General features: G+C 37.3%; 3 protein-coding genes across 8 annotated transcripts; 1 reads left to right on the top strand and 2 right to left on the bottom strand.

The window, feature by feature from the left end:
• Nucleotides 1–24017: 24017 nt before the first annotated feature.
• Nucleotides 24018–48455, top strand: LOC122045858 (protein RST1-like). 5 transcript variants are annotated; one of them, XM_042606247.1, is made up of 25 exons: nt 24018–24490; nt 25602–25877; nt 26402–26482; nt 27404–27680; nt 28136–28380; nt 29687–29864; nt 30003–30190; nt 30876–30976; nt 32129–32204; nt 34457–34588; nt 34668–34749; nt 35258–35330; nt 37611–37779; nt 37887–38017; nt 38116–38207; nt 39607–39695; nt 39775–39987; nt 41678–41755; nt 42380–42562; nt 43895–44764; nt 44838–45125; nt 45995–46648; nt 47270–47414; nt 47571–47692; nt 47819–48455. In XM_042606247.1, the coding sequence occupies exons 1-25, from the start codon at nt 24074–24076 to the stop codon at nt 48212–48214; spliced, it is 5556 nt and encodes a 1851-aa protein (XP_042462181.1). In that variant the 5' UTR covers nt 24018–24073; the 3' UTR covers nt 48215–48455. The 5 variants fall into 5 exon arrangements, 1 of the variants encoding a protein (XP_042462181.1); XR_006130136.1 differs by lacking the exons at nt 47571–47692; nt 47819–48455 and adding an exon at nt 47017–47132 and having other exon boundaries at nt 47270–47393; XR_006130137.1 differs by lacking the exons at nt 47571–47692; nt 47819–48455 and adding an exon at nt 47017–47132 and having other exon boundaries at nt 47208–47393.
• Nucleotides 48456–51483: 3028 nt separating this feature from the next.
• LOC122045857 (E3 ubiquitin-protein ligase RLIM-like) lies at nt 51484–55219 on the bottom strand. Of its 2 annotated transcripts, none has more exons than XM_042606244.1 (4): nt 54912–55219; nt 53296–53765; nt 52631–52665; nt 51484–52544 (listed from the first exon to the last, which is right to left on the bottom strand). In XM_042606244.1, the coding sequence occupies exons 2-4, from the start codon at nt 53624–53626 to the stop codon at nt 51726–51728; spliced, it is 1185 nt and encodes a 394-aa protein (XP_042462178.1). In that variant the 5' UTR covers nt 53627–53765; nt 54912–55219; the 3' UTR covers nt 51484–51725. The 2 variants fall into 2 exon arrangements, with proteins under 2 accessions (XP_042462178.1, XP_042462179.1); XM_042606245.1 differs by lacking the exon at nt 54912–55219 and adding an exon at nt 53943–54347.
• A 1858-nt stretch (nt 55220–57077) lies between these two features.
• On the bottom strand, nt 57078–66685 carry LOC122045856. The gene is made up of 4 exons (XM_042606243.1): nt 66555–66685; nt 65640–66340; nt 57765–58202; nt 57078–57457 (listed from the first exon to the last, which is right to left on the bottom strand). Exons 2-4 carry the CDS (start codon nt 66265–66267, stop codon nt 57288–57290), a joined length of 1236 nt encoding a protein of 411 aa, XP_042462177.1. The 5' UTR covers nt 66268–66340; nt 66555–66685; the 3' UTR covers nt 57078–57287.
• Nucleotides 66686–72089: the final 5404 nt, after the last annotated feature.

Below are 72089 nucleotides of genomic sequence, written 5' to 3'. Positions count from 1 at the left end.
CATCACTTACAAACCAGTAATGGAGACCATGGGATTTACTTAAAAATCCCTCTCCCACTTAGTTATTTATAAATGAAGAATTTTAACTATGCTAGCCTACTTAAACTTGTAAACTAACATGCACAAGACAATATAAAAGCAATAAATAGAAAATCTAATTTTCAACTATTATAGCTTTTATCTCTGTTATCCTCCGTGTGTTGTCATCCCAAGGATGTCATATTTGGCCACCGCCACGTTGCCGCCTCCATCTTGCTCCTAGTTCCCCGCCCTGGTCCTTAGAAGGTTCCACGCTTTGCAAGATTCGATCCATGACATAAATAGAATTTTACATTTTGATCCTATATTCCATAAAAGGAATGTACATGTATCTAGATCAAAATAAAATCCTAATAAAACTAAATACACTGCTGTATTTTAATACAATCATGCACACACATATAAATGCCCTTGACATGTCCAAGGGTCCAATCACACACATAATAATTAAAAGCCATAATAGTTGGATCCTGCATCCACAAAGTTAGCACATCTTACTATTAACCTGCCTAAATTATGTATGACATGTGCATAATTAACCTAATACCAAATACATAGAGGCAAAACCCTAGCTCTGATACCAATTGTTGGTTGCTACTCGGAAAGCCTAGAGGTTCCACTGTACAAAAATTTTGTACAAAGGTCTGAACCTTTTCCTAGCTACCATGTGTTCTTTTAAATTAAATTTTGGATCACCTGCGGAACTTAACACGTTTGATCCAAAACTTAATCTATTCGTTCTTTTAGGTTTTGACTTGGGTCTCCTGCGGAACTTAACACGTTCGACCCAAATCACCTTAAGTTATTAATTCCATTAAATATTATTTTCCATAATTGGTTCCCAGTACTGACGTGGCGAGGCACACGGCCTTCTTGGATATGGGAGCAACCACCACCGACTAGACAAAACCTTTTATGGAAAGCTAATATTTAATTTCCTAAAATAACTTTAGGTTAACCGAAAAGAACAATCAAATCACAAGGAAAAATAAAACAAAAGAACACAACATCGAAAAACATATTCGAAACACTAAAATCATATGCCTCTTGTATTTGGTATTATTTCCAAAAATAACTAGTATGATGCGGAAAGGAAAAATACTAGTTATACCTTTTAGAAAGACCTCTTGATCTTCTACCGTATTCCTCTTCTAACCTCGGACGTTGTGTGGGCAACGATCTTCCGAGATGAGAACCACCTTTCCACCTTCCTTCTTTCTTCTAGATTTCGGCCACAATAAACTCCTCCAAGGATGAAGAATTTCGGCCACCACCAATGCTCCAAGGGATGCTAGAGACGAGGCTTGCTTTCTCTCCTTCTTCTCCTTCCTTGATCCGGCCACAAACAAAAGCTCCACCAAGAGATGAGTTTCGGCCAACAAGAGGAGAGGAGAGAAATAGGGCCGGCCACCAAAACCAAAGAGGAGAGGAAAGAAAAAGAATAGAAGTTCATCTCTTGAAGGCTCCTCTACCTCCTCTTTTATAATCCTTGGTTTTGGCAAATAAGGAAACTTTAATAAAAACTTCCTTAATTCCTTTGCCATGAAAAAGAAAATTTAATTAATTAAAATCAAATTCCTCTTCTTAATCATCATGGCCGGCCACACAACAAACCTCCAATCAAAAGAAATTTAATTTAATCAAGAATTAAAACCTTCCTAATTTGTTTCCGGAAATTTAAAAAAAAATTCTCCAATAATTTAATCCCTTCATGATTAGTTTATAAAAAGGAAATTTAATAAATTAAAATCTTTCTTTTAAACATGTGGACAAAAAGAAAATTATCTCTAAAAATTAAAATCTCTTTTAATCTACAAATAAGGAAAGATATCAAATCTTTTCTTAATCTTTTATAGAAACTAATAAAAGAGAATTATTAATTTTTTAAACTTTCTTTTAAATCATGAACATGGTTAAAAAGGAAAGTTTTTACCAAAATTAAAATCAACCTTTTAATCTACAAATAAGGAAAGAGATTTAGCTCTTCTTTTAATCTTTTGTAGAATCTAATAAAAGGAAAGATTTAAATTTTTAAACTCTCTTTTAAAACATGTTATCCACATAAGAAAAATTTTAAAAAATAAAAATCCTTTTTATTTTAATTTGGGCCGGCCACACCAAGCTTGAACCCAAGCTAGGGCCGACCACCTTGAAGCACCCATGAGCCAAACTTTGGCCGGCCCTAGCTTGGTCTCCAAGCTAGCTTGGCCGGCCCCTTATGGGATGGGTAAGAAGGTGGGTATAGGTGGGTATAGTACTCTATAATTAAGAGGCTACGATAGGGACCGAGAGGAGGAATTGGTTTTGGTCTCCCGATAAAATTAAGCATCCCGTGTTCGCCCCGAACACACAACTTAATTTTATCAATAATAATTCATTCCACTAAAGAACTATTATTGAACTACCGCACCAATCCCAAATTATATTTTGGGCTCCTTCTTATTATGAGTGTGTTAGTCTCCCTGTGTTTAAGATAACAAATGTTCACTAATTTTGTAAGTTACTGACAACTCACTTAATTAATATCTAGCTCCAAGAGTAGTACCACTCAACTTCATCGTCATGTCGACTACCTGCAGGGTTTAACATGACAATCCTTATGAGCTCCTCTTGGGGACATTCTCAACCTAGATTACTAGGACACAGTTTCCTTCTATAATCAACAGCACACACTATAAGTGATATCATTTCCCAACTTATCGGGCTTATTGATTCATCGAACTAAATCTCACCCATTGATAAATTAAAGAAATAAATATCAAATATATGTGCTTGTTATTATATTAGGATTAAGAGCACACACTTCTATAATAACTGAGGTCTTTGTTCCTTTATAAAGTCAGTATAAAAGAAACGACCTCTAATGGTCCTACTCAATACACTCTTAGTGTACCAGTGTAATTATATAGTTAAGATAAACTAACACCTAATTACACTACGACCTTCCAATGGTTTGTTCCTTTCCATCATGGTCGTGAGCTACTGTTTATAATTTATAAGGTACTGATAACATGATCCTCTGTGTGTGACACCACACACCATATTATCTACAATATAAATTAATTGAACAACTACATTTATCATAAATGTAGTCATTTGACCAATGTGATTCCTATTTCTAGATAAATGTTTATACCAAAAGCTAGGCTTTTAGTATACATTCTAACAATCTCCCACTTATACTAAAAGACTAAGCTGCTATATCTGCTTCCATACATCTGATTCCCAACCCTTCAATATGCCCATCAAAAGCTCTTGCCTTAAGGACCTTAGTGAAAGGATCTATAGGTCATCACCTGATGCAATCTAGGCGGCAACAACTTTTCCTCGTTTATACGATTTCTCGTATTGGGTGGTACTTGCGCTCTATTGTGTTTACTTGCCTTATAGACTTATGGTTTCTTCGAGTTTGCTACTGCACCAATATTATTACAATAAATTGTAATAATCTTTGGACAAATCAGAAATCATATCTAAGTCTATCTTGAGGTTATTGAGTCATTCAACTTTTATGGCCACCTCAGAGGCTTGCCATATACTAAGCTTCTATGGTGGAGTCTAGAAAAACACCTATGCTTATCACTCTTCCATAGTTATGACTTTACCTCCTAAAGTAAACACAAAACCCCGAGGTTGACTTATTATTGTCCCTATTGGAAGTCAAAATCCGTGCAACCCACAGGGACCAAATTAACTGCCTTGTAAGCTAGCATATAATCTCTAGTGCCTTTAAGGTACTAATATATGCTTTACTGTAGTCTAATGTCCTTGTCCAGGGTTACTTTGATATCTGCTAACTATACCCTTGGCAAAACATATTTCTGATCTCGTGCATAGCATACATTAGACTTCCGACAGCCGAAGCATAAAGAACTGCCTTTATTTCCTTTATCTCCTTTGATGTCTACGGAGACATATCTTTAGATAAAGTTACTCCATGCAAAAAGGTAAGAAACCTTTCTTGGAGTTTTGCATGCTTAAAACGAGCAAGGATTTTCCGATGTATCAAGCTTGGGATAAGTAAAATATATTTTTTCTTTCGATACCTTATTACTTTGATCTCAAAAATATACATTCTCCCAAGTCCTTTATATCAAATTATTTGGACAACCATACCCTTACTTCTGACAACATTTTGATATTGTTTCCAACTACCAAAAATGTTATCTACGTATAGTACAAGAAATACCACAACGTTTCCATCACACCTTTTGTATACACAAGACTTATCCGTTTACTCAATAAATCCATAGGTCTGGATTACTTTGATAAACCGGATGTTCCAAGACCTTGAAGCTTTGCCTCAGTCCATAGACTGATTGAGCTTGCACACAAGATGCTCTTAGCCCTTTGCAATGAACCCTTCTGGTTGCTTTATATGAATGCTTTCATCAAGACTTCCATTAAGGAATGCTGTCTTGACATCCACTTGCCAAATAGATAAAAGAATCCGGATAGACTTAAGCATGGCTACCAGTGAAAAAGTTTCCTTTTTCATCAAGCCTTGCTTTGAAAGTTACTACCTTCCTTTCTATCCCTCTTTTCCTATTATAGACCTTTTTACACCCAAAGGCTTTTACACCATTTGGTGGTTCTACAAGCTTCCAGATTTTATTAGAATACATATATTCTAATTCTGTTATTCATTACTCTTTGCCAAGATGTTGCATCTTTATCTTGGAGTGTTTCGTCATATGTCCGGAGATCAGGTTCATGTCCTCCAGGGATCGAGTCCAAAAACTCTCCCAAAACATGAATCTTTTTAGGTTGCCTAACAACCCTCCCACTACGACAAGGCACTTTCTGCAATTGTGTATCATTTGTGATACGTGTTGCAGTTTCCTTGTGGTATCTCATCTTGTATAGTTGGTACTAGATTAGACATGCCTTTTATTATTTCCTTAAGAACAAATTTTCTTATGGGCACATGGTTTATTACATAGTGCTTTTCTAAAAATCGGTCATTGATGCTAACAATGACCTTCTGATTTTTAAGACTATAAACCTACTTTCATTTTACTAGGATAACCCACAAACAAGTGAATTCCTGTCCAACTTATCATTGTCTCTCTTCTGCATATGTGTTGGACTACCCGAATATGCTTCGAAATAGGCTTACGCCTATTCAGCAATTATATATGAGTAGAGAGTTCTGACTTTAGAAGGTACTATATTCACTCCCGTTTTCAGAGTATATCCTTAAAATGATTTTGATAATATTCTTAATAACTCATCAATCTACTTATTTCCATAAGAGTCTTATACCTTCCTTTTTCTACACCATTCTGTTGGGGTATACCAGGTGTTGTTAGTTGGGATTGAATCCCTACTTCTGATAAGTGACTCCTAAATTCTTCCAAAAAGGGACTTGCCACTACGATCTCACCGTAGTGTCTTGATACGTTTACTTTGACGTTTCTCCACATCAGCCTCGTACTCTTTGAACTAATCAAAGTACTTAGACTTGCGGCACATCAAGTAAATGTATCCGTATCTCAAATAGTTGTCTATAAAATAGATGAGATATTTGAAAATACCTTTTGTCTGGATAGTCATAGGATCACACAAATCAGAATGAACCAATTCCTATATATCTTTGGCTCCATACCCCTTAGACTTAAAAGCTCCTTGGTTATTTTCCTTCCAAGTAAGACTCACAGGTTGGAAAGATTTCCACTACTAATGAACCCAAAAGTTCATCAGCTACCAATGAATCCTACTTAAGTTAATATAACCTAGCTTTAGATGCCAAAGATATAATTGGTTCATTTCCGAAGGTTGCTTTCTCTTAAAGTTAGAAGATGTGTTACTAATTTCCATTTGTTGCATCGTGGGAGTTATTGGATTATAAATTGTCAACCAACATACCAGAATAGATAACTTCCCTATTTTTCTTGATAACAACTTTGTTATCAAAATAGACACAATATCTATTCTATAATAGTTTAGAAACTAAAATCAGGTTCTTTCTAAACTTAGTATGTAAAGACAATTTCTAATAATCCATATTTTATTCCTATTAGAGAATAAACCTCTCCCACTGCAACAGCTGCTATTTTTGCAGTAATGCCCATGTGGACGGTGTTTTTATTTTCATTTAGTTGTCGGGTTTCCTGGAACCTTGCAATGAATTGCAGACATGATTAATGGCATCTGTATCTACACTCCAGGTTCTGGTAGATAACACCACTAGACATGTTTCAACTAATGAATTAAATACACCTAAATTGTTCTTAGTTCTAAGAAGACAGTCTACCTTAATGTCTAAGTCCTATTTCCAATCATTACAATTGGGACTACTATATCTTTTCTATAGTATAACAACTAGGGGATTGACAAACATTTTAAATCCTAAGAATCACAAAAATATTTGGTCAAGATCAATTCTTTAAAATCCCCATGAATTTTGTATGCCACGATAGTGTGGACGTATACAAAATCAAAGAGGAGATTTTATCCATTAATTTTATTATCTCGTCAACTTTACTTTATGACGAATAAAATTAATAGTTGATCTATCTTTGATCAAATATTTGGTCAAAACTTTTTGAATTTAAAATAACATTGATTCCTCAAACAATATTATTTAAATTCACCAACACCTCAAACACCGTGAATTTTGCATGCCACGTTAGTGTGGACGTATACAAATTCAACATTTGTAAAAGAGGGGTTTAACCCATTAATTTTATTATCTTGTCAACCTAACTTTTTGACAAATAAAATTAATAGTTGGTATCATTTGGTCACACAAATAATAGCAGTGCCTCCGATGGGGAGGATACTATTAGATGTGTCTAAGTGTATACCATTACTTGACACTAAGTCCATTAATAAGATTATGCCCCTTCCGTTGGGGAAGATCACACGCTCTTAATTAACTTCCTATAGTCATCCAAAAATGGAAGTATGTTCTAGTGATCTGCAAACAAGCTCATCCGTTATGGAGGAAGGCACTCAGAGCCAACGCGCAAGCTTGTTTGCATCACTTACAAACCAGTAATGGAGACCATGGGATTTACTTAAAAATCCCTCTCCCACTTAGTTATTTATAAATGAAGAATTTTAACTATGCTAGCCTACTAAACTTGTAAACTAACATGCACACACAGCACAATATAAAAGCAATAAATAGAAAATCTAATTTTCAACTATTATAGCTTTTATCTCTAGTTGTCCTCCGTGTGTTGTCATCCCAAGCTGATGTCATATTTGGCCACCGCCACCGGGTCTAGCTGTCGCCTCCATCTTGCTCCTAGTTCCCCTGCGCCTCTGGTCCTTAGAAGGTTCCACGCTTTGCAAGATTCGATCCGCGACATAAATAGAATTTTACATTTTTGATCCTATATTCCATAAAAGGAATGTACATGTATCTAGATCAAAAATAAAATCCTAATAAAACTAAATACAGCTCCTGCTGTATTTTAATACAATCATGCACACACATATAAATGCCCTTGACATGTCCAAGGGTCCAATCACACACATAATAATTAAAAGCCATAATAGTTGGATCCTGCATCCACAAAGTTAGCACATCTTACTATTAACCTGCCTAAATTATGTATGACATGTGCATAATTAACCTAATACCAAATACATAGAGGCAAAACCCTAGCTCTGATACCAATTGTTGGTTGCTACTCGGAAAGCCTAGAGGTTCCACTGTACAAAAATTTTGTACAAAGGTCTGAACCTTTTCCTAGCTACCATGTGTTCTTTTAAATTAAATTTTGGATCACCTGCGGAACTTAACACGTTTGATCCAAAACTTAATCTATTCGTTCTTTTAGGTTTTGACTTGGGTCTCCTGCGGAACTTAACACGTTCGACCCAAATCACCTTAAGTTATTAATTCCATTAAATATTATTTTCCATAATTGGTTCCCAGTACTGACGTGGCGAGGCACACGACCTTCTTGGATATGGGAGCAACCACCACCGACTAGACAAAACCTTTTATGGAAAGCTAATATTTAATTTCCTAAAATAACTTTAGGTTAACCGAAAAGAACAATCAAATCACAAGGAAAAATAAAACAAAAGAACACAACATCGAAAAACATATTCGAAACACTAAAATCATATGCCTCTTGTATTTGGTATTATTTCCAAAAATAACTAGTATGATGCGGAAAGGAAAAATACTAGTTATACCTTTTAGAAAGACCTCTTGATCTTCTACCGTATTCCTCTTCTAACCTCGGACGTTGTGTGGGCAACGATCTTCCGAGATGAGAACCACCTTTCCACCTTCCTTCTTTCTTCTAGATTTCGGCCACAATAAACTCCTCCAAGGATGAAGAATTTCGGCCACCACCAATGCTCCAAGGGATGCTAGAGACGAGGCTTGCTTTCTCTCCTTCTTCTCCTTCCTTGATCCGGCCACAAACAAAAGCTCCACCAAGAGATGAGTTTCGGCCAACAAGAGGAGAGGAGAGAAATAGGGCCGGCCACCAAAACCAAAGAGGAGAGGAAAGAAAAAGAATAGAAGTTCATCTCTTGAAGGCTCCTCTACCTCCTCTTTTATAATCCTTGGTTTTGGCAAATAAGAAAACTTTAATAAAAACTTCCTTAATTCCTTTGCCATGAAAAAGAAAATTTAATTAATTAAAATCAAATTCCTCTTCTTAATCATCATGGCCGGCCACACAACAAACCTCCAATCAAAAGAAATTTAATTTAATCAAGAATTAAAACCTTCCTAATTTGTTTCCGGAAATTTATAAAAAATTTCTCCAATAATTTAATCCCTTCATGATTAGTTTATAAAAAGGAAATTTAATAAATTAAAATCTTTCTTTTAAACATGTGGACAAAAAGAAAATTATCTCTAAAAATTAAAATCTCTTTTAATCTACAAATAAGGAAAGATATCAAATCTTTTCTTAATCTTTTATAGAAACTAATAAAAGAGAATTATTAATTTTTTAAACTTTCTTTTAAATCATGAACATGGTTAAAAAGGAAAGTTTTTACCAAAATTAAAATCAACCTTTTAATCTACAAATAAGGAAAGAGATTTAGCTCTTCTTTTAATCTTTTGTAGAATCTAATAAAAGGAAAGATTTAAATTTTTAAACTCTCTTTTAAAACATGTTATCCACATAAGAAAAATTTTAAAAAATAAAAATCCTTTTTATTTTAATTTGGGCCGGCCACACCAAGCTTGAACCCAAGCTAGGGCCGGCCACCTTGAAGCACCCATGAGCCAAACTTTGGCCGGCCCTAGCTTGGTCTCAAAGCTAGCTTGGCCGGCCCCTTATGGGATGGGTAAGAAGGTGGGTATAGGTGGGTATAGTACTCTATAATTAAGAGGCTACGATAGGGACCGAGAGGAGGAATTGGTTTTGGTCTCCCGATAAAATTAAGCATCCCGTGTTCGCCCCGAACACACAACTTAATTTTATCAATAATAATTCATTCCACTAAAGAACTATTATTGAACTACCGCACCAATCCCAAATTATATTTTGGGCTCCTTCTTATTATGAGTGTGTTAGTCTCCCTGTGTTTAAGATAACAAATGTTCACTAATTTTGTAAGTTACTGACAACTCACTTAATTAATATCTAGCTCCAAGAGTAGTACCACTCAACTTCATCGTCATGTCGGACTAAGTCCACCTGCAGGGTTTAACATGACAATCCTTATGAGCTCCTCTTGGGGACATTCTCAACCTAGATTACTAGGACACAGTTTCCTTCTATAATCAACAGCACACACTATAAGTGATATCATTTCCCAACTTATCGGGCTTATTGATTCATCGAACTAAATCTCACCCATTGATAAATTAAAGAAATAAATATCAAATATATGTGCTTGTTATTATATTAGGATTAAGAGCACACACTTCTATAATAACTGAGGTCTTTGTTCCTTTATAAAGTCAGTATAAAAGAAACGACCTCTAATGGTCCTACTCAATACACTCTTAGTGTACCAGTGTAATTATATAGTTAAGATAAACTAACACCTAATTACACTACGACCTTCCAATGGTTTGTTCCTTTCCATCATGGTCGTGAGCTACTGTTTATAATTTATAAGGTACTGATAACATGATCCTCTGTGTGTGACACCACACACCATATTATCTACAATATAAATTAATTGAACAACTACATTTATCATAAATGTAGTCATTTGACCAATGTGATTCCTATTTCTAGATAAATGTTTATACCAAAAGCTAGGCTTTTAGTATACATTCTAACAATCTCCCACTTATACTAAAAGACTAAGCTGCTATATCTGCTTCCATACATCTGATTCCCAACCCTTCAATATGCCCATCAAAAGCTCTTGCCTTAAGGACCTTAGTGAAAGGATCTATAGGTCATCACCTGATGCAATCTAGGCGGCAACAACTTTTCCTCGTTTATACGATTTCTCGTATTGGGTGGTACTTGCGCTCTATTGTGTTTACTTGCCTTATAGACTTATGGTTTCTTCGAGTTTGCTACTGCACCAATATTATTACAATAAATTGTAATAATCTTTGGACAAATCAGAAATCATATCTAAGTCTATCTTGAGGTTATTGAGTCATTCAACTTTTATGGCCACCTCAGAGGCTTGCCATATACTAAGCTTCTATGGTGGAGTCTAGAAAAACACCTATGCTTATCACTCTTCCATAGTTATGACTTTACCTCCTAAAGTAAACACAAAACCCCGAGGTTGACTTATTATTGTCCCTATTGGAAGTCAAAATCCGTGCAACCCACAGGGACCAAATTAACTGCCTTGTAAGCTAGCATATAATCTCTAGTGCCTTTAAGGTACTAATATATGCTTTACTGTAGTCTAATGTCCTTGTCCAGGGTTACTTTGATATCTGCTAACTATACCCTTGGCAAAACATATTTCTGATCTCGTGCATAGCATACATTAGACTTCCGACAGCCGAAGCATAAAGAACTGCCTTTATTTCCTTTATCTCCTTTGATGTCTACGGAGACATATCTTTAGATAAAGTTACTCCATGCAAAAAGGTAAGAAACCTTTCTTGGAGTTTTGCATGCTTAAAACGAGCAAGGATTTTCCGATGTATCAAGCTTGGGATAAGTAAAATATATTTTTTCTTCGATACCTTATTACTTTGATCTCAAAAATATACATTCTCCCAAGTCCTTTATATCAAATTATTTGGACAACCATACCCTTACTTCTGACAACATTTTGATATTGTTTCCAACTACCAAAAATGTTATCTACGTATAGTACAAGAAATACCACAACGTTTCCATCACACCTTTTGTATACACAAGACTTATCCGTTTACTCAATAAATCCATAGGTCTGGATTACTTTGATAAACCGGATGTTCCAAGACCTTGAAGCTTTGCCTCAGTCCATAGACTGATTGAGCTTGCACACAAGATGCTCTTAGCCCTTTGCAATGAACCCTTCTGGTTGCTTTATATGAATGCTTTCATCAAGACTTCCATTAAGGAATGCTGTCTTGACATCCACTTGCCAAATAGATAAAAGAATCCGGATAGACTTAAGCATGGCTACCAGTGAAAAAGTTTCCTTTTTCATCAAGCCTTGCTTTGAAAGTTACTACCTTCCTTTCTATCCCTCTTTTCCTATTATAGACCTTTTTACACTCAAAGGCTTTTACACCATTTGGTGGTTCTACAAGCTTCCAGATTTTATTAGAATACATATATTCTAATTCTGTTATTCATTACTCTTTGCCAAGATGTTGCATCTTTATCTTGGAGTGTTTCGTCATATGTCCGGAGATCAGGTTCATGTCCTCCAGGGATCGAGTCCAAAAACTCTCCCAAAACATGAATCTTTTTAGGTTGCCTAACAACCCTCCCACTACGACAAGGCACTTTCTGCAATTGTGTATCATTTGTGATACGTGTTGCAGTTTCCTTGTGGTATCTCATCTTGTATAGTTGGTACTAGATTAGACATGCCTTTTATTATTTCCTTAAGAACAAATTTTCTTATGGGCACATGGTTTATTACATAGTGCTTTTCTAAAAATCGGTCATTGATGCTAACAATGACCTTCTGATTTTTAAGACTATAAACCTACTTTCATTTTACTAGGATAACCCACAAACAAGTGAATTCCTGTCCAACTTATCATTGTCTCTCTTCTGCATATGTGTTGGACTACCCGAATCCGAATATGCTTCGAAATAGGCTTACGCCTATTCAGCAATTATATATGAGTAGAGAGTTCTGACTTTAGAAGGTACTATATTCACTCCCGTTTTCAGAGTATATCCTTAAAATGATTTTGATAATATTCTTAATAACTCATCAATCTACTTATTTCCATAAGAGTCTTATACCTTCCTTTTTCTACACCATTCTGTTGGGGTATACCAGGTGTTGTTAGTTGGGATTGAATCCCTACTTCTGATAAGTGACTCCTAAATTCTTCCAAAAAGGGACTTGCCACTACGATCTCACCGTAGTGTCTTGATACGTTTACTTTGACGTTTCTCCACATCAGCCTCGTACTCTTTGAACTAATCAAAGTACTTAGACTTGCGGCACATCAAGTAAATGTATCCGTATCTCAAATAGTTGTCTATAAAATAGATGAGATATTTGAAAATACCTTTTGTCTGGATAGTCATAGGATCACACAAATCAGAATGAACCAATTCCTATATATCTTTGGCTCCATACCCCTTAGACTTAAAAGCTCCTTGGTTATTTTCCTTCCAAGTAAGACTCGCAGGTTGGAAAGATTTCCACTACTAATGAACCCAAAAGTTCATCAGCTACAATGAATCCTACTTAAGTTAATATAACCTAGCTTTAGATGCCAAAGATATAATTGGTTCATTTCGAAGGTTGCTTTCTCTTAAAGTTAGAAGATGTGTTACTAATTTCCATTTGTTGCATCGTGGGAGTTATTGGATTATAAATTGTCAACCAACATACCAGAATAGATAACTTCCCTATTTTTCTTGATAACAACTTTGTTATCAAAATAGACACAATATCTATTCTATAATAGTTTAGAAACTGAAATCAGGTTCTTTCTAAACTTAGTATGTAAAGACAATTTCTAATAATTCATATTTTATTCCTATTAGAGAATAAACCTCTCCCACTACAACAGCTGCAGTGCCCATGTGGACGGTGTTTTTATTTTCATTTAGTTGTCGGGTTTCCTGGAACCTTGCAATGAATTGCAGACATGATTAATGGCATCTGTATCTACACTCCAGGTTCTGGTAGATAACACCACTAGACATGTTTCAACTAATGAATTAAATACACCTAAATTGTTCTTAGTTCTAAGAAGACAGTCTACCTTAATGTCTAAGTCCTATTTCCAATCATTACAATTGGGACTACTATATCTTTTCTATAGTATAACAACTAGGGAATTGACAAACATTTTAAATCCTAAGAATCACAAAAATATTTGGTCAAGATCAATTCTTTAAAATCCCATGAATTTTGTATGCCACGATAGTGTGGACGTATACAAAATCAAAGAGGAGATTTTATCCATTAATTTTATTATCTCGTCAACTTTACTTTATGACGAATAAAATTAATAGTTGATCTATCTTTGATCAAATATTTGGTCAAAACTTTTGAATTTAAAATAACATTGATTCCTCAAACAATATTATTTAAATTCACCAACACCTCAAACACCGTGAATTTTGCATGCCACGTTAGTGTGGACGTATACAAATTCAACATTTGTAAAAGAGGGGTTTAACCCATTAATTTTATTATCTTGTCAACCTAACTTTTTGACAAATAAAATTAATAGTTGGTATCATTTGGTCACACAAATAATAGCAGTGCCTCCGATGGGGAGGATACTATTAGATGTGTCTAAGTGTATACCATTACTTGACACTAAGTCCATTAATAAGATTATGCCCCTTCCGTTGGGGAAGATCACACGCTCTTAATTAACTTCCTATAGTCATCCAAAAATGGAAGTATGTTCTAGTGATCTGCAAACAAGCTCATCCGTTATGGAGGAAGGCACTCAGAGCCAACGCGCAAGCTTGTTTGCATCACTTACAAACCAGTAATGGAGACCATGGGATTTACTTAAAAATCCCTCTCCCACTTAGTTATTTATAAATGAAGAATTTTAACTATGCTAGCCTACTAAACTTGTAAACTAACATGCACACAATATAAAAGCAATAAATAGAAAATCTAATTTTCAACTATTATAGCTTTTATCTCTAGTTGTCCTCCGTGTGTTGTCATCCCAAGCTGATGTCATATTTGGCCACCGCCACCGGGTCTAGCTGTCGCCTCCATCTTGCTCCTAGTTCCCCTGCGCCTCTGGTCCTTAGAAGGTTCCACGCTTTGCAAGATTCGATCCGCGACATAAATAGAATTTTACATTTTTGATCCTATATTCCATAAAAGGAATGTACATGTATCTAGATCAAAAATAAAATCCTAATAAAACTAAATACAGCTCCTGCTGTATTTTAATACAATCATGCACACACATATAAATTGCCCTTGACATGTCCAAGGGTCCAATCACACATAATAATTAAAAGTCATAATAGTTGGATCCTGCATCCACAAAGTTAGCACATCCTACTATTAACCTGCCTAAATTATGTATGACATGTGCATAATTAACCTAATACCAAATACACAGAGGCAAAACCCTAGCTCTGATACCAATTGTTGGTTGCTACTCGGAAAACCTAATGGTTCCACTGTACAAAAATTTTGTACAAAGGTCTGAACCTTTTCCTAGCTACCATGTGTTCTTTTAAATTAAATTTTGGATCGCCTGCGGAACTTAACACGTTTGATCCAAAACTTAATCTATTCGTTCTTTTAGGTTTTGACTTGGGTCTCCTGCGGAACTTAACACGTTCGACCCAAATCACCTTAAGTTATTAATTCCATTAAATATTATTTTCCATAATTGGTTCCCAGTACTGACGTGGCGAGGCACACGACCTTCTTGGATATGGGAGCAACCACCACCGACTAGACAAAACCTTTTATGGAAAGCTAATATTTAATTTCCTAAAATAACTTTAGGTTAACCGAAAAGAACAATCAAATCACAAGGAAAAATAAAACAAAAGAACACAACATCGAAAAACATATTCGAAACACTAAAATCATATGCCTCTTGTATTTGGTATTATTTCCAAAAATAACTAGTATGATGCGGAAAGGAAAAATACTAGTTATACCTTTTAGAAAGACCTCTTGATCTTCTACCGTATTCCTCTTCTAACCTCGGACGTTGTATGGGCAACGATCTTCCGAGATGAGAACCACCTTTCTACCTTCCTTCTTTCTTCTAGATTTCGGCCACAATAAACTCCTCCAAGGATGAAGAATTTCGGCCACCACCAATGCTCCAAGGGATGTTAGAGACGATGCTTGCTTTCTCTCCTTCTTCTCCTTCCTTGATCCGGCCACAAACAAAAGCTCCACCAAGAGATGAGTTTCGGCCAACAAGAGGAGAGGAGAGAAATAGGGCCGGCCACCAAAACCAAAGAGGAGAGGAAAGAAAAAGAATAGAAGTTCATCTCTTGAAGGCTCCTCTACCTCCTCTTTTATAATCCTTGGTTTTGGCAAATAAGAAAACTTTAATAAAAACTTCCTTAATTCCTTTGCCATGAAAAATAAAATTTAATTAATTAAAATCAAATTCCTCTTCTTAATCATCATGGCCGGCCACACAACAAACCTCCAATCAAAAGAAATTTAATTCAATCAAGAATTAAAACCTTCCTAATTTGTTTCCGGAAATTTATAAAAAATTTCTCCAATAATTTAATCCCTTCATGATTGGTTTATAAAAAGGAAATTTAATAAATTAAAATCTTTCTTTTAAACATGTGGATAAAAAGAAAATTATCTCTAAAAATTAAAATCTCTTTTAATCTACAAATCAGGAAAGATATCAAATCTTTTCTTAATCTTTTGTAGAAACTAATAAAAGAGAATTATTAATTTTTTAAACTTTCTTTTAAATCATGAACATGGTTAAAAAGGAAAGTTTTTACCAAAATTAAAATCAACCTTTTAATCTACAAATAAGGAAAAAGATTTAGCTCTTCTCTTAATCTTTTGTAGAATCTTATAAAAGGAAAGATTTAAATTTTTAAACTCTCTTTTAAAACATGTTATCCACATGAGAAAAATTTTAAAAAATAAAAATCCTTTTTATTTTAATTTGGGCCGGCCACACCAAGCTTGAACCCAAGCTAGGGCCGGCCACCTTGAAGCACCCATGAGCCAAACTTTGGCCGGCCCTAGCTTGGTCTCCAAGCTAGGGTATAGGTGGGTATAGTACTCTATAATTAAGAGGCTACGATAGGGACCGAGAGGAGGAATTGGTTTTGGTCTCCCGATAAAATTAAGCATCCCGTGTTTGCCCCGAACACACAACTTAATTTTATCAATAATAATTCATTCCACTAAAGAACTATTATTGAACTACCGCACCAATCCCAAATTACATTTTGGGCTCCTTCTTATTATGAGTGTGTTAGTCTCCCTGTGTTTAAGATAACAAATGTCCACTAATTTAGTAAGTTACTGACAACTCACTTAATTAATATCTAGCTCCAAGAGTAGTACCACTCAACTTCATCATCTTGTCGGACTAAGTCCACCTGCAGGGTTTAACATGACAATCCTTATGAGTTCCTCTTGGGGACATTCTCAACCTAGATTACTAGGACACAGTTTCCTTCTATAATCAACAACACACACTATAAGTGATATCATTTCCCAACTTATCGGGCTTATTGATTCATCGAACTAAATCTCACCCATTGATAAATTAAAGAAATAAATATCAAATATATGTGCTTATTATTATATTAGGATTAAGAGCACACACTTCTATAATAACTGAGGTCTTTATTCCTTTATAAAGTCAGTATAAAAGAAATGACCTCTAATGGTCCTACTCAATACACTCTTAGTGTACCAGTGTAATTATATAGTTAAGATAAACTAACACTTAATTACACTACGACCTTCCAATGGTTTGTTCCTTTCCATCATGGTCGTGAGCTACTGTTTATAATTTATAAGGTACTGATAACATGATCCTCTGTGTGTGACACCACACACCATATTATCTACAATATAAATTAATTGAACAACTACATTTATCATAAATGTAGTCATTTGACCAATGTGATTCTTATTTCTAGATAAATGTTTATACCAAAAGCTAGACTTTTAGTATACATCCTAACAGAATGCCCACTAATTAAGTGAGTTACTGACAACTCATTTAATTAATATCTTAGTCCAAGAGTAGTACCACTCAACCTTATCGTCATGTCGGACTAAGTCCACCTGCAGGGTTTAACATGACAATCCTTATGAGCTCCTCTTGGGGACATTATCAACCTAGATCACTAGGACACAGTTTTCTTCTATAATCAGCAACACACACTATAAGTAATATCATTTCCCAACTTATCGGGCTTATTGATTTATCAAACTAAATCTCACCCATTGATATATTAAAGAAATAAATATCAAATATATGTGCTTGTTATTATATTAGGATTAAGAGCACACACTTCCATAATAACTTAGGTCTTTGTTCCTTTATAAAGTCAGTATAAAAGAAACGACCTCTAATGATCCTACTCAATACACTCTAAGTGTACTAGTGTAATTATATAGTCAAGATAAACTAATACCTAATTACACTACGACCTTCCAAAGGTTTGTTCCTTTCCATTTTGGTCGTGAGCTACTGTTTATAATTTATAAGGTACTGATAACATTATCTTTTGTATGTGACACCACATACTATGTTATCTACAATATAAATTAATTGAACAACTACAAACAAATGTAGATAATTTGACCAAATGTGATTCTTTATTCAAAATAAATGTTTACAAAAACTTAGACTTTCAGTATACACGCTAATAGTAACATAGAATCGAAAAACCTAAGAAAAGTGATTTTTTTTTATTCTGGGGTTAACAAAATTTTTTGACCAAAAATATCCTTCGATATTTATACTCTGGGACAAAATTACCCCTAAATTTTTTATAACAAAAATTTTATTTTAAATTATAAAAACTAAATAAAAATAAAAAATGTTATATTTTATTGTAAAAAAAATGTATTTTTGAAAATATTATATATATATATATATATATATATATTATTAGTAAAGTAAAAAAAATAATAAAAAAATGTAAAGTTTTTTTAAAAAAAAAATGTAATGCGTAAAGAAAAACAAAAAAGGGAAAAAAAAGTGAAGTCAACAAAAAAAGGAGAGAAAAAAAAACGTAAAGTTAAATTAAAAAAACAACGTATGGTTTAAAAAGAGAAAATGTAAAAAAAAAAAAAATTTAAAAATGTAATGTTAAAAAAAATGTAAAGTAAAAAAACAATGACAATAATGAAAATAATCTCTAATTGAAGAAAAAAAATATCTTCTCTTGAGTCTACTGAAATTTCTTCATCGTCACAAAATCCTTCTTTTTCATTTCCTATGGTTCCTTCTTTCTCCGTTAAACTTGACCATGATAATTATTTACTATCGAAATTATAATTTCTTTCTTTACTTTATGTTCATGATTTACTTGGTCATGTTGATGGTAGTTTATCTCCACCTCAAAAAGATGATTCGTCCTATACTATTTGGTTTAAGAAGAATCAATTAGTCTTGACTTGGTTAATTTCATCAATTACTGAGTCTATACTTCCTATGCTCGTTGGGCTCAACATTTCGCGTCAGGTTTGGGAAGCTCTTGAGCATTCTTTTACATTTCACTCTCAAGCACGAGGTCTCTAACTTCGTCTACAATTACAGTCTGTACAAAGAGGAGATTCCTCCATCAACGACTTTATGCAATCAGTCAAGACCATTGCCAATAACCTAACTACAATTGGAAATCCAGTCTCTGATCCATAACTATTAATGCATGTTCTTGCAGGTTTATGTCCTCAATATGATAGCTTTGTTCCCAGTGTGACGACTCGCATGGATCAAGTGTCACTTGAAATGCTTCATGGTATGTTATCCTCTCATGAACAACTTCTACAAATACAATATCAAAGAATGTCATATTCTCTATCTTTATCGACACACATTATTAGCAGGGCTCCACAACCTAATCAACATAATCATCCTCCTTTCCAATATGGTCAACAAAATTAGTTTGGAGGTTTCAGAGGCCGGAGTTGAGGTCGAGGTCAAGGTAGAGGTCGAGGTTGAGGACGCTGTCAGATTTGCTTCAATTATGGTCATTACGCTTAAAATTGTTATAAAAGATATGATTCAAATTTTCAAGGAGGACTTGTATCAGCAAGTCGACCCCCTCCCTCATCTTGGCAATCTAGTACTCAATAGGCATCTGTCCCTCCTAATGCAACGTCATCAATTCCTGAAATCCCAGGATGACATCCGTATTCTGGAGTAACTCATCATGTTACACTGGAGTATAATATTCTTATAGAAGCTTCACCTTACCATGGATCCAACATGATACAAATAAGCAATGGCTCAGGTTTGCAAATTGCTCACATTGGAAGCAAATCCTTTTGTTCATATGGTCATACTTTTTGCATGCACAACACTCTTCATGTTTCTTCTATTACTAAAAACTTACTTTCCGTCCGTCAGTTTGCTCTTGATAATAATGTGTTTTTTTAATTTCATCTTAATCATTGTCTTCTGAAGGATCCCGTAACAGGAACTATTATACTCCAGGGGGACACTAAAAATGGTCTTTATCATCTTCAACCCACCTCTCTCAAAACCTTTGTTGGACAATGCACGGATAAATTCTCGTGGCATGCACGTCTTGGTCATCCGTCTCTATGTCTTGTTTGGAATATTATTAATCGTTTTGGTTTACCAACTTCTTTGGCGTCATCATCTCATTTATGTGAAGCTTGTATGAAAGCGAAATCTCATAAACTACCTTTTGTTTCCTCTACTCGTAACTGCAGTTTTTCTTTAGAAATTATTCACTCTGATGTATGGGGTCTTGCTCTTATTCTTTCTAATCAGGATTTTCTTTACTATGTTATTTTTATTGATAACTTTAGCAAGTTCACTTGGATTTTTCCTATGAAAAGAAAATATGATCTCTTTGATATTTTTTGTTGTTTTCAAAAGCATGTCGAGCGATATTTTGATCGTAAAATACTCTCCTTTTATTCTGATTGGGGAGGAGAGTATCAATCACTTCATCGTCATCTTACTTCTTCTGGCATCCTCCATTGAGTCTCTTATCCCCACACTCCTGAACAAAATGGATCTGCTGAAAGAAAACATCGTCATGTGGTTGAAACTGCCTTAGCTCTTCTTAATCATGCCTCAGTTCCACTTAAATTTTGGGATGACGCTGTCCAAACCGCAGTCTACCTTATCAATTGTTTACCCACTACACTATTTCAAAACAAGTGTCTCTTGGAAATACTTTATAATCGTTCTCCAGATTACTCTTTCTTCCGTATCTTTGGTTGCGCATGTTATCCTTGGCTACAACCTTACTCTAAACACAAGTTAAACCCTTGCTCTAAACAATGTGTTTTCCATGGTTATAGTAATTTGCATCATGGGTATTGTTGCCTCCATATTTCGACCGGACGAATATATATTTCTCGACATGTTACTTTTGATGAATCTCTTTTTCCGTTTGCAGTTGCTACCTCGGATCCTCCTTCAGATAATCGAGACACCTTTCTAATATCATCGAGTAATATACTAGAATCCTCATAGATTGCTCCATCAGGACATATTGAAAGAACAAGGGGGGATGATATCTTGGGTCCTGCTCCATCTTCACAAATTCCTGTAGATTCAGCGGCTAGTGGTGATCCACTCTCTAGTTCTGATTCTCATCCATCTGACCACTCATCTCCGAGTAGCTCTGATGATGATATTCCTCAGCGGATGCTTCCTCTAAGCGATATTTATGCACGATGTCAACCAGTTTCCACTCGTTATTCTCTTCTACGTGCTCTTCTTGCTTCTGCAAATTGTGTTGAATCTTCTAGTTTTCCACAGGCAGTCAAAGATCCAAATTGGCATGCTGCGATGGCTATAGAATTTGATGCTCTTCTTCGTAATGCAACCTGGAGCTTAGTTCCTCGTACCCCATCTATAAATATTGTGGGCTCTGAATGAGTTTACCGAATTAAGTATCGTGTATATGGTTCTATTGAAAGTTACAAAACTCGCCTTGTTGCTAAAGGCTTTAATCAACAACCAGGTATTGACTTCAATGATACTTTTAGTCTCGTCGTCAAAATTACAACTATCAGATTACTACTATCTATAGCTGTTAGCTCTAATTGGTCAATACACTAATTGGATGTTTCCAATGTTTTCCTTCATGGACACCTTGAAGAAATTGTTTATATGGAGCAACCTCCTAGATTCATCCACCCGCAACTTCCACAACGTGTGTGTCAATTTCAGAAGTCTATATATGATATTTGACAAGCATCTCGCGCATGGTTTCATTGTCTATCTACCTAGCTTCATACTCAGGGATTTTCAGGCTCAAAAACAGACTCTTCCCTATTCTACAAATGACATGAGGAATTTTTAATATTTGTTCTGATTTATGTGGATGATATATTAATAACTGGTAGTGATCAAAATGATATTACTATTTTACTACATCTTCTCCATCAAGAGTTTCCTATTCGAGATCTTGCCAATGCTAATTTTTTTCCTTGACATAGAGTTTCTCTCACATACTAAAGGTTGTCTTCTCTCTCAGAGCAAATATATTACCGGACTCCTACAACAAGCTAAAATGGATGGTGCACGTCCTATCTCCACATCGATCATTGAGGGTGATTTCACTGCACCTTCAACCTCCTCTTCAATGTCTGACCCCCAGATCTACCGTAGTATTGTTAGTGCCTATAATATGTCACAATTACACAATCCGATATTGCTTTTGCTGTGAATCATGTCTGTCAATTCATGCATGCTCCTACTGAACATCATTGAGAAGGTGTTAAGAGAATTCTTCGATATCTTAAAGACACTATTCTACATGGTCTTCTTTTATATCACCAGTCTTCTCGAGAATTGATTGCCTACAGTGATGTAGATTGAGCTAGATCTCCCGAAGATAGACGTTCTATTAGTGGATATGCTATATTTCTTGGGCGAAATCTTGTTTCCTGGCTTTCAAAGAAGCAACCTACAGTCTTTCGCTCAAGTAATGAAGCTGAATATAAAGTTATCGCTAACGCAACGTCAGAAATTATTTGGCTACAATATTTTCTTTCAGAATTACACTTTTTCCCAACTGCTACGCCTAAAATATGGTGTGATAATATTGGAGCGACTTATCTTATGACAAATCATATTTTTCATGCTCGTACCAAGCATGTAGAGATTGATTTTCATTTTGTTTGTGAGCGTGTGACGACTCGACAACTTTTGGTTTCTTACATCTCTACGGAAGATCAAATTGCTGATATATTTATCGAGCCATTATCTAGACAACGTTTCACCAAGTTAGCGCTCAAACTCAATGTTCAGGCACTCCCGTTGAGTTTATCGGGGGTAATGACAATTATGAAAATAATCTCTAATTGATTTCAATCAATTGAAATTTATTATATTTAGCATCGCAACATGAATCAATTAGGAAAAATAATATTTTCAAGTTTATTATATTTCTATAATTACGATTGTATGCCTTATTTAATTTTTTCATTATTATTTTAAATAACTTGTATAAATAAGCCTATTGGCTTTAGTAATAACATCATAAAAAAACCTTATATTATTTCTCTCCTCTACCTATTAATTTCTATAAAAAAATCTATAAGGTTCAAAAAGAGAAAAAAATGTAAAATAAAAACTTTTAAAAAAATAATAATAATATTTGATTTTGCGATAAAAGATAATACAATAAAATATTAAATTAGATTATACATTAAAATCTTCAAACAAACAAGTTTTTATTATATTACCTAACTTGAATCAAATAACATAATATATTTTATTTCCCGTAACCTTGGTTATGTGATTACCAGATAATTACATAACTAAGGTTATATACGATGACTTGATTACCAGGATATTTTGTCTTCGGAGTAATGGTGCAATAGTTAGACCATTGTTTGTCCTTTCGGGGCGGTATGATGATTAAAACATGTAGTATTATAATATGAGGTATTGGGATCGAAACTCGACATATCTGAGCATGCCTCCCCCATGCCTTGCAACCTGCACTAATGATTAATAGTCACCCGTGATTTACCTCCTCTGTGGCATAAGGAAGACATGCTCGGACAAAATATGCTACTAGCCAACAATGGTCTAACTATTGTGGTAAAAGACAATTCACTCTAAGGGTGCGTTTGGTTCGGGGTTATTCTTGATAACCTTGGTTATCCATCCAAGGTTATCAACAAAAATCTTGTTTGGTTTAGGTATTCGATGATTCCTAAGTAATGTTTCATGCCCGACACGTCAGCAAAAGGGTCATGCAGCCCGGAATCGGAAAACCTCAGAAAACTAAGGTTTTTGTTGATTCCGGGGTTAACGAATTTTTTTTACCAAAAATACCCTCCGATAAGAAAAAATATGAAAAAAAGAGAAAAAATGTAAAAAAATATCAAAAAATGTTTTAAAAAATTTAAAAATTTATTTTTTTTAAAAAAAATAATTTAAAAAATAAAAAAATAAAAAATAAAAATTTTAAAAATAAAAAATAAAATTTTAAAAAATGTTAAAAAAATTTAAAAAATTTTAATCGTCATTTGTGATTTATCTTTAATCTAAAGATGAATTGTTGGAGGTGCGGAGTGAACGAATCATTTTTTACCACAGATAGAAGGTTCTGGATATTGGGATTAAAAAAATAGATAAAATGTTTTATAAATAATTATTTTGATAGTGAGTTTATTTATTTATTTATTTTTTTAAAATACTTTTTCATGATTTAATAATTTAGGATGCCCTTTCATTTTTGCTTTTTTCTTTTTATAGATACGAAATAAATTGGATCTGGGCGGCCACTGAGAACCGCCGCGTTCTCTACTACTCGACTGGGTGGAAATGGAATCGTCCGCGGTGGGGGCTTCCTACGGCCAGCTCCTCGAGAAGACGCGCCTCCCGGCGCCCTCCTTCCAGCGCCTCGCCGTCACCACCCTCTTCCGTAAGCTCCGATCCCCGTCTCCTCCTCTCGGACTCGACTCCGCCCCCGCTGCCCGCGATGCCCTCGCCACCTGCCTCGCCTCCCCTGCCGCCCCCGTCGCAGACCAGGCTGTCCGAGAGCTCTGCCTCCTCGTCAAGGACGGACTCCTCACGGCATCCCAAGGCCTCATTGAGCTCCACGCCGCGCTCGAAGGCTGCCCTCCTGTCTTCGTCCCGCTCTTCGTCAAGGGAATCGGCTTCCTGGTCCGTTTCGCCTCCTCTTCCGATCTCTCTTGGGGCCGCAGATTTGACCCCGTTGAGCTGCACCCTTTCGTCAAGGCAAGTGAAGCTTTCTTAACTTATACTTCTGTGGTCCGTCTTTGAGTTAGCATTTACCTGATTACCAACACAAGCATGACCGAATGACTCTCCTGTCCCCAAGGAATGGCTTGTGCAATCTTTGGGATAACAGGATTTCACATATCCACCACTTGATTAAGCCTGAGTCACTAAGCAGTATGGATGAGCTACCTGATTTCGCGGGATGACAGGACTGTGGGATCACTAATGGAGAATTAACTGTTCTGTGAGACTGTGACTGACAAGAAGTAATGCTTCAGTTTGAGAGGAGAGACACCACGGTGTGGCTGACTATGTGAAGGCACTCTTGGATGTTGAAAGGTGGTAACAGATAGGACATTAGAGTACAACAAGAGGGCAGCAATAACTGGACCAAGAAGAAAAGATGATCTGATGGTTCCAACCAGAATAGATCACCTTGCCTTCGGCTTCCACCTTCTCTTTATTCATAGAATTAGAAGTTATTCAAGAGTCCAAGTGCAGATCCAGGCCATATATGAATCCCAAGTGGTGGTCCAGATCATATTAGAAGGGAGGGGCGCTAATGTTCAAGAAAATGAGATTTAATAATAATTCTTGGAGGAAGAGAGTATCTTTTAGTGTCATGACCTCTTTAAAGGAGAGTATCTTCTAGTATCATGACCTCTCTCTTTCCAACACCAGTGTAAAATTAGGCCTGTAAGTAATTATATAATAATTTGTTTGTTTTTAACCAAAGTTGAATTTCATTATTGTTATAGAGGGCATTGATGTATATATTTCACAAACTTGTAAGACTAAGCTTATGGATATATGCTTATATTAGTTTCTATTATTTGGTTTTACACCAAATTAAACTGAAAAATTAAAAGTTGAAAACTTCTATTTGTCCATGAAAATATACTTGAAACCAAGCCTTATGGAAAAACTTTGTTATTTTACTCATTAACAGGAGAGTCACTCCTAGTTCCCTGTTGATTTATTCTTGGTAATATTTTATTTGAACTTTCTTAGTGATGTTTGATTGCTTATTGGTTGCTTCATTGCTTGAAATCGTCAGACATGTTTCTAGCTGCTTTCCCTTTTTTAATAATCTCTTTTTTGGTGGCAGGTGCTCTTATGTCGAGTAGAAGTGCACCAGGAACTCATTAACCAAGTTTTGCTATATATAGTGCAAAGCAAATCACTTGGAATGGTGACTGTCGTAGTGTTCTTGCGGCCGTTTCTCCTGTTCTCGATTCTTCATACTTCCTCTACCGCATCATCTTTTACACGTGATTTGATATCTTCAATAGTATCGATCTTGTGTTCATTTCCATCAGAATCTATTGCCATATTGAAACTTCTTGTAGGGTGCCTAAAGTACTTCCCCCACACCAATGATGAGGTAAGATTGTTCAATTTTTTTTTTTTTGATGCTTTAGCATTTCTTTTACCTATTGGATGTGCTTATAGCTTTTTTTTTATGGGTAAATGAGTATGTATACTAATCAAAAGTGACGTACATCCTTGATTGGGCATACCCAATGCATGTCCAAGCTATGAACATGTAGTCAGTTCTGATCAGGAGTTAAAAATGAATGAATGTGCAAGGTTCTATGAAATTTGAACAAAAATAATCCCTCTCAAGAAGACATCTGTTCCTAGCAGCCCATACTTTTCAATATAATTCCAGTGCCACAATCCTTGTGGGTAAATCATTTCTAAAATTAGCAATCTATTTGGTCTTTTATAACGAATTATTTTCAGGCTAGTGGTTTACTGTTTTTTTTGTTCCAGTGCTCATTCTTAATTGCCGTAGTTGTGACAAGAGAATAATATAATCTTGTTATTTTTAGTTTTCATTGTTTTCTTTTACGCTTGCTTCTCAATTTTTGTTGCTTACAATCATAAACTATCTTCTTCTACCAGGAATCCAAGTGCTTGTTGGTTTCTGCTGAATATTTGGTCGATGCACTTGTTGTGATTATGAGGCAAATGAGTTGTTCAATGGTACTCCTTCCATCCGATCTTTAACATTCTAGGAACTTTTAAGCCATTTATCATAGTATCATAAATTTAATTCAGTCAGGTTTGCCATAATCTCCACCAGTTGTTTTCCCCTGACTGTAGTCATTTGAGAAAATGCTTTCCATGTAGTTCCTCATCGATCGTTGTTGGCAAGGTGAGTGTATAAAAATCAGGATGTAGTGTTGTGTGATTCTAGGGTAATCACTTATTAGGATTCTTGCTTTTCACTGGAAGAAAGTGAAATAAACCCATTGCATTATGTTCTTGGTGGTATATAAGTGTGTTACAAATTAGAAGTACCATAAAATTCATCTAGTAACTAAACTAAATGGAGCCTTCCTGCTTGAGGATCATCCAAAGAGAAATACAATTAGGATTCATTTAATCATGATCTGGCCCAATACTGGACTGGTTTTAGTAATAGCCACGTTCTTGTTGCCCATCTATCATCATAATCCCCTTCCACCTATGCGGGACTGATCAAGGAGCTCTACCTTTTTTTTTGAATTTTTGTTATTGTAAACTATTGAAATCCAATTTTAAGGATGTGAAAAAGGACAATTTCAGTCTTTATGTAGTTGCCATATGGAACTGTTGGATTTTTTAAAGTACCGTAACAAATCACAGTATAATTTGAATTTGGAATAGTGTAAGTATGCTTTATTTCCGAAATCTTAGACAAGTTTGTTTGCTTCACAGGGATTATATAGTAGGTTTAGTCACATCTACCGGGAGCTTCATGTGCTTACAGCTTACCTAAACACAATAATTGATTCCATGAAATCACCTAAATGTATGTCTATTGTTAGATCTGCGCATCTGGATGCTGATTTCTTCTTTCTGAAGTTAGTACCTTTTTAGTCTGGAAACATATCATGCTAATTGACCATAACATCTTTGCAGATAAACTCTGATGCCACTATTTGTTGTAATAATCTGCTAGAGAATCTTTTGTCTTTGTGTATTCTCCCTGGTAAGCCTTGGGGTGGAACTGAAACTATTCTTGAACTGTCAAAGCGACTTTTGGCAGCACAAAGAGAGCTTGGTTTACCATTTCTGTCTGAGCATGCTATGGTTACTGTTTTTGTTTCCATCGTACTTTCCAAGGTGGAATTTGAACATGAGCACCTCTCTGCTTTGAAGCTTTTAACTTATCTATACAATTGGAAGAATGAAAGCGGTGCGCATCTATATCTTTTTTTCATCACTGAGATTCTCCTATAGATGATAGTCCCATTGATCAGTTCTATCTGGAAGTTTCATTTTGTCTTTTTGTTTTTTGACTACTTTAAAAGATCATGCGATCAATGTAATCGACTTCCCTAGTTCACCATATATAGAAATGTACGATAAACAAACTGTGATTGAGTTTTTTCTGACATTATGTTTTTAGCAACTTGAAATATTTTTGTGAAATCAAGCTTGGAGGTTGAATAAATGACGGTTAGGCGAGTAAACAAATTGAACATTTTAATATCTCTTTTTTAAGGGATAGCATGCTGTAAGTCGTATTGTTGATTTATTTCCCACAATAGGTAAGGCTTTCCTCTTTTGACTTTTTGATCCATGGTGTTTGCCTGAGTTATTGTTGAATTGCCTGATAACAACTGTTAATAAGATTCATTATGTATGCAGAAAATAACAACAAAAGAACCTTTTGCTACTATGGTGAAGAGCTTCTATACATTTTCCCTCTTATCAATCTTTTGTCTTCTCCTTCTCGATCTGTTAAAACTTTAGCATCTCAGTTACTTTCAAGAGCTACCAGAATAGTTTTGGACTTGGCTGTTGATCTGGGAAGTGTTCAGATTCCTCCTGCTCAAACCTCCATGGGACTGGGATCTGTTCTTCTAAGGCTTTGGCATCATCTTTGGTTCCAGGTTAGATGGTTTTCCTTGCCGTAAAAACTCTAATTATCTGTTATATCAAATTTAGTTTAATCCTTATTCCTTAGAACTACTGAGAGGAACTTAAAGCTATCAGTTCCCATTCAACGAAAGACCAATATATTTCAGTTTCTCCTCCAAGTTATTATTTTGTTTATTTTTTATTTGTTCATCAGTTGTGGTTTTTATTGCTTGCTGTGCCTGCTTTTTGAAGCATGGTTAAATGTAATAATTTGACAAAGGATATGTTTTTCTTCAACTTTCAGACTGACACCATATGATATATACAAAACGTCAAAATCAGTAGTTTGTTATGTCACCATATATTGCTAAATGGTCTTAGCAAGGAAATTTTTTTGACCTAGCTAAGTTAATTCCATGCTTATGAATTTGATGTTAGTTGAATATGATTTGATGTTGACATACCCTTTATGTAGTTATGTATACTGTTTATTGAATTTATTATCTAGAATAGTGCAACATAATCTCAGATTCAAGTATGAGTACCTATTACCAATATGACACTTTGTTTAGTTACAGTTTTTGCTTGCGGTTAAGTACTGCCGTACTGGTTTTTGGTTTGTGTTGCATTTCCAATGTTGCATTAACGGGTGTGAGGGAGGGGTTAGTCAAAGCGTGTGAGAATGAGAATCCTAAGAACTGGTAAAATTAACAGAATTTGTACGTGCACACTGGCGCCAGCTAATCCTAACTTATTTTTGCATTCTGGATTTTCATATGTGCAACTCAGTTAATGCTCATCTAGCTAGTGTAGGTTATAAGCCACACTTGACATAGCTTGAGTATGTGGTGCACACTTGATCATACAATACCCAACAAGTGTGGCATGCAATGGCAGAGGACAATGCCAATGAAGTGTCAGTCATCACTCTTCCAGGCCCCAACTTTTAAAACACCAATCTGATGCCAATCTCAATAATTCGTTGAACCAGTAAATATCATATTGTTTTTCCTGTACAGAACGAGTAAGAACTTAAAAGTTTTTATTACTGTAGTAGATGCATAGTGCCATTCTGTCCATTAGACACCAGCTACTTCAATGAATATCTACCAATAGATTAATTGATGGAATTGTTGCAAGCATGTTCAACACTGGGAAAAATAGTCTAGATCCTTGATTTTCACCACCTAGACACCTAAGTGAGGTGCTTGAGGTATGAGCTATGATTGACAGCTTAGTTTGGCCTTCAGTTGGTTCTCTTAAATGGACTACGTTGTGCATTTATTCAATTTTTTTGCTAACTCTCTCAGCAAGTATTATGTTTGTTTCTATTTTCAGGAGCAATTTTGTTCTCCGTGTTCATTTCTCATTGGAGATGGTGGCAATTTCCATTCTGGGCATAAATTGAATTGCAGGGAAAAAATGTATTGGACTTTCCAACTAAAAGAGTATCTCTCAACTGTTGCAAGTCAGAATTTTGGCTCAATCCCTCAATTGCCAGAAAGTTTCTTCAGAGGTTATTATGCCACTTTAGTTACTTCAGCATGCTTTTGAGTTTAGTTACCTTCTTGTTCTTCTCAAATCTGATTATTTGGAAAGTGTAGCACATTGATTTTTGTAACATAACATCAGTTTCTCCTTTTCTTTTTTGTAGGATCTACTTCATTACTGAGCTATATGGCTTCCATTTTGCTCTTTCATCCTAGATTTAGAGTGTCTGCTGTTGACTCTTTGGCAGCGATAAGTTCATTAGACCATAAACTGGGTATTCCTTTTCTGTTAACGGTTCTCTTCCACAGTAATATGATATGCAGAAATGATTGTAACTCTCCTGAGTTATTTGTAAGTCAGCACTTAGTTTCATGCAATTTTTTATCAGCAGAAAATTGCAGTTGTAAAGAAACACTGTGATGGAACTACTAAACTATAATTTGGCTCTTTAAACTAGAGATTTAAAATTGCATGAGATAATCAGAAGCTGAGATTGGTGCACTTTCTTTTCCACTTTTGCTGCTAATCTATTCTTGTAGTTGTTGCCACTAGTATTGTCTTCGATTCTTCCAAATATACCTGTCTCACTATTTATGCTTATCATCATTATTTTCTTATGAACTATCACTAATATTTCTGCTGCTGCATACTTTGTCATATTGACATTTGTGTTTGACGTAGCTATATAAGGTCTTCCTATTGTGGTTTGCTAAGAGATATGGCTGACAGTTACTTTTTGCATTATGTTGTCAGTAGATTCAATACATCAGTATTGTCTGGTGGTGGAAACCCACAAGCTATTTTTGTTGGTTCTGTCATCTTTTTCTTTTAACAGGACCAATTATGATCATTTTTAGTTATATGCTTCTACCTCATCAAATACAATTATCTTCTTCAATATTTGGATTATATCATACACAATGTGCTTCCATGATTGAAGATGATGTAAAATTGTTTATTTATTTCCTCCACAATGCTCTTCAAAGCCGAATCATTTCTTCAATTTAGTTAAAGGTTATCTCTTTTTCTTTTGCAGATCAGACTTTTGGAAATGCTTCCATCACTTGCCACACATTCTACTATGGTTCCACTTATTTTACAAACCTTGTTGCCAATGCTTCATGCACATTCAAAGCCGTACGTTACCATAGCTTGTTTTTATGTTCCAATATCATATAAAGACAATTTCATAATTCAGGCATGCTTTCTCCACATCTATTATAAATGGAATAATGGCAAAATAATGGCGAAGTTGAATTATATTATATTACATGATAGTAAAGAAGTCAGATCAAGTGACTTTGGAAAGAAAGCTGGAAAATAGGAAGAAAAGGAAGAGAAACAAAGGTGATAGGTGACTTTAGCAATTCGGTTAATCTAATATTTTTTTCATAAACAAGTTCCTTTCCCTTCTTATATTAGATTAGAACTCTAGTGCTAACTTTAGTGCTTCCCTGTTAGGATTCTACAGAATTGACTCTATAATTAAGCTCCTGTCTACAAATTATTTCAAAGCCCTAACTCTTTACGACTCTAAATGTGAGGGGAAACTATCCACTCCCACATTTAGGAGACATGTGATTCAGATGCAAGGTCTTTTGTTGAAATACTGCAGACGTAGCAAAAGATAAGTATCTTAAATGATAGAAGAGTCAAATAAAACCATTTATTACTATTATTATTATCTTTATCTTTAAATCTATGATATGAAAGGTTTTTGACCTGGATTACTTATGTTAAGAATGTTATTAGTAAATATCAAAGGCTTCTTGAATGGTTAACAAAGCCAAGGTGTGTTGCAACTGCAGGATATATGAATGTCCTAGGACACTTTAGCTTATGAGTTCTTTCTTTAATCCTTTTGAAAATCTGTCATGTTCATTCTTCACTCTAGTTGCTGTCAAGAATGGCAAAGTTGCAATTTGATCTAATTTGCTATCTTTGGTGTGGTCAAATTGGGAAATCTTGAATGTTGCCAAGATCTGTTTGTTTCTTGAATTTCATACATATTTATTAGCCTGAAGTATTTCAATTTGGCATCAGATATGACTGCTGTCCAAATCTTATTTCTTTGTATTCAATTCAAGTAATTCCCAACTTGCTCTCTCTTGTGAAACTTTATATGCCTAGGACTTCAGGATTTATTTTTAACTTCTAGTAAATCCTGACAGCTTGTTGATATTTTCTTGCCTTTTCACTCTCATTTTTCTCATCAGATCAATAATCTATTCTGCAGTCTTGTTAGTATGTAACCATTTTCATTACTTTTATGTACTTGTTCTTTTGTAGAGTATTATATGGGACAGGTGTTCGCCTTCTTTGTAAAATGTGGGTTGTCAACGATTTGGCCTTTGGAACTATGCAGGTAAGTTGGCTTACTTGTGTCAGTATTCTGATATCTGTTTTTATCACTTTTGTTATCTGAAGTCATCTTTGTACTCCGTTTCTGCCATCATATATGCCTTTTTTGCTTATGAAACCACAAGAAAACATCCAAATTTGCAGGACACCAAAGCCACTAAGAGGAGCCATCCTCTTTGAAGAACTAACCACTCAGGTAGAAAAATTATGCAACTCATATAGCAATGGTTTTTGGGGACAACTGAACTTGCAAAAGGTTACATGAGAATCATAGTTGTGTTGAAGCAATGTTTCAAAATGGTGTAACTTAGATTGATGACCAAATTTGGTTCTTCTAATTCAGCTTAAGTTCATTATGTAGGATGAGCTACACCAAAGTTCGAAATTTCGAACCGTGTGGGAGTTTCTGTCTTTGATTGGAATAATACCATTGTTGTATAACCATTCTGGAGTGCCTATGCATGGCGCCAGTGGTGAATTGGAGATATAGTGAGAAAGCAAATTAAGAAGAAGAAAAAAAGAACAGAAGACAACTTGATAAGTCACTAAGAACAGCTTAACTTGCTGAAAGAGAAAAATATTACAACCCTACAGTGGTTTCTTTGTACAAATATGACTTTGTAACCCAAAACTAACAATTTCTCAAGTAAATTTAAAATAATAAACTTAAACCTTAATTATGTCACAGCTATATATCTAAGAATATTAAAATATCATTCTAGGTCAGAGTTTCTAGCAAGGCTTGAATAATATAGTTTTCATAATGTGTTAAACCAACACAAGCTTCAAAAAGTTAACAAATATTAGTTGATTCATTTTGAGACATATCGTAGCATGCTAATGAGTCCTGAGTTTTGGCATGTGTGATTTTTATTAGCATGATCAACACAGATGACATAGGGATTACCTATGTCAATCAAAATGATTCATTTCAACTATTAACTATATTGCTTAACATGCTACGAGATTTCAAACCATGAGCTACACTGCAATATTACATTGCCAACAATTATACTTGTGCCAAGAGGTAGTGCATTTGTGGTGTTTATATCATTACTCATTTACTTAATAGATACTCATTTACTTAATAGAACTTCCTACTCTAGGAAGTGGTCACCAATAGCCACTAGAGATGAAAATAATCTTGGACAATACTTTGCAAGTATGTCTATAGACTTGAGTAAGAAGCATGATTTCATTTGTCTCTGTGTAATCATGAAAGTTTATCAAGAAGTTTGTTGTTTAGATTTAGGAGGAACATATCAATTGCCTGTTAATGGTGAATGGCTTTGTTGTATAAATATGTTGTCCTAGCAACTCTTCAGTTTGATCTACAAAATTTTGTAACTTCATCTGGAAGCATTTGTTTAGGTTTATGAGGGGCATATTATTGCTTGTTAATTGTGAAGGCCTTTCTTTTTTGCATGTGAATGTGGTTCATATAACTGCACTAGTTCATCATCATCTGTTATCTTCTTACGCCCATGACTGACAATTTTTATTATCTATGGTATTGATTATTGATCTCTTCACTTAGGACATTTCAATGTGTTGATGTCATTGACTTGTTCGCCTTCTATGCATTCTTGTGGTTAGGGATGTAAACGAGCCGAACCGAACCGAACAGTATTAGGCTCGAGCTCTGCTCGTTTAAGTTATATTCGGGCTCGAGCTCGGCTCAAGCTCGAATCGAGCTTTTATCACAAGGCTCGAGCTTGGCTCGTTTTAGAATTATCAAGCTCGCGAACAGTTCGAGCTCGGCTCGTTATTAGTTCGATTATCAAAGTTAACGAGCCTAACTCGTTAAGCGAGCTCGGGCTCGTTTAGAGCTCATTTTTGACTCGTTTTAGAGCTTATTTTTTGGCTCATTTTAAAGCTCATTTTAAGGCTCGTTTTAGAGCTCATTTTTTTTTGGCTCGTTTTAGAGCTCGTTTTTTGGCTCGGTTTAAGGCTCGTTTTAAGGCTCGTTTTTTTGGCTCACGAGCCTATAAACGAACATGTTCGCGAGCTCACGAGCCGAATATCCTTAAACTTGAGCTCGGCTCGATAAAACTGTCGAGCTCGAGCTCGGCTCAATAAGATAAACGAACGAACTCAAACGAGCTTTTTACCGAATCGAGCTCTGAATAGCTCGCGAATTGTTTGGTTCATTTACATCCCTACTTGTCGTCATATACATCTTGAATTTCAATTGATATCTATTAATTGTTCAATTAATTTGCTGTTGATTCTAATAGTCACTTTTATTTGATTTAGGGTCTTCTGGAACCCAAAGCATTTTCTCACTTCACTTCTCAGAGAGAAATTTGTATTAGTCTTGCTGCTTCAGTGCGTGATGTTTGTAGTCATAATCCTGACAGGGGCGTTGACTTGATCCTGTCCATCTCGGTAAACTTAAAAGAGATGTTTCTGATTTTGTCAGCTTACTGGTATTAACAGCAAGAGTACTCTTTTTTTTTGTTGACAGTCATTAATTGAGAACCCAGATTCTGTTGTGCATGCTCTTGGGTTGGAAAGCCTCGCTTATCTTTGTGATGCAGATGTAATTGGTAGTAGTCTGGAATTCTCAAGCAATTTTACTTAATGATTTTTTTTTACTGAAAGGCCATGCCATCCTATGATGGTTTTGTTGTGATTATGTGTCATTTCCATAAGTTGAAGGACCATACTAGTTTTTTTGTATGGAAATGAATGAGTTTGATCACTTTCTCCTTCCAATTGATGGTTGCTCATAGCCAACTGAGCAGTTAAATGCTCTCTTAATTATGAAACTAGTAAGATTTTGATGTTTATACACAAAACATTATGTGAAATTAAGGTTCTCAAAGTTTCTAGATGATCTTGGATTTCATCCCAGTTACATTAGTTGATTGTATATCATGTTCAACATATATTTTTTGCTATTAATGTTATGTTTGATATATTTTACCCATTGCAGAAATTTGTTTAGCTGAACTCTTGTTGCTACTAAGCATTATTTTTTTTCTCTCTTTTATTGGTGGTATTGTTCTGCCAGCTGTTTATTAAATCACGTTTACAGAAATTTCTCCTTTCCAGATTTTTACACAGCTTGGGATGTTGTTTCAGACCAATTGCTTGACTATTCCAGGTCCCCTATTGTTGCTCATAGGTAAGAATAGCAAGATTTGTTAAAGTATATCTTTTATGTTAAACATAACATTCCTCTAACACTCTTAACAGGTAATCATAAAGTAACCAGGATCTTCTAGATAAGTTAACTTGGCATCCACTCTTGAAAGTAATGTCAAGAAGAAAATTAAAGCACAAGACAGAATAGGAATGCATCAAAGGATCCTATCTTAAAATATTGACTTATTAGTCGACATATTCTTGCTTTATCATACATTGTTGGTCACAGAGATAATTATTTGCACAAATAACAATTAGTCATTAAGTGTGAACTTAAACACAATTAACTCAGGGGGCGTTTGGTTTAGGGGAATAGGAGTGGGGAATGAGAATGAGAATCATTGATTGTCATTGTTAATGTTTGGATTATAGGAATAGGAATAAAAATAAGGGAATGAATCCTTGAAATTGGGTAATAACTCATTCCCATGTACCTCCCCTTCAATGAGCCATTACCCTATTTTCATCAATCAAAATATTCTCTTATTCCAAAAATACCCTTGACCTAAAACTAAAATTTTCTCCCTTAATATCAAATATCAAAATTTATTTATTTATTTATTTTTTCTTCATATCACTTCTCTCTCCTTGTTCTCTCTCATCATATTTTCTCTCTCATCATTTTATCACACACTTTCTCTCTCCTATCACACTCTCTTTCCTCTTTTTTCTCATTACACTTTCTCTCTCATCATACTTTCTCTCTCCTCAATCTCTTCCATCACACTCTCTTCTTTCTTTTTTTCATCATACTTTCTCTCTTCTCAATCTCTCCCATCACACTTTTTTTTTTTTTTTTTTTTTCTCATCACACTTTCGTTCTCATCACACTTTCTCTGTCCTCAATCTCTCTTGTCACACTCCCTCCTTTTTTTTCCTCAACACACTTTCTCTCTTATCATACTTTCTCTCTCATCATCTCTCCCATCATCTCTCCCATCACACTCACTGTTCTCTTTTTTTCTCATCACACTTTCTCTTTCATCATACTTTCTCTCTCCTCAATCTTTCTCATCACACACTCTCTCTTCCCTCATTTTTTCTCATTACATTTTCCATCTCTTCATCCTCTCCCATTATAATTTCTCTCACATCATATTTTATCTCTCATCATGCTCTCTTCTATCACACTCTCTTTTCTCATTTTCTCTCATCACACTTTCTCTCTCTTCATTCTTTCTCATCACATTTTCTCTCTCATCATACTTTCTCTTTCATCATTCTCTTCATCATATTTTTCTCTCACATTCATCTTTCTCTCGCATCTAATTTTTTTCTCTTATTTTACTTTAAGGGTAAAAAAGGAAATATTAATTTATTCCGATAGAAAGTATGCAACTAACCAAACATTGCTTTTAAGAGTGATATTCATGCTCATACCCATTCCCATTCCACAATACAATGATTCCTATTCCAATTCCCATTCTCATGCTCATACCAAACGCCCCCTCAGATTAATGATACTGCCAGGCTGCCAGCATCTTTGCATTGCCACTTTTGCCCCACATGAAATTGGATCATTGTGATCTAGCCACTTTGATATGCTGCAGTTGGAGAGTTGCAACTTCAGTAAAGAGGAGGAAACTGGGTTGATTACTACAGGAGGTGAGGAGAAAACATGTGCGAGGAAGCAAAGATAACATCTACTACAGATGGAATAGGAAGAATGAATGTGGGGGAGCAATAAAGGTTGTTGGTGCTAGTAGAAGAGGAGACGCACAGTAGTAGTAATTACAGCTGGTGTCAATCAAAGCTTAGGAGGGATGCGGAGGAAGGGTTGCGGGAGCAAATGACTCTAATGAGTGGGAAAGAGGGGAAAAGATGACACCTTAAGATGCCTCATTCCATTAGATCAGCCACTTAACCATGTTTGTTTCACTGAAGCTTGGTTCAGCCATAGCTTAACCAATTCAATCCTGAATGATCCCAACTGGAATCTAACACAATCCTAACCCACTCAACCTAACCTAACAAATTACCAAATCGAACTCATTCATCCCCTAAGTCAACTCAATTATGCTAAACATCTGCCCTAACTGCACCTCAGTTTGGGCCAAATAAACAAATAAACACGAGTGAAATAAAAAGTAAAGTTATAAGATATATATTTTTCAATTTTTATGCATAATGCATTCATTCTCTCATATCTAATTGCCATTAATAGAAAAATTATCATTCAGATCTCTTCTTTTCAAGATGCTACTACTGTAGCTTATTGGCTTATAGTGTGCTTCTGTTTTCTAATCTGTTTTTTTTTTAGCTTATGCATCTTGTTAAGGTGGGGAGCAATGGATGCTGAAGTTTATTCTAAAGCTTCAAAAAGTATTATCAATATCTTGTGGGAAATTGGAACATCTAGGAGAGAGAACTATGAATCTCCATGGGTTAAAGCACAGGAAGCTGCATTTGAGTCATTGTCTCATTATGAGGTGAAGTATTCACTATTATGTCATCATATTGCTAACATTTTTGTTAGCTTTATTGTTGCTTGGGCCTCATACTTTTTCTCTTTTCTTTGAATACAATAATTTTCTAGGTTAGAAATGTTCAGGAAGCTATTCCAGAATTCAAGAGGAAAAATTTAGAGCTACTTGTTTCTGAAAATAATGTGAAATTACTCAATGGCATGGAGAAGCTTGAAGTCAAGATTTTAGAATTTGAACACATGTTAGCAATCAAATCATATGTTCATGTCATTTCTCAATTTTGTTATTTTCTTCTCTTGCTTGGCAAATTATGGATGTGTACTTTGCTTATTGAATCAGAAACCGGCGTAGAGCACTTAAACAAAAAAGAGTTGCAGTGCATAAAGTTGAAAAATTACTAGATGTTTTTCCTCAAGCAATTTTTTTACAAGGTACAATTTTTTTTAAGTAGCAGTCTCATGAAAGCTACTACTTATGCATTATGAGTTTGCTTAAACAACTCATTTACTTGTTAAATCATAAAATCTTCATATTATTATTCAAGCTTAGTTTTATCTTCTTTTAGATGCTTCTTCTTTGAATTGACGATAGTTATCTGGATTGAACATATGTATAAGAAGAATACTAAGGGGGCGTTTGGTTTGTGTTTTCCACGCTGTTTTCGGTTTTCATTTTCTGAGAAAATGGAAAACGCGTTTGGTTTGCATTTTCCACGTTCATTTTTAAGAAAATGAGAGAGCGTTTTCTAAAAAAACGAAAAACACGGAAAAGTCATTTTCTAAAAAATGAAAAACGCGCGTTTTTCAGAAAATGAAAATGAAAATGGGGCAAACCAAACACACCCTAATATATGAGTGAAAAATAAACTTCGTATAATTGCTTAACTAGAACAATACACAGATATTTAAGTCGGCTTAAAGTTCCATTTGATTGCTATTAATCTTCATATCTATTGTTTGAACTTAGTTTTATGTTCTTTTAGTTGCTTTTCCTTTGATGTAATTATAATCATCTGGATTGAGTATATATAGGAACAATACCAATATGCGAAGTGAAAAATAAAGTGCAGCTAATTGCTTGATGAGAATAGTATACAGATAGTTAAGTATTGCCTGAAAGCACCATTGATTTCTATTTGTACTTCTTTCCTAATTTGGTTAGGTAGCTTTGCTATTTTCTGGTCATCTGACGTGAAATTTAGGTTATTTTGAACTCTATATAATGGTTCCTCTGATGTAGTTGTCCCCAGTCAACCTGATTAGGTGCATGTCTATTGTTCATTGTTTAATGATTTGACCTGGTCCAGAATATGCTTATCTTCTTTGTTATGTATGATTTTAGTAGTGGAGTTGAATGTATCTAAATCTTTAAATTCCTTGTTTCTAAAGCTAAACATTTTTTGTTGGGGAAACCACTTTATCACTATTCGTTCAGGCATCATGTGTAATTGATTAAAGTGGTTTAATTTATATTTTAATCTATTTATCTATATATCATTTTAATTGAATCACCATCTGATCAGTTGGTCCATTGGTCTGATTGTTTAGGGTTTAGGGTTCACAGGTCTGAAATCCTATTTCTGTCTCAAACAACTGGGTTTCCTTAAATCCATATTATGCTCTGTCTTCATCTGCAAAGTAAACAGACATAGTTTGTTGGGAATCATTCTCTGATAGTGATTGTGGGAACATTGATTTTGCCTTTAGAAAAAGCTTAAATAGTTCAGCATCAAGGATTTATGAACCTTGTGAATGCTTGTCTATGTATTGAAGTTTGGATGAATCCTTGTAAATCCTTTATGTCCATGGTTAACCTTTTATTTTATTCCAGGAAAGCTGGAAGCTGCTGAATTACCTGGTGCAGCTCTATCAACCCTTGTTTTTACTCCCAAGGAATTGAATTCCCAAGCAACAACTAAGGCAAGATATTAGCACTTCAGCTTAGTCCTTATGCTTTTGTTCCACTCCTGTCAATTCCATTGGTGTGCTACGACTATAGGATTTGCGGAAAGTACATGTTGCATATGAGAGAGCACTGGTGGAAATTGCTGAGTCTCTTCATGTATCAAGAAACATTTTCATCGCACTTCTTGCTCTTCAATCATGGAAGCCTTTCATGCATAACTGGCTGGAAGCAATGGTTACTCTTCATGATGCTAAATCATCTTCTCCATTCTACAATAGTTCAAAAATTGCCAATGATATCTTGAAGGTTTGTCTAGTAAATGCTTTTGTTAAACTAGTGTTTATTTGTTTTATTTCATTATCTGTATTTAGTTGGTATTCCTCTCTGCAATATATATCTGCTGCATATTCTTGTTAAGACATTTATTTTTTCTGATGGATCTTAGCTCTCTACTTTATTCATATTAGAAACCAGAAATTAGATTCAAGTCACTAAGCTTGCATCAAAGAACCAGAGGATTCTGCACTCGAAACTGATGCAAAATCTAGAAAAGATCAAAATCCACTAGAATCTCTATCTTCAATTGTGTACCTAATAGTTAATTAATGTTATATTTGAGAAGACTGGAGGCATGTACCTTCTTGTTTAGCTTATCTGTTGGGCTTGTATTGCTTAAATGTTTAGTCTTCTGGAGTTAAATGTATATTTTTATTGCCCAAGAATCTAAGTTATAACTTTAGCATTCATAAGCTTCGTGGTAAAGTTAAGTTGGATGCACAAATTTTTTTTGAAGGTTTTGGAAATATTGGATCCTATTATTCAACAAAAAAGTGTATAGAGATGTTTATTCATAGAATAGAAATTTTGTAATTAAAAATGAAGAGGATTTTCTGGAACCTTATGCCATTGATGTCTATCTGTTAATCTGGAAGGGGAATTTTTAAGGTTAGAGTATGCAAAACTATGTTTCATGGGTTAATGTTCGATAGTAAAGAACTTTATACATGCAAAAGGTTAATGCAGTAGAAACTACAAAAGGTCAATGCAGTAGAAACTAGAACGTGAGATGGATATGCAGACTCTCCAGGAGCGATAACATATTACTTTTTAGCAATCAGGCATAGCTCCAATAGTTGCTAAAAAGGTGAAAATATGTTAAATTGTAAAAGAAGTATTCGAAGACAATTGATATTCTTAGACAAGTTGATTTAATTAGAAGTTTGAAAGTTTGGGGAGCAAATAAAAACCAAAGAAATTTCTAATTAACATAATCAAAAGAGATCTATAAATCATTTGGGAACAACTATTACACGGCTTTATATAATACACAATGGTATGATAGATCCATGTAGCCAACCCAAATTGGTGCATCTCATGGTTTGTTTTTATTGTCCTGTATTTTCATTGCTGACATGGTGATCAGATTGAGCCTCAGTTTTAAAGTTTCGACTGTCAAAGGATAGCTACTTAAATCTTTTCTTTTAGCCCTATTGAGAGTATTGTCACTAGTCAAATCATAGGAACTCTTGCCTTGGAGGTTCTCTTTGAAGATCAAGGAGAAACTTATATGTTGAATTAGAGTTTAGGAAATGTAGGTGAGACAAATTAAGATTTCAAGGTCCATACAAAAAGATAAAAGAGCAACAAAGGAGCACTGCCCTCTAGGTATGAAGCGATGAGAGAGAAAAGAAGCAAGGAAGAGCCTCTCACATTTGTCTATTAGTTTTTCTCCTCTTTCCTTTTCTGACACCCTCTTGTTTATTTCTTCCTCCCCGCTCTATCTCAATCATTTCCCCTTTCTGTTTGATTATTTATGGAAGTATCAGTCCATTTACTATGCTTTCTTGCTCATTAGATGTAAATAGATAGATTGAGATGTTAGATTCGCCTCACATCAAAATGCTTGGCTTGGTTCTGCTTCCTGTTGTCTTTTGGTTCAAGTTCATACTATTATGTGTTTATTTTACTGATGTCATATTTTATTCCTTCAATATAGACATTGTGCAAAGTTGGGGCAGAGGGTATTCCTCGGATTTCTTCAAACATTGCCTTTGCTATTGCTGCCCTATGCATGGTAAGAAAATGTAACTTGCTTTGTGATCAACTATTATAAAATGTTGCTTCTCTATGCATGTAAGAAAATGTTACTTGCTTTGTGATCAACTATTAAAAAATGTTGACTTTCTATGCATGGTAAGAAAATGAAACTTGCTTTGTGATCAATTGCTGAAAAATGTCGCTTCTTTATGTATCTGAAAAAATGGAAACTTTTTTTTATCGTCAACTATTTAAAAATGAACTCTTCCTTCTGATCAACAAGTTTTTTTTCGTTCTTTTTTTGAGTACAAAATACAAGTTGCTGTAACATTTCCACTTTTTGTTTCCATTAGTTACAAGAAGCATTTCTGATAATATCTTTAGTTAAATATTTAAACTAATAGTAGAGGTTTTCAAGCTTTGTGCATCTGGTAACTATTGTTCCATTGATTTTGAGGGAAGTTGACTGTAGAAGGACCATTCCTTCTTTCTGTAACCTCTCACTGATGTGAGTTTTGGATGTTATTTGAACAAAATAATATTCCTTGTCATTTATAGCACACTAAGCTACTGGGTGTCATAAATTGAACTTTTATGTAAGGCTAACTTGTAGTTGCTCCTCTTGTTACTATCTAGTTATTAAGTTATATTTTTGAATCAGGTCTTACATTCATCAGCTCATATGGTGGTGTCTTCTGCATCAGAATTTCTTTTGAGGTGGCTGTTTGAATATGAGCATGAACAACGACAGTGGTCTGCTGCAATTTCTCTGGGTCTGATATTTACTCGCTTTGATGCAACTGATAGGAAACAAAGGTTTGAAGTGGCAAATGGACTTCTCAAGGTAGAAAACTTTTCCAATGCTAGTTGTCAATGTAATGTGTTAATGGCAGTGGGAACCTAACCTTAGGAGAAATTCAACGTTAGAATCACAGTGCTGTTTTTGTCTCGGAAATGGGTTTGGAATGGATGAGTTCAGTCATAATCAACTGAAATTTATTAAAATTTGGCCCATTATCATAGAAATGATCAAGCGTTGACCTACTGTTCTGTTCGGTCGACAGGGGTTTGCACAGTGGCCAAATCTGAACCTGTCTGCACAGGAGATAGTTGTAGTGGTACCTGCTGTTCCAAGGGTCAAGTCAGAGAGCTTGGTTAGTCGTATCAGAGCAGTCAGTCACTGGAAAGAGTCACTAAGGAGTCTGAGATGAACCTTGGTTAGGCTACCACAGGAGTTATTTTGAGGAGAGCAGTGGTGGAAGCTGTTGGAGGCAGAGTTGAGCAGAGTCCTCTTAGCTATCTCCTTTGGAAGCAGACGCTGTCAGCGTTTGACATTGGAAGTTGATATGTCTAAGGTTGGGAGGCAGAGATGCTGTCATAATTGCCTACTTGGAGAGAAGACACAAATGACACGTGAGGGAGGAGCGAGAAGAAAAGGGGATGTGCTAGGGTTGGGGTTGGCATTGGGTTTAATGATAAACTTTATTTATATATAATTTATAACTGAAGAGATATTGATTATTAATATATAACTATTAAGTAATACTGGGTATACATTTATTAGGTTTCTACAATATTAATTTTAAGTAGTAATTATTAAGTTATATGGTATATTAATCTAGTTAATATTTGATAATGGATATATTAATAACAATGATAACAACATCTTAACCATAACTTCTTAAAACTAATTATGAATATAGTATATGCTAGCACAGGTTAGACCATGCCGAACTGTTAACAGTGCTGTGTGTTGAGACAGAACAATACTCAACTGTTTCATTTCGGCAAGCACTAAAACATTGCATGAACTGTTACTTGAAACCTTGGAAATGATAACAACAGTAGTAATTTAGTAACAAAAAGAGTAATTATCATCATAAATGATCAGTATAGAAAAATGTTAGCAGAAGTAGCTGATAGGAAGAAATAGAGGAAAGAAATATAGTTTCCCTTGTTGCATATATCTTGTTACTATAACATGTGTTAGCCATGCAGTAATGGAATGAATTTTCCATTTTAAAAAAAATCATTGTTCATAGCTCTAGTTGCTTTTTGCAATACTTTAAGCAAATGATTTTAATGTTTTACTTATCTGCATACATATTTAAGTTTTCTACTTATTTTGTAAGTGCTCATGAATCAATTGTTTCATACTCCTTATTCATGTTAATAGGTTCTTTGTAACAGCAAAAGCTATCTTGTTAAAGGAGCCTGTGGATTGGGACTGGGTTTTGCTTGTCAAAATCTTTTGAATAGGAACACAATTGAGGACAATGCTGATTTGAACAGTGAAACACAACCTTCTGGATATACCGAAGCCTCTTTAGCTCAGAGTGTCTTTAGTACCTTATCTCTGAGAATAAGTGAGTTATGTCCTTCTGCAATGGATTCTTTGAAGAATCTTAATGGTAACTTACATCATTTAATGAGTTCAAATTCACTTCCTGGAGCTTACTGTAACATCGAAGAGGATGCTTGGAGCATTGTAGGGCTAGTTCTTGGCTTGGGATATTCTGTTGTTGCACTCTATCACTTCGGTCTCTGTGATGCTGTGCTTAACATTAAGGATTTACTGTTTTCATGGATTTCATATGATTTCTCTGGACATAGTTTATCAGTTTCCGATGAGTCAGATATACCCCTATGTATGGGATCATGTATTGCCCTTCCATTTGTTGCAGCTTTTTGCCAAAGACATGAATTAGCAAAGATTGACTTTGATCTTCTATATGGCCGTTATTGTTTGTTGATTTCTCAACTTTTGAATCTTAAAAAGTCTGGAGCTGTTTATCAAAATTTTCTGATGGCATCTTGTATTGGTGCTGGTTCATTTCTTTCCTGCATACTGGACATAGGGGTACACACAGTGAAAATTGATGATGTAAAGCATCTAATGGAAATTCTAAGAAGCACCTATAATCTTTCATATCCTCCTGCCTGCTTTGGCGGGATGCTTGGAGTTGTCAATGCACTTGGTGCAGGTGCTGGTGATGTTCTTCACATGTATCCTCTGGCAACCATATCACAGCTGAATTATGATCAGGTTGTTTAATTTTTCTAGCTCATTTGTTCTAAGAGAATTTCATATATCTTAGTTGATCATATCCTTCTCTCAGGAATCAATGTTTGTCAGTGGTCCTGTTCTTTCAAGTCCTGCTTGTGAAATACTGGCAACATCAATGGTGCAAGAAATTTTTCTGATTGCCAAGGACTCAAGTGATTTGCAAATTAAAAAATATGCTGCTTGGGCACTTTCGCTTCTTAGATGCAGGTTGCGGTCAAGTGAGCTTCCTAATCTCAGTTGTTCACAAAATATTTCTACAAGTTCAAACTCACAAACTTTCGAGGAGGAAAGTTTAGTTTGGAGACTCTGTATGTGGCTAAGGGATATCAACAAAATTAAGGTTATGCCATTAATTCTATTTATTTTCTGTTTTCAGTCTCTGTAGTAAATCCTTTGGTGGAGACACTGAGCTTTTTGATAGTCCATATGCAAATTTTTTCTATTACATGGTCATGTTGGTTATAATAGTTTCTACTTCTCCATATTGTTGGGATTTGTATCTTTTGGTTCGATAGTCCACATATACAATTTTTTTCTATTACATGGACTTTGTTGATTACCATAGTTGTTCGTACTTTTCGATATTGTTGGGTTTGTACCTTTTGGTTGTGACACTAAGTTTTTTTGATAGTAGTTCACATATACAATTTTTTCTATTACACAGACATGCCGATTACCATAGTTGTTTGTATTTAATATTGTTAGGTTTTATTGGTTATACAGTAAAATGATCATGTATACCTATGAAATAGTTGTTTGAAGTTAAGCTCTGGCATCTCTATCCAACTGTGAATGAGAATACGCCTCAAACTCCCCACTCTGTGTATGCCATAAAATACTCTTTAGGGTTCCTGGTATGCCGATGACAAGAAAGATAGGTACACACCTGCCTAGGAGGACTTGGGAGGTACAAAAAGAAATCCAATCCACCGCTCATATATATTAGGAGCATAGCCTAATTCACTTAACCTAATTCCATTCCCTCAGACAGATTTTCAACATCTCTTCCATTTCCTTCATGCTATAGTAGCTGTCCGGGGTCAATTAGAAGAACAGGTTTTGTGGATGAATTTTTTATTTTTCCAATTATTTTTATGATATCTTAAGATGGGTTGATAAGATCCACTGTACTTCATGTGTAATTATTTATTTTTCTAAACTTTTTTGCTCATAGAAGCAATCTGAAATCTGATTCTTTTATATCTTCAGGAAGAAGGTGAAGTTGTTGATGCAAATACAATTGCAAGTGTTTTAAGATGTCTTTGCAAAGCTCCTAGATTGCCTGCTTTGGATTGGGGAGTTTTCATTAGACGATGCATGCAGTATGATTTGAACATGACTTCAGAAATGCAAATGCCACATGCTATTCAATGTCTTCGGATAGAATGCTTAAATCTATCCTTAGCTCACGCAAGCCATGTTGGCCCTTTCCTGCATCTTGTGGACGAGCTCTCTGACTCTTCTAGATTCGGGAGACTTGAACTAAATTTGCAAACTTTTCTATTAGAACATGTCTCAAATATATGTAAAATATTCTCAAGTCAGAGGCTTGAGAAACTGTTCAGTGATTTGGCCGAGTATTTTAGTTCATCTTCTTCATCATACTTGACTTGCAAACCAGAAGAGAAAAAATTATTAAGAGTTTCGTTTTGGAATGGTCTGCATCAATGTCTTGTTGAGGCCCCTAAAGAATTCATAATCCAAGCAAATGCTGAAAAGTGCATGGTCTGTTTGTTTCACTTGTTGCCTACATTGATCTATGATGGCCTTTCGAAAGAATATACCGAGTCCAAAGGGGAATGGTCAGTTGCTACAAGTTGCTTTTCTGAAGCTCCTAAAGAGTGGCTTGTGGATATGCTACAGGTATTTGTGCTATTCTCAATGTTCTCAATTATGTCGTTTTGTAGGTGTTTACTGAACATAATTTGTTAGATCCTTCCAGCCCAATTCAAGATTATTATTGGGTTCATACAAGGAGCTTGATTTCTTTATTGTTTGACATATATCAGGCTGGGTAAAATCAAGCGTAGACTAGAACAAGTGCATTCATACTAGTCCCCTTCATAAGAACCAATTCTCTTACATATTTACTGACAACGGACACTGAAATACTTGAACCATTCAAAACGTGTTATTCCTTTAATCCATCAGTGACATTTCAAGTATTGATATGGTTCATGTGTGTTAGAAAATTTCTAACCTTAAATTCAATGGTGTATCCTCCTAGTCAGGTTGTTATACTCTTGGCAGCTGTTGCATGAGGTCTTGGGATTAATCCATTCCTATCTCCTAAAATGATACGTCTGGTCCTTAATGACCTATACAAATTGGATTAACCAAAAGTAGGGTATGTCTGCAAGCATTAAATTCATGTTTCCCGTGCATTACAAGATCATGTGGGCTGAAACTGCTCTTATTTTAGATTTGCCTCCTGTCACTTCATTGTCCTGAACGGATCCTGTTGGTTGATGGCCTATATTTCAGGTTCCAGTTCTTCATCAGTTGCATGGTGAACACAACTCATTTATTGCAAAGATAATCTCCACAAAAGCTAAGCTTATTGGAAGATGTTTTCCTGTTTCCGAACTGTCTGAGTTAAAATTTCAGATTTTGAATGGAAAAACTGAAGGTGAGTTTTGACTAATTCCATGCTATTGTATAGTTCTGAATGTGGATTAACATCATCATCACATTAGTATTTGCCTTAAGTATTGAAGTGCTATACAATAATACTTTGATGTCAGTTTGACTTGAACACCTGACATTGAAATAGTTCAACATTCAGGTGCATGGTGGAACATGCTTGTGGAAGTTGCTAAAGCTCTATCAGTCGCAGAGGGTAGGGTCAAAAGACAGTGGCTTCTTGATGCTTTCGAGATTTGCTGTGTGTCCGAATATCCCTCAACGGTGAGTGTTTATTAAATGAGTTTTCCAATGAAATACAGGTACTGCGTTTTGTGGGTCTGATATGGAGCATTTGCTTAGGCATATATCCTAATAAACTGATAAAAGATTCACTTTTCCTCCCTACAGGCACTGCGTTTTGTGGGTCTGATATCGAGCATTTGCTGCGCGTATATGCCTCTTCTGATAATTGATCCAACAGCCGTCCTAAGTGACTTGCCTGTCACTTTGCCTTCTCTCCTCTCCGACAGCTCCTGGAGCTCCATCACAGCTCCAGTCGCCGATAAGCTCTGGATTTCTACTGAGCGCATCTGCGTCTGGGCAGGACACATAGGTGATTCCGGTGGTGTGCTGGCCCAGAAGAACCACATTGATGCTAGCGAAATCAATTCATCAGTCTTACTTTCACGCATTACGTTCGAAACCTGCCTTGCACTAAAGGAGTTCTTACCCTTCGAAAAGCAATTGAAGCTTGTGAACCTCGAGGTGGTCGAACTCCAAGATGGGGATCATCAATGCAAGTGAATTTTGTTTGCCAGTCTCATCATCTTAAAGTTCTTACCCTCGGAAAAGTGAAACTTGCTAACCTTGAGCTCGATTGATTCTGAGACGGTAACATTCTTCTTAAGTTACATTTGATAGTTCATTGCTTTTTAGTATTAGTGTTTTGTTCCAGTTATACCTTTTCTATTGTATATTTTATTTCAATCACAGATATTCACCCAATTGTAAATCCAAAAGATACTTAAACACACGATTCCAACAAGTTAATTTGTCATAGAAAATAATAGAAATGAGCTCACAAAATCACTGGATACATAGGGGGAACTTTGAGCAGTAATCTGCAGATCTGATGGTGATCATGGGAGCAGGAAATCGCAGTGCTGCTGGGAGTGAGGTTGTCGCTCTCGAATGACCATCTCTCCTCATTCGAAGAGGCCGCAAGCTCAAAGAATGTTCGTGTGAACCACCCGTTAGAAGACCCACTATGAGGACCAACCGTGGAGAGAACAAATGACTCTCTCCTCTCCCCTCTCGGGAGAGCTGTCTGTATTCGTTAAGAGACTGAACAGAAGGCATTCTGTTGTCGGAGATCTGTTGAGATGGTTGATAGCCTGGTGACCGGCAAACCGCCTTCTTTGAAGTTGGGTCGGACGGAAGCCGACAATTCCTGGAAGATCGTTAACGTTATGTTGGAAGGACTCGGAACCAACTCAGTCAACTTCCTTTTAAGCTTCAACGAGTTGGTGAGTCGTAGCTTGGTGCAACCGTCCATGACATGATGCTCGATGTCATCAGGAGGAAGGAGAGCTTTGTGGTGCTACTGAATGAGGAGAGCTTTGTGATGCTGCTGAATGAGATCCGATGATTCCGCTTATTGTGCAATGAACATTTCAGTGTTAGGCACTAGTCCACTGCTTCCTCCATGGCATAAGCATCTTATCTTCTAATGTCGCGGGGAGATCATCATCGGTGTGGGATGTTCATTCAGTAGCACCGCGAAGTTCTCCTTACGTGGGAAGGCCGCGCCAAGTTATGACTCACCAACTTGTTGAAGCAGTGCTCGGCAACTTTCCCAGCAGGCCAGCGGGGAAGCCACCTACGCCACTCACAGCAGTGGTGGCGTCATCAACGGCGGAGGCGTGTGATGACGGGGACGGTGGCCGGCGTGACTAATTGCACTTTTGTAAAAAAAGATCCAATAAATTTGGTAATTTACAATTACCCTGTTTGAAATTATAGATACCTGTTTACTCATGAAACGGGGAGGAACAGGAATTTATGATTCGAAAAAACTCTTTGAAAAAAGGTGAGGAAAAGGATAAGGAAAGGACGGATTAGCCCGTCGTCGCTGCCCACGGTCACGTGCATGAACGTCGCTCATGAGGTGACCTCAAGCACGGAGTCATTGCCTACAGCCATGCGAGGTCCATTGCTGAAATTGAATATGCGAGAACTATTGTTAAATTCGTCTGCTTCTTTTTATATATATATATATATATATATATATATATATATAATAGTTTTGTTTTTTTTTAAATTTTTTTTTAATATTTTAAATTAAAAAAATAATTAAAAAATTAACATTTTCTTATATAAAATTTTAATACATTAGTATATCCCCTTAATATATTACAATACTCAATAAATATTTAAATTAATTAATTTTTTTTTTAAAACAAAACACTATAATCTAATTAGGAAACCTGAACCCTAAGGTAAAATCTAAAAAAAAAAAGCTTTGATACTATAACCTAATATTTAAATTAATTAATTTTTTTTTTTAAAACAAAACACTATAATCTAATTAGGAAACCTGAACCCTAAGGTAAAATCTAAAAAAAAAAAGCTTTGATACTATAACCTAAAACTTGAATTTTAGAGGCAAAATCTAAAAAAAAATAATTTTGATACTATAACCCAAAGTCTGAACCCTAGAGGTAAAATCTAAGAAAAATAGCTTTGATACTATAACCCAAAGTCTAAACCCTAGAAGTAAAATCTAAAAAAAATAACTTTGATATTATAACCCAAAGTCTGAATCCTATAAATAAAATTTTTAAAAAATATTTTAATTATTTTTTTAATTCAAAAAAAAATAAATAAATAAAAATAAAAAAAAAAATTAAAATCAGTGATATCCTGCACGCGCACAATCATGCACTATACAGGCGCGCAGGATATCAAAACATTATATATATATATATATATATATATATATATATATATATATATCTTGACTTTACAGAGAACCTCCTGATCGGTCTGTAGACTGATCAAAAAATGATCAGGAGTCCCTGATCGATCCAGAGACCGATCAGGAGGTTCCCTGATCGGACTGGTGACCGATCAGGAAGCATGTCCGCAGCGGTTCGCACGGCTTTATCCGTAGCATAGCAATTCTGTATATATATATATATATATATAATTCATTTTTTTACAAAATAAATAAGAAAAAATTCCATGATAAAAATCTAGTTTTTATTTCCGTAACAGAGGCTAAATAGTACGTATTTATCTATAGTAATTAATTACTGTTATGTATAATCAACCATGATGACGACGACCAGGGAGCTTCTCCTTGATCTTCTCCATCGAGCATCATCCCCTTCCTTTTCATGATCATGCTGTGCAGCCACATAATACTCATATAATTCTCTCATGTTCTCCGCGGTTCATGAGGGATAGGTGAATTGCATCATTGTCCGCAATTCATGGAGAAGTTGCACCTATGGATGTAAACGAGTCGAACCGAGCCGAACAGTATTAGGCTTGAGCTCGACTCATTTAAGTTATATTCGAATTCGAGCTCAGCTCGAATTGAGCTTTTATCACAAGGCTCGAGCTCGGCTCGTTTTAGAATTATCAAGCTCGCGAATAGTTCGAGCTCGGCTCGTTATTAGTTCGATTTTCAAAGTTAACGAGCCTAACTCGTTAAGCGAGCTCGGACTCGTTTAGAACTCGTTTTTGACTCGTTTTAGAGTTTATTTTTTGCCTCATTTTAAAACTCATTTTAGAGCTCATTTTTTTTGCTCATTTTATAGTTCATTTTTTGGCTCGATTTAAGGCTCGAGAACCTATAAACGAACATGTTCGCGAGCTCACGAGCCGAATATCCTTAAGCTCGACTCGATAAAACTATCGAGCTCGAAATCGAACTCGAGCTCGGCTCGATAAGATAGACGAACGAACTCAAACGAGCTTTTTATCGAATCGAACTCCGAATAGCTCGTAAACCGTTTGATTTATTTACATCCCTAGTTGCACCACCTGGAAAACTATTTTCAATGGTATGACCAAAGATATAGACCCTTATCGTATCGATGCTAACATGATTTTACACCGGTTATTATGCAAACGACAGATAAATTCACAGAAATTACTTCCATACATCTAGGAAAATTGCAAGAGATGGCAAAAGCATCAAACAGGCAAATCCAGGAATGCCTTCTGCATCTAAACTGTAAGCTTGCACTTGGTCTGCCTTTCCCAAGCCAGGAACTTCATACGATATATGAACTCAGGACGAACACCATCATGAACGAGAGCTTCTTCTCCAGAAGCCTTTCATTCTCTTAGATTCATTTTCAGATTTCGACCTTGATGGTCTGCTAAAGGAGAAATATCGCTTCAAGTTGAAGGGGAACTTTGTGCTGGAACTAGCTCCATTCCTTAGTCCTACCCCAGCTGCCTTTTGGCCATCGTACAGTAGTGTTTTTCCATCATCAGCTGCTCCAACCCTTGACGATCTGTTCTTAGCCTTGGCTTCAGATTTCTTGAACAATTTCACTGCTGACTTTTGTCCGTGCGTACAGAGAGGGCATGGTGGGTCATATTGGTCAATTTCACTGGTCATCTTCTCCAAACACCCAGCGTGGTAGAGGTGCCCGCAAACCAAAACAGCAACAATGCAGTAATCTGTCAATGGAGTCGAGCATATTCTGCAGGTCTGCTGGTGATCATTCGAGCTGGAAATTGTAGTGCTGCTGGGAGTGAGGTTGTCATTCTCGAATGACCATCTCTCCCTGTTCGAAGAGGCCACAAGCTCGGAGAACGTTTGCATGGACCACCCATTCGAAGATCCACCATGAGAACCTCCGACGGAGAGAGCAAATGACTGTCTTCCCTCAGGGGAGTTGTCTTCCTTAAGAGACTGAACAGAAGGGATTCTGCTGTCTGGCGACCGGCAAGCTGCCTTCTTTGAAGAAGTTGGGCCGGACGGAACCTGACGACTCCTTGAAGATGATGAACCTGCTTTGTGCGAAGGGGAAGGAGTTGAAGGCACTGAGAATGTGATAATCGTATCAGAAGCACTTGGAGCCAATAATGAAGGCTTAGGAGAGCTGTTCTTTCTCTGGAAATTGAACAAAGCAGTTACAGCATATTCAAACTGTAATTGGGATAAAGGGGGAAAAACAGTTCGAGCATATTCAATCTCACCTTGGGAGATGAAGTGCTTCCATTGGCTTGATCAACTGTTTAACGAAAAAGAAAAATGTTAGTCAGATCATCATCCAGAAACTCAACTAAATCCAAATAGCAGAATATTCATAATATTTAGTTAACCAAAAAAATATAAATTTATAGCTAGCAGCAAGCATATGTAGTAGAGTTGACCACTAAATATTCTGATCACTAAGATTACATCAAGTACGACAATGGTTGCTTATCACAATTTAGAGTAAAAGAACAATTTAAATTTTGAATAATCAATACGTGTGTTATACATTGGAACTACTCAGCAAGTGATGATTTACGAGTTAGAGCAATCACTTGAATCCAAACATAGACCATAACAGACAGATTAGTAAAAACTACAAACTCTCAACTTCACAAAATTTTTTTAATGACTATTGTGCTACAATTGTGCTATCTATTCTGCCTAATAAGGGTAGCTTCATGTAGGGTCCCGAGGAAGGATCCATTGTACGTAACCTTACTTTACTTTTTGCAAAAGGCTGTTTCCAGGATTCAAATCTGTGACCTTTAGGTTACAAAGCAACAACTTTACCATTGTGTTAAGGCTCCCCTTCATCTAATCTGCCTAATCATCATCCAAAATATATAATTATATTTTGCAAAGTAAAACACATAAGCAATCATACCTGCACTATCATGTGTTGCCATCCTAGAACTTCCATTTTTAATTGGTGTTTCACCTTTTTGTAATTGGAAAGCAGTTGACGGACCAGCGGTCTCAGATAATCTTTCAGCTTCAGTGAGGAGGAACTCACTCTTAACTTCATTTCCAGAATTCGGATGATGAGAGATTTGAGGAGAGCTATCCATAACAACCTCTATGTGTGTTCTGTTGTCACACCGAAAGCTCCAACTGGGAGAATACCTTGCGTTTCGACATGTTGAAAGTGGAACATCAAGCTGAGCTGGGTTTGGCAAATGTTTATCTTTCACAGCCACAGAGCAATTGCCCCCCATTTTACTTTTTGATAGTATTACTTAATAGAAAGTTGATAAGGAAATACAAATAATGCTATTCATAAAAGAACAAAAATAAGTTCCTTTTCCATGATCAGGAGCCTGGAAAAGAATGCCAACCATGAATCCTCAGCTTCACCTATCACAAGCAAATGAAGTTTATAAAAAACACATATCAAACCACAAACATAAGTAGATCTTCCACATTATCAAGCCATGACAAACAGAAACAGAGAAAAAAAATTATTTAAAATTTCAAAGAAGATAGCAAGCACAATCGTATAAATATCAGTTTAGCATTAAGATTAGGACTAACCCTTTTCAAAGCTGAGAAATAAAAACTGTGTGGTTGTGTGTGCTTGTGTGAGTGTGAAGAAAAGACTTGCAAATTGCCATTGAAATGATCCTTCAATTTTGATGATACCAAGGAAGAACCATTAAAGTGCTAAATGGGAGAGAAAAAAAAAAGTGGCCGGCATCAACATCTTATGTGAAGCCAAAATCCAAAAAAGGTAAGTAGGTGCAATTGTTCTAAACAAAATAGAGTACTACTGTCTTTCTGGACCATTAAATCCCCGGGACAACAAGAAAAAGAGGTCATTCCTCACAAGTAGGCTTAGTGGTCAAACATAATAATTTGATAAGACTCCCAACATTTCTTATCAAGTAAGAGTGATACGTTCCTTCCTCATCAAGTTCACAAAAAGGAAGCATAGGATACGAGAAAGTGGTAAACAGAAAAATTCTGCTTCAAGCCGATTGTATGCCACAAAAAAAAGTAATTCTTTTAGGATGTGTGTGGGTCTCGGCCAATATTTGTACACCTGCCTTAACTTTATGAAAGTTGATAACCGAAATGCATCAATTCGCTCGAAAGAACTTTATAAGCAGTGGTATCTAGGAAAAAGTTTACTTGGACACCCACTCGAATTTGGATTCTTTTATATGAAAAATCAAAAGCTCTGCCTACTGTCTCTATGGTTTCTTCATGTGCAAGAAACCTCCATAAAGCAAATTAACAAAATAATTACTTGAAAGTTCAGGAAATTTCCATTACGATGATTCAGCAACTGTTAGTGGTTCTTATGATTACAAATGCAAACGGAGAAACGTGCGAAGACGTAAGAAGCCATAAATTCTCAATTTTGAAATATCAATTACTTATGATCGATAAAGCATGTCATAAAAATAAAAGATTGTTCAGCAATTTAGAAGCAGCCACAAACATAGAGAGCTAAAGAACTTGCGAGCGAGGAATTACAATCATCAGAATCTAGCGGACTACCTCAAAGGCTCAAAAAAACATGCTTTGTAAAGTGAAAGAAGGCGCCAATAGATCAGGAAGCTGATCGGATTAACTTCGATCTTCCCGCGAAGAATACCGCCGGCGGCAGCACGATGAGCCACGTTAGCCAGGGAGTGTCTGATCGGTTCCCCGCAATCCGCCGCTCGCTCGCATCCGTCCAATCGGACTCTCACAGAACCCGATCGAGTAACCAGTAACGCCGTTCGAAATTCCCAAAACGCCCAGAAGGAAGATTTAGGGTTCTTCACGCCACACTTGGCCTGATCCGTTTCCTCTCCTCAGAGAGATGGCATAAGTGGGCGAGAATGAAGTGTATATATATACAACAGTTGAGCAATTTCGATCGCTCTGGTACGCACAAGTCATAGACCCACTTTAAACTCGCTATGGATATTGATGTGGCATCCTACAACTAGTCGTGTACGATGCGTCGCAAAAGCTGAGACGGGTCCATTTCAAGGGTGAGATGGTGAATTATATTTCGTATTTATCAGTTGATCTGAAGAACTCGAATTAATATTTAATCTTGCGCATTGTTTTTTTATTAAAAAAATATGAAAAGAGGGCGTAACAAAATTATTATATTTTATGATCTTATTATAATAAGTTAGTAAAGAAGTTTTTATATAATAATAATTGAGCATAGTTACTACTTTATTATAATATTTTAAAATAAAAAAATACATAATAAATCATTTTAAAAAATAAAATAGTCTTTTGACAATAATAAAAACAAAGACCATCCTTTTAATTTTTCATTTTTTTTTTAAAAAAAATCGTGCGTTAATACTTTACTTAGATATATATTTTCTTCTATATTTTACTTTCTATAACATTTTTTTTTATTAAAACATTTATCTTTTTATTTACTTTCAAATCAAATTTAAAAAAACAAACACAAAATCTTATAATTAATTGTATTTAACTTAATATAAATATTAAGGACAATACTAAATGACTATACAACTAGAATGATATTTTTTTAAAAAAAAAATTAGAGTTATTATTAAATGTATCCTAATAATATCATATTTTATGAGTCAATTATATCTTTTCTCATCTATTTTCAAATTTAATTTTAAAAATAATACCTAATGAATTTTTATTAATAATACTTAATTAATTTTTTAATTAGTTTAATTAAACTTTTAGCTAGATAAATTGAGATAGATAACTTTGGCAAAATTTACCGAATTTTTAATTTAACTATTATTCGAAAATTTGACCTAATTATCACCTTTTCCTTAACTCCATTTTACCTTCAACGTACCAATGTTTGATAAAGAAATTATCATAAATCAATAGTTGGGCCATGATATTAAAAATGCTAAATTAATTTGGCATAACATTTTTTTATTTTAACATAATTTTTAAAAATTTAGCAAAATTAATTGCAACTATGATAATCAAATCTTATCGCTATACATTTATGATAGCTTTGTTATAATAAAACAAAAGATCAATTTCCAACAAACATATTTCCTAGAAAAAACCGCTCTAATCACTTGATAGTGATTTATCTTTACTTAACTTGAGACGAATTATGAAAGATGCTTTAAATGAATATAATCCCCTTTTACTATAATATATTCTATTTCTTACCTATATCATTATTTATATTTAAATAATCCCCATGAAGATGCCCAATTAATGATAAATTTGCTACAATAAGAAAGACATCAAATCCAGACATATGCATGCCCTTCGATATTATGATTTATATTCCTTCACGTAACTTAAAAACAGACCGTGAGAGATAATTATTTATATTTAAATAAATTTCTTCTAATGCTATCATTATTAATTCATTTTATCTTCCGTATTATACTTCACACAATTTAACAAAACTAAATAAATGAAAAATTAAAATGCACATATCTAGCGGGACCATGGCCTAGCTTATGCTAGGCCATGCCGGGTCGGGTGGCAACCTAATCCACGGACCACCTTGTGCCTGACACAAGCACGAGTAAGCCCAACCCTACGGCCCAAAGCATATCATGAAGTGCTAGGGCCAGCCTGTTTGTCACACCCACTCCCAAGCGCCCTCAGCATTTGCTCATAGTTTTAAAACCATGCAAGCTTGCAAAAATTGATCTCCCAACTTTGTTGGGTGTTACACACACCACACCATTGAACAAGTCAGAAAAAAGAAACCTATTCACATTTGTTTGTGTTCTTATTATTAAACAAGTCTTGAATGGAAATTACCCACTCAAACAATGATAAGAGGAACTGAAAAAAGAAGAAGATGGAGATCTCAAAACTGAGAACCAGCATGGAGAATACCTGTCAGATCTCTTGCAGCTTTGACTATGCAAGATGGGCTGAGCTGATTATTATGATGATTCATCATCATTCTTGCTCACTAGTGGTTGATGCATCGCCTTCATCGGGAATCAGCTTCGATGAAGGAAGATAGGACCAAGCGATAGCAGCAGCACTGAGAGAGATGGCGAAGCAGAACGAGCCCCAGACCCATCTTTGTCTCCTCTTGCGCTTGTTGCGTTGTCGTCTAGCCATTTCTGCAGCGAACAGATTGTGCCATAAACAACAGGACACTGAGCAAAAAATAATAATTGAACGATATGGAGTTCTTCAGCGGAAACATTGTTTTCATATTGTTAACTATTTCGAACAGCTAAATTGTAGTAAGAGACTATCAAGTCTTCCTAATGAGATTTCATATGGATGCATTCTCATTGCTTTCATATCGATCGCAATTCAAACAGCCAAATCATTTTCATCACTGATGCAATCTAGGTTTCTCTATAAGCATGAAATAAGAAAAATATGAATAATACTAAGGGGCAATAAGCTCAGTATTCTCACCAACTGCTTCTTGATTCCTCTGAGACATTTCCCTATTAGCAGCTTCACAATACTGTAATCGATCCTTTAACCTGGTAATTTCAAAATTCTTAGCTGCAATTTGAGGTTCCATCTCAAGCTCAACCTCAGCGTGAGCAAAACCTTGGCTAATAGCATCAGCTACAAAGCGTGTAACAACAATCTGCTGGGTCAATTCCTCTACAGGATCCAAGTTGGACTGTTTATTTACATCCTCAGAGATATTTGGTGAAATAGGCAGACTTAATCCGAGTAGTGACAGCTGATCGGAAAGCCTCTGCCAGAGATTCTGCAATTGATCCAGTGATTCTTCAGCCTGTGTCCGCTTCTTTGTCTCCATCAAGAGATTAAGTTTCAACTCAGGCAAGTCATCGTCCAAGTTGTTATAGGAAGGTTGTGGTGTACAACCAGTGGAGAACTCTAAAACAAAAAAGGAAAACTGCATTAACTTTCCTGATGGAATGTAAACTATGATTGCAAGCAAAAAAAGAAAAACAACAAGATCTATGGATTACCAAAATCTGACATACATATCTTCATTAACACCGTGGACATTCAAGAGATTAGAACTTAAGTAAAAGAAAACATGCTTGATACAAACAAATAAAATCTAGGCAATATTTCGAGAGATATGTACCCCTAATGTAGCTTTCTTTTAGTTATGTGAACCAAACTAGAATGAACTTTATGTTGGAACCCCAAAGTTATTTTGATGTGATCAAACAAGTTACATCCTGTTGTGTTTAACCCTGTGTCTAAATGTACAGGAGTTTAGGAGCACAGGAAATCGAGCAAAAGACACAACTAGCGAGAAGGACGGCACGGGAAATAGCCGATGGGCTCGGTGCATTCGAGGGACGAGGTGTTGCGGAAGAGTACGCGGGCGGACAGGAAGGAGACGCGAGACGTTTCCAAGGGACGAGAAGCCGGAGCGGAAGGTTGCTCGAGAAAGCCGGAAGTTGGGTTCGGGTGAGCCTTATTCCGGATGGCCGAAATCACCCAAGCAAGCGGAGCCGGAGCGGAAGACCCGAACCGAGGCGAACAGCACCGGAGCAGAAGGCCCGGACTAGAAAAAGTCAACATTGTTGACTTTAAGGGTCCAGGCGCCCGGAATGTGATATTATCCAGATCATGTTTGATCGCGATCCGTTGCGAAGGGGATAAAGTTTTATCCCCTTCCAGGCGTCTGGAACCCTTCTAGGTGCCCCGACCAAGGCTATACAGACTTGGTCTAAAAGCTAAACAACAACAAGCAATTTGAGTTCCAACACTTGTGCGTTTCACTTTGTTAGTTTAGCTTCATCTTTTTGTGCTTTCACTGCTATAAGAGACTTCTCCGTCTGAAGGAGATACTTAGTGCGATTCATTTTCTTGGATTAACAATCTCCTCGATTATAACCAAGTAAAAACTGTGAGCCTCGTCTTTTAGTATTTCTTTATTTTGTTTTATGCAAGTGTTCCTTTAAGTCCGAGAAGGGTTGGTTTTTTAATTGTGCAGGACTATTCAACCCTACCTTCTAGTCGGCCAACGGGTCCCAACAAATGGTATCAGAGCCAGGACGCTTCAGGAGGACTTGTTGGTGCAACATCCCTCAGGTCAAGGTTGACCTGGTTGACCAAGCTGAGTCTTGGTTTGAGTTTAGATGTTTGACAATAAGAAATTGATTGAAGAAGAGTCAAGTAGGTCAAGGTTGACCGGATACTTGACTGGGAAGTCCTAACTGGGATGTTAGGTAGAATGGAAGTCCTGGTGAATGAAGCCAGGAAGAAGGAAAGTCCTAGTGAGTGAAGCTAGGCAGATGGAAAACCCTAGTGAGTGAAGCTAGGTGAAAGTCCTGGTGAGTAAAGCCAGGAAGAAGGAAAGTCCTAATGAGTGAAGCTAGGCAGATGGAAAACCCTAGTGAGTGAAGCTAGGTGAAAGTCCTGGTGAGTGAAGCCAGGTGAAAGCCCTAGTGAGTGAAGCTAGGCAGATGGAAAACCCTAGTGAGTGAAGCTAGGTGAAAGCCCTAGTGAGTGAAGCGGGGTCCCCAGTGAGTGAAGCTAGGCGGATGGAAAACCCTAGTGAGTGAAGCTGTGAAAGCCCCAGTGAGTGAAGCTGGGTGAAAGCCCTGGTGAGTGAAGCAAGGAAAATCCAGATGGATCGAGGATGATCGGACATCTGGTCCAAGTAGGTCGAAGGATTGATGAATACTTGACGAGGAAATCTGAGATAGGTCAAAGGTTGACCGGACATCGATGGAAGTCCAGTAGGTCGAAGGGTGACGGATACTTGGCATGAATAGAAAAGTCCAGTGGGTCGAAGGTTGACCGGACACGGTGGGAAGTCTAGCGGTCGAAGGGTGACTAGATGCTGGCGTGGTGTACCAACAGTCGAGGTTGGCCGGGTGTTGGTTTAGTAGCTTGGGACTTGGTTTGGGCAAAACCAAATCGGATCGATCGATGGATCGATCCGAGCCTTGTCAGACGAGTTCATCGAATCGATGGATCGATCCAGATGTCCCAATCGATCGGTGGATCGATTGGGGCCTGGAGCAGAGCGCGGATCGATCCATGGATCGATCCGCGCTCTGAGAGGCGCTGGATCGATCCGTGGATCGATCCAAAGCCTCCCGATCGATTGGGAACATTCGAATCGATCGGGATCCGACCGTTGGCGTCGATAAAGGCCGCAGCGCGATTCCTTGGCATCTCTTATCCGATTCACTCGGATCTCTCGACTCCTCCATAAGACTCAAAGCTCGGATCGCTTCTTGAAGGATCTTGGAAGTTCTCCAAGTCAAGAGGCGGATCAAAGCCAAGAAGAGAAGCTAGGGTTAGGGTTTATACTCATTGTAAGCTTGTATTTCTTGTATCCTTTCCCTCTCTTCTTGTATTGAGTCTTGTAGGGCTTCTCTGTCCTTGGTAGTTACCATAAAGGAGAGTTTTATTTAGTGGAGGGTGTGTGTGTTGGTGTGGATCCTTGGATTAGTCACCTCTTGTGAGGTGGATACCAAGTAAACCAACCGTGTTAGCGTTGTGTGATTGTTTCTTTGTATTTCCGCTGCACATCTTTGAAGAAACAAGCAACGCTGAGCAACGAGCGAACGCGACGAGCTATTCACCCCCCCTCTAGCTACTTTTGGTCCTAACAGGACTAACCGCTGATCAAAGTACCAAATCAATGGTCGAACTCGAACCAAGCATAAATCCACCGAAGTTCGAAGGGGAATTCGTTAGCTGGAAAAAGCGAATGTAGGTATTCTTTAAAACCGACTTTGAATTACTTTTAATAATAAAGTTCGATTTTGTAGGACCCGAGGGTAAGGAAGAATACCAGTGGACGAAAAAAGAACAAGTCGACTACGTGGCAAACGACAAAGCAGAATTCCATCTGCTAAGCGTCCTTCCGCCACAAGAAGTCAACCGAATCGGCACCTACAACTCAGCAAAGGAGCTTTGGGAGAAGTTCCTTGAGCAACACGAAGGGACATCCGAAACCAAGTTCGCGAGACGAGACTTACTTCGCAACCAGCTCACTAACCTGCGATTTGAAGAAGACGAAACGATTGCACAACTTCATTCGAGGATTAAGGAGCTCATCACTGGACTCTCAAATCTCGGAGAAAAGGTAAGCAATCAAGATTCGCTAAGGTACACTCTTAATTCCTTCCATAGAAATACAAAATGGGTATCACTAGTAAATGCCTTCTATATCTCTAAGGACTTAAAATCTATTACCTTAGAAGAATTATTTTCAACTTTTGAAGTGCATGAATCGAGATGTGCAGGTACAAAGGAGCTAAAGCACAACATCACCTTCAAGGCAACCAGAGACGAACATGAGCCAAAATCCTCTCTTGACGACGAAGAAATGGTTTTGATGGTAAGGTGTTTTAAAAAATTGTTTAAATCATACTAATCATCCACAGGGTAGAAAGAAAAGGATAATCAGATGCTACCACTGCAACGAAGGACACGTTAAGGACAACTGCCCTAAGCTAAGGAACAAAGATAAGGACAAAGGAAAGAAGCCTGTACAAGACTTTAAAGACGACGTGGGACGAAACGTCGTCCGAATCGAAAGTTGAGACATTCTCCGAGCTTGTGTTGATGGTAAGTCATCAAGTCGAATACGAAGAAAGTTCTTCCGAAATGAGTATCGAGAGCATCGATGAAAGGGGAGCGGCATCGGAAGAAAGCAGCAGTTCAGGGGGAGCCACGGACAACGAGATCGACAAGGTAAGTCAGGTACGATCTCTTCCTCCTGATAAAATGTTTAAATTCGTAAAATTATTATCTAAAGATTATTGTAAATTAGAAAAAGAAATTAAAGAATTAAAAATAATTCTAGCAAAATCTTGTCCATTAGAAGAGTTTGATAAATTAAAGCTAGAAAATGATAATCTATAAAAGGAAATAAAAGACTTGAAAAATCATACATGCACATATAGTACAAATATTAGAAGATATAATTTAAACTGGTATTTTAAATATCATAAAGGACAAATTAGAAACATTTTAAAGAAATATGTCCCTAAAAAATTTCTAATTAATCCAGTTGGAAGGAACCTTTATTGGGTTCCAAAGTCTTGTCTTAATTAAAAATTTAATTGGACTTACGACTTTCAGAGAGTACATTAAACATCTAATTTCCTTATGCGACTTTGTCTAGAAGTAGTTGATGATTCAATAACCAAGAAGGCCTAGTACTTCGCCACATTCTGGAAGCCAAATATTAAAATAAAATGTTTAATTGACTAACTGATAAATCATTAAAAAAGAAATTAGATAATGGTTTAAATAGTTATTCAATTTTTTGGAAAACTCTAAATTTTTCTATGCAAAACTGTTTTAACTTCTTATTTTTTTTTAACTTAAAGTTTTCCCTTGTGCTTTACCAAAAACATGTTTTAAACTTAACTTTCTATAAAAATTAATTCTTGAAAAATGTGTTTAACTCAGGAAATTTTTATTTTTACTTAGAAAATGATTTTTTTTTACTTAGAATTTTTTTTCTAAAATTATTACATTTATAGAGCTATCAAAATTATTCTCAAAATCAAGAGTTTACTAAGAAATTTTTTTTACTTGAATTTTTTTTTTTAAATTCAGAGTTTTAGTTACCTTTAGATTTTTTTTTGGTACCCCATTTTTATGTGATCAAAGGGGGAGAAGTGGAAAATTAAGTCTAGGGGGAGGTAGTGCTTAAAATTAAATTTCCTACTGTTTGTGCTTTATTGTAAAATTTATTTTTTGCTTTAACTTTATTTGTTTACCCTAACTTAACTTGGATTGCTCACATCAAAAAAGGAGAAATTGTTGGAACTCCAAGATTGTTTTGATGTGATCAAACAAATTAAGTTAGGTCTTATTGTGTTAAACCCGTGTCTAAGTGTGCAAGAGCTTAGAAGCATAGGAAGTCAAGTAAAGACGCAGCTAGTGAGAAGGGCGGCACGGGAGAGAGCCGATGGGTTCGATGCGTTTGAAGGACGAGATGCTACGGAAGAGTACGCGGGCGGACAAGAAGGAGGCGCGAGATGTTTACGAGAGACGAGAAGCCGTAACGGAAGGTTGCTCGAAAAGACCGAAAATTGGGTTTGGATGAGCCTTATTCCGGATGGCCGGAATCAACCAAACAAACATTGCCGGAGCGGAAGACCCAGACTAAAACGAGCAGCACCGGAGCAGAAGGCCCAAACCGAAAAAAGTCAACATTGTTGACTTTAAGGGTTCGGGCGGCCGGAATCAGTCCGGGTGCCCAGAACCTTTCCGGGCGCTCAAAATGTGATATTATCCAGATCACATTTGACTATGATCCGTTGCGAAGGGGATAAAGTTTTATCCCCTTCTAGACGCCTAGAACCCTTCCAGGCGCCCCGACCAAGGCTATAAATACAACCTTGGTCCAGAAGCTAAACAACAAGTAATTTGAGTTCCAACACTTGTGCGCTTCACTTTGTTAGTTTAGCTTCATCTTTTTGTGCTTTCACTGCAGTAAAAGGCTTCTCCACCTGAAGAGATACTTAGTGCGATTCATTTCCTTGGATTAACAACCTCCCCGGTTGTAACCAAGTAAAGACGGTGAGTCTCGTCTTTTAGTTTATTTCTTTATTTTATTTTATGCAAGTGTTCCTTTAAATCTGAGAAGGGTTGGTTTTTTAATTGCGCAGGGCTATTCAACCCCCCTTCTAGCCGGCCAACGGGTCCCAATACTTTCAATGTTATAGAACTAGAACTACAACCCATCATGCCCTTGAGTTAATACAATGAATCTTGGGTGTTTCTTTTCCACATATGTTTAGGCAAATCCAGAATATGGTTGTGTATTGGCATATGGAGTTGTATTAACTATTAGGTAAATAATAAGTGTATCACTCATAAGGTAAAAACAACAAAGAATGTCAAATGTACACTTCCCATATAACACCCAATGTATTGTGTTCTTATCATCTAAATAGAGAGACCAATATCAGTACATGAATTAAAAGCTTAAAATACCTAACAACGAAGAAAAACCAAAGCAGTTTTGCTAGAAATGCACAAAGAAAAAAGCATTCAACTCCTTTACTCTTTTGGATATTGATGCGGTGATGATGAAGGGTCCCACCTCGTTGTCACGGTGGAGGTCAACGGATGTCAAAGTCAAGACGGTCAACACGTAGATGACATCAGTCGGTCGAACGAAGCATGCCCCGATCGGGAGAGAAGGCCCCGATCCACCGATGCCTTCGACACATGAGAAGTCAAACGACCGACGCTCAATGAAGACAATGTGCAGAAGTCGCCCAAGCGGCTTCCCCGCTCGGCAAGGCACCAATATTCGTCATTGACAGACGGAACTACGGTCGAGCGACTACCCCGCTCAGCCAGATAGCCGAGTCTGATAACGATAGAGTTCAACTTCGGTCGAGCGATAACCCCGCTCGGCCTGGCAGCAGGTCTTGATAGTCTCGGCCTGCCAGCAGGTCTTGACAGTGGCAGAGTGGAACTTCGGTCGAACTGGCACGCAAAGGAGTACCGAGGTTCTGGCCAATCGGACGGGGCACCAGAGCGGCGAATCAACGGCCGAGCGACCAACTCGCTCAGCCTAACAATACACTCTGATATTCAGCGACATCCTTTTGGGAGTTGGTGTCGTCGACACTGGGCATGGACAGTCAGAAGATCGTACGACGGAAGCTTTCATTGTCACTTCAGAGATATGCTTGGCCTGTTAAGGTACTGTGTCAGGAACACTTTACTGACAAGTCTTTTCAGAAAAAACTTTGAGAAGTGTACCCGCCTTGGGAAGTGTGCACGTGCGCTACCGGAGCTCTATATAAAGAGGGTCTAAGTATCGGCGGAGGTATGCGATATTCACTGTTTGCGCTATAGTCTTCATGTTCCTCCGCTTTCCACTATATCGCCGGTAACTGAATTGAGCGTAGAAGGGCCAACGCCAGGGATCCCACTGACGTAATTTGTGTTGCAGGTTCGAGCGGAGTCCACAAGAGTTCAATGTGAGCGCTACATCCCCAACTTTCCATCTCTTCGACTTTCGGACAGGATCAGATATAATGAAGGTGATAGTAGAAGGTCAGCTTTCACTAGTTTGTTATTCTAATCGGATCTTCTTCAACTAATTTTTTTCTCACTCCCACTTCATCTTCAACCCACTGTTTCCCAGACCCAGAAGAGGTGGGGAGGGGTTGCCAAACCAGTCAAACACCAGCACCAAATGCACCGGATTGGACTGTATTTCACAATAATGCGTTGAAATGGACAGTCAGGTTCAAATGTAAAGCCACTGCTATAGATCACACCGAAGCAGCAAATATGGTAATAACAACACCAACAAAATGAAGGGACGAGAAATCAAAATTTGAGAAAGAAAAATACCTTCCGAAGCATCATAAAATTCCATTGCAGAAGTATTTGATCCAAACGAAGTACAGTTATCTCCAACCTTGGAATTGCTCACGATGCTATGCATGTCAAGAGAGTCCTCATTTACCTCCTCTCTTTTAATAGTAACCAAAACAGGCTTCTTGACATCCTCAGCTCCAATTTTTACAATATTCAGATTCTGAGTTTGCACCTTCCCATCACAGGCTTCATCTGTTAATGGTCCGCCATTGCTTGCGTAGGCATCATCAGCATCGTGCTTCTCGATACCATGGTCATTTGTTTTCAACACATCGACCTTCAGTTCCACCTCTGATTGCTTAGGTTGTCCAGTAACGGCATTGTTCTTGTTCTTCGGGAGACCATTAACGAGGCGAGGCCCTCTTCTCTTATGGTTGATAAGATATGGAGATTCCAAAGTAAATGACGAAGGAGAATCGGGAAGCGGAGTAGTGACCGGGGTGGCATAGAGGGCGGGTGAAATATTCGGCCGGGGAACGCCCTTTCTTACCGTGGTGCCTCGTTCTGCTCTTTCCACCGGCACTGGAGACGGCTTCGTAGCAGGATCCCGAGACCTAGGCTCCAAAAGCCTTTCCAAGGCGACCGTGGTGAAAGTCGGCATCTCAGCGACGAGGGGCCAAGAAGATTAAACCTGTCGGGCAACCGAAGGTCGCACCTTTTTCATCCACGAAGCCCTGAACCGCAAAGAATCCATCAAATAGGTCACAAACTCGCCGGAAACTTTTACAGACCATTATCAAAAGCCCAATCCAAAAAATTATCTCAAAAAGTGAGCTCGATTATATTCAAGAAGGAGACGAGTCCGAAGGAAGTAGGAAAATTAGTACCGGATGACGCAGAACCGACAAAGGATGAACAAAACGAGGGAAATTTAGAGAGATTTCTCACCTGGGCGTCGAACTGCCGGAACCCTAGGCCTGGATCCTGCGCGTCGCCAAAGCTTCAGACTCGCCGAATAAATATATAATTTCGCGACGTTAGAGAAACGCGAAGTGCAACCATGGTTAAGCGAATGATTCGGCTGTATGTTTGCGGGTATAAGTCATTTTAGTCGGCTTTACCTGTATTGTGTTTCTAAAGTCAAACTCCATGAGCTACTCTTGACTCGCTACCCGCTTTGTTACCTTTATTGACGTGTTCCGATGCCGACGGTGGGCCCGAGTAAGTTTCGAGGGTGAGATTCGTTCAAATCTATACCAGTCAAGGAAATTGAATTTTTATTTTTAAAGAAGATATTAATTTTTGAATCAAATTTAAAAATTAAAATGTGTAAGACTTTTGAATTATATATCCTTCAAATAAATTCGCTTTATTATTGTCATTTCGGGGGACAAATTATTTCATTTGGACAAAGAGTTAAAAAAACAGTCAAAACAAATTAGAAGTTCTTTATTTAATTCAGTAATATTGTACTAAAGTAACATAATTTTAAATTTTTCTAATTGAAATTCAGTTTTTAGGGATATTAAATTTATTGATAGAAAATTTTTAAAAGTCCCTTATTTTTATTAACACGATCCCATTTTTTTTAAATTAAAAAAACATTCATATTTCAAAATTATTAAATAATTATATTGATTTTAATATCAATCAAAAAATTTTAATTTAATAAGAAGGTATTTTATTAAACCACCTTAGTAGAACCAAGTTTCAAAATTTAAAAAACACAGTATTTTCCTATTATATTATCCCCACATTTAATAAGAAGGCATTTTACTAAACCTCCCTTCTTTCCACATTTAAATTTTTGTTCTCTCCATTTAAAAATTTATTGTTGAATTCCTATATGAAGACACATTAAGGAAACTTATAAGAATATATTAATTTTAGTTTGAAATGATTTAGAGTTCTCTAAATTTATAATAAAATTAACTTATGAATGTAGAGACTCTTCATTTTAAATTAAAATCAATGCTCTAAAAGTTTTTTAATGTATCCATGTATTCAAATCTAAATTCAATATCAATTGAAAATAATAAAATTTTAAATTCACAAATACTTGATAAATTTTATTTCATTAAAAAATTAGGATAATAATATTTACTAATCAATATTAATATGAATATCAGAATAAAAAAATATTAAATTTTTAAATGGGGAAAGTTTATCAACTAGTTTTGTTCAAAACTGATGGACTTAACAAAAATAAATTAAGAAAAATAAATGATCCGGCAGTAAGGAGGGGGATCAACCCTTTAAGCAGAGTCAATGCCTCGTGGAGATTGAAGGGTAAAAGGTCAGCCAAAGGTTTGGCCGAGCGGATAAAGATTGGGGCGACCGGCCGAATGTTCCAAGCGGAAGCAAAGACACCCCGGGGGGGAGTCGGGGTTCCGACGCTCATGTTGAACAGGGTCGTATGGCCGAGCGGGTAGCCCGCTCGACCGAAGGCATAAAGTAGCAATACTGCGAACAGTCTCCACAGAGCACACGACCCGGGAATCTCCCGAGCGGACCAGCATATACGACCGGCCGGACGTGAGGGGATTGCCGACCGGCCGGATGCTCGGCATAGGATAAGAAGAGACAAAAGGACAAGGGAACATCTTCTGACAGCGGGTATGTTCAACGACCAGGCCATACGCAGGATCTTACGACAGAGGGTTCCGCTGTCCCATCAGAGATGTGCTCGGACTGTAGCAGTATGATGTCAGGTAATCTCTTCTGATAAACCCATACTGAGGTATGGTTAGAGGACACGTATTCGCCTCGGTATGTGTGCATGAGCCTCTTCACAGCTCTATATAAGGGGCCTCACACTTCGCCTGAGGTACACATTCTCGCATATTCAGAGCCACTTTCTCGTCTTCCTCTTGCCTGACTTGAGCGTCGGAGGGTCGTCGCCGGGAACCCCTTCCCGGCCCGACTTCCTTGCAGGTTCGCCAGAGGTCCATACGACCGGTTGGAGATCTACGTCAGCAATTCGAAGAGCGTCACATGCCCAGCGTCCGTTGATTCAGCGTTCGGACAGGATCAATTTGGCGCCGTCTGTGGGAACGCTCCTGCATCCGATCGGAAGCAATGGACGAAGCTGGACGACCGCACACGGTGACGATCTCCACGGAGGAGCTCGACGCTCTGATCGAGGCAAGAGCAGCTAAGCTTGTGGAACAGAAACAGAAGGCACAAGCCAAGCGGATGGAGCAACAAGTTACGTCAGCTCAGGAGGCCGAGCGGAAGCACCGCCTGCCACAGTTCAATTCCATTGGGCCTTATTCCGTACGCCTCCTGAAGTCACAACAGTCAATCGCCACCGAGGATCTTCATCCGACGAAGCGCCAGTGCGAGACAGCAGAAAAGGCAAGGCCCCCCGGAAGGACGCTTCTCCCGAGCGGATCAACCGACAATTTTCAGAGGCCATCCTGCGGGACCCTCTACCAAAGCACTATGTTCCACCAACGATCGGGGAGTACAATGGAACCACCGATCCGGACGACCATCTGGGTAAGTTCGACAACACAGCTACCCTACATCAATACACAGATGAAGTAAAGTGCCGGGTGTTCCTTACCACCCTCTCGGGATCGGCACAACGATGGTTTCGGAGGCTGCCGGACGGATCCATCACAAATTTCAAAGACTTCCGCACGGCCTTCCTCCACCATTTTGCAAGCAGTCGGCGTTATCAGAAGACCAGTGTCAGCCTATTTGCCATTAAGCAAGAGCCCAGGGAGCCGCTCAGAGCGTACATCCAACGGTTCAACCGAGTGACCATGGATATTCCAACGGCCACCTCAGAAACGATGATGAATGCGTTCACGCAAGGCCTCGTGGACGGTGACTTCTTCCATTCGCTCATTCGGAAGCCGCCTCGAGAGTACGATCATATGTTACACCGGGCCAATGAATACATCAATGTGGAGGAAGCCCAGGCAGCTCGAAGAAAAGAAGTTTCAACTGAGTGGCCAGCCCCTGCCGAGCGGAAGGCTGTCACTCGCCAGGAGCCGCCCAGAGGACCGAGGGTCGAAGCAGCCCGCCCCCAGCAACATGTAAGATCCCACACCATTCAAGAAGTATCTGCCGAGCGGCCTAAACCTAAAAAGAAGGTATGGACCCCAATGTTTTGCTCATTCCACCGGACAGACACGCATAATACAAGAGATTGCCGGAGCCTTCCCCTGATCGCCCACCCCGTACCCCGGGGTGGCCACCATCGATCGCCATCGTCCGATAGGCGACAGCGACACCGTGAAGCCGATCGACGACAGTTTCCCGAGCGGTATCACCCTCAGAGGCACGAGGATAATCCCCGGGTGTCCAAGGAACGGCCTAGGCCGTCCGCTCGGGAGGAAGAAAATAGAAGTAACACTTCCCGAGGCGAAATCAACATCATTGCTGGGGGTCCAACCGGAGGCGACTCCAACAGATCAAGGAAGGCGAGCGTCAGACAGCTTCAGATCCATGCGGTCGGCTGCAGCCAAGAACGGGCGAGCGGTCCCAAAATCAGTTTCGGGCCCAGGGACTTAGAGGGAGTCGAAGTGCCACATGACGATGCTCTCCTCATCAAAGCGGTAATAGCAAACTACACTATTCATCGCGTTTTCATTGATACAGGAAGCTCGGTCAATATTGTATTAAAAAAGGCCTTCGACCAATTGCAAATTGATCGAGCCGAGCTGCTGCCCATGACGACCCCCCCCTCTACGGGTTTACGGGCAATGAAGTTCTGTCGGTCGGACAGGTCCGACTGGCTATTTCGCTGGGAGAGGAGTCGCTCAGAAGGACGCGGACTGCCAACTTCGTCGTGGTCGACTCTCCTTCAGCATACAATGTTATTTTGGGGCGACCGACGCTCAGCGAGTTCCGAGCGACCGTCTCTACCTTCCACCAGAAAATCAAGTTCCCGGTGGAAGATAAAGTGGGAGAAGTACGAGGAGACCAGCTGGCGGCTCGGCGATGCTACGTCGAGATGGTCCGAGCTGAAGCTAATTCCGCTCGGAAGACGTCACGGATCGAGGTGAACGCTATAACCGAAAAACCACCCTCTTTGGTTTATGAAGAAAAAGAGGAAGTGCATATTCACCCGACCCGATCGGCAGCCACCACATTCATTGCGGCCGATCCGGAGGCGAGCCAGAAAGAGGAAGTGATCAAATGCTTCCAGAGAAACTGTGATGTCTTCGTTTGGTCAACACATGAGCTGCCCGAAATTTCGCCAAGTATAGCGCAGCACGAGCTCCACGTTCGACCGGACGCTCGGCCGGTGAAGCAAAGGAAGAGAGGCTTCAGCGCCGAACAAAATGCCATCATCCGAGCGGAGGTCGAGAAGCTTTTGGAAGCCGGCCACATACGCGAGGTACAGTTCCCGAGCTGGCTAGCGAATGTGGTACTAGTCTCCAAGCCGGGCAACAAGTGGAGAGTCTGCATCGATTTTCGGGACCTCAACAAAGCATGTCCAAAGGATTTTTATCCTCTGCCCCGGATCGATCAACTGGTGGACTCCACAGCTGGTTGCGAGTTGATATGCATGCTCGACGCCTATCAGAGCTACCATCAAGTACCGCTCGCTCGAGAAGATCAAGAGAAGGTTAGCTTCGTTACAGCCTACGACACTTATTGCTACAATGTGATGCCGTTCGGACTGAAGAACGTGGGAGCAACTTACTAGCGCTTGATGAACAAAGTGTTCAAGGAGCAGATCGGATAAAATTTAGAAGTATACGTGGATGATATTCTCATCAAGTCTGTCCGAGCGGCCAATCTCTTTAAAGATATGGAGGAGACTTTCCGAACGCTGAGGAAGTATGGAGTTAAGCTGAACCCTCAGAAGTGTCTGTTCGGAGCAAAAGACGGGCGTTTCTTGGGCTATATAGTGACCGAGCGGGGCATCGAGGCAAATCCCAGCAAGGTGAAAGCACTACAAGATATGCCGCCCCCAAGAAATCTAAGGGAAGTACAGCGCTTGACCGGTCGGATAACAGCATTGTCCATATTCATCTCGAAGACAGCCGATCGGAGCCTCCCATTTTTCAAAATCTTGCGCAAAGCAACTAAGTTTCACTGGGATGAAGAATGCGATCGGGCGTTTGAAGAACTGAAGACATATCTGAACTCTTTGCCCGTGCTAGCCAAGCCAGCTGTAGGTGAGCCACTCTGTATCTATTTATCTTCAACCGAGCAGGCAGTAGGCTCGGCATTAGTGAGGGCGAGCGGAGAAGAACCTGTGTATTTCTTAAGCCATATTTTAAAAGACGCTGAATCTCGCTACACCGGACTCGAGAAGTTGGCTTTTGCTTTGGTCCTCGCCGCTCGGAGACTTCGTCCTTATTTCCTAGCACATACAATCATCGTCCGGACGAATAGCTCATTGGGGAGAGTGCTGCTGAACCCAGAAGCGTCCGGACGGCTCATCAAGTGGACAACGGAGTTGAGTGAGTTTGATATTCAGTATCAACCCCGGTCGGCGATAAAGGCGCAGTCCTTGGC

This window comes from Zingiber officinale, chromosome 2B (assembly GCF_018446385.1).
Source record: "Zingiber officinale cultivar Zhangliang chromosome 2B, Zo_v1.1, whole genome shotgun sequence".
Taxonomy (NCBI): domain Eukaryota; kingdom Viridiplantae; phylum Streptophyta; class Magnoliopsida; order Zingiberales; family Zingiberaceae; genus Zingiber; species Zingiber officinale.
The sequence above is the reverse complement of the archived record's forward strand: the minus strand, read 5'-3'. Positions and strand labels throughout refer to the sequence as shown.

Coding starts and splice junctions, on each gene's coding strand:
- LOC122045858 (XM_042606247.1), top strand. CDS start 24,074: ATGGAATCGTCCGCGGTGGGGGCTTCCTACGGCCAGCTCCTCGAGAAG. Junction 37,780..37,886: donor AGTCATTGTCTCATTATGAG/GTGAAGTATTCA, acceptor ATAATTTTCTAG/GTTAGAAATGTTCAGGAAGC. Junction 42,563..43,894: donor TGGCAAATGGACTTCTCAAG/GTAGAAAACTTT, acceptor TCATGTTAATAG/GTTCTTTGTAACAGCAAAAG.
- LOC122045857 (XM_042606244.1), bottom strand. CDS start 53,626: ATGGGGGGCAATTGCTCTGTGGCTGTGAAAGATAAACATTTGCCAAAC. Junction 52,666..53,295: donor GGCAACACATGATAGTGCAG/GTATGATTGCTT, acceptor TTCGTTAAACAG/TTGATCAAGCCAATGGAAGC. Junction 52,545..52,630: donor GAAGCACTTCATCTCCCAAG/GTGAGATTGAAT, acceptor TTCAATTTCCAG/AGAAAGAACAGCTCTCCTAA.
- LOC122045856 (XM_042606243.1), bottom strand. CDS start 66,267: ATGCCGACTTTCACCACGGTCGCCTTGGAAAGGCTTTTGGAGCCTAGG. Junction 58,203..65,639: donor ATTTTATGATGCTTCGGAAG/GTATTTTTCTTT, acceptor TTTTTGTTTTAG/AGTTCTCCACTGGTTGTACA. Junction 57,458..57,764: donor GAGGAATCAAGAAGCAGTTG/GTGAGAATACTG, acceptor TGTTCGCTGCAG/AAATGGCTAGACGACAACGC.